Here is a 71,080-nt window from a genome sequence, read left to right as displayed (position 1 = left end):
GGGGGGGATAACCAGAGCAGACCCCCACTGGAGTGGGAGGCTGGCATACCTGTGTTCTGAGAGGTGGGAGTTGGGGATGAGGGTGGGGACAGCTTCTTTAATGACATTTGGGAAGGTCTGCTAGAGGAGGTGACCTTCAGAGACAGGCCTTAATGATCTTAATGAGGATGTTTTGTCTCTCTTGGAGGCTGCGTTCACCCTTGTTACCCCCTCATTCCCACCTGACCTGGAGCCTCCTTTACCCCCAGGAGTAAAGCATGCTTCTTGCCCTTCTGCACCTCACCCAGGGTGATGGGTGACAGGTCTGCGAGAGGTGAGGCCCTGCACCTACTGCAGAGGACTGAGGTTTCCCAATTGTGAGTGGCAATGAAGGTACTGTGGCAAGAGTCTCCCACTCATCCTCCTGCTCACACTGGGAGGAGCTGAAGGCACCCCCGACCCCACCCCGTCCTTCAATCTCAGCTCCTCAGGGCTGCTGAGTCTTCCCTTGGGAGTGTCAGGGTCCTTTCACCCAAGGACAGGCCTGGACAGGACAGGGTGGAGATGGGTTGGGAAGGGGACTACTTCAAGCTCTTGGATGTGATGTCAGCAGGGTGAATCTCCATGGCTTCCTCCAGCCATCTTGGCCTTTGGCCACGGACATTCTCCACGGTGTCTGCGTGTCTGTGTAACATCTGGCTGAAAGGGTCTGACCTTCTGCAGCCCTGTACCAGTGCAGGAAGGGGCTTGGGGGAAGTTAGCTGAGTGCTGCTGCTGCTTAGTTGCTTCAGTCGTGTCCAACTCTGTGCGACCCCATAGACGGCAGCCCACCAGGCTCCCCCGTCCCTGGGATTCTCCAGGCAAGAACACTGGAGTGGGTTGCCATTTCCTTCTCCAATGCATGAAAGTGAAAAGTGAAAGTGAAGTCGCTCAGTCATGTCTGACTCTTTGCAACCGCATGGACTGTAGCCTACCAGGCTCCTCCGTCCATGGGATTTTCCAGGCAAGAGTACTGGAGTGGGGTGCCATTGCCTTCTCCGCAGCTGAGTGCAATGGGCCTTAAACCATATCCAATCTCCTGGCCTGGTTCACATGGAAACCAAGGGTCAGTCACCCAAGGAACTCGAGTGCTCCAAAATTCCAGGTTCGCCTTTCCCCTCTCACATTTAAAAATCATACTGGAGCAACATGAGCCCCTACCCTGAGGGTCCCAGCTTCTGCTGAATTCTCCACTTCTCTGCCTTTCACCTGTGGGCTGTTGGCTCTGCACTTTGTCAGCCCAGGTATGGAATGCAGCACCCTCCCCCTTTCTTAATTCCTCCTTGAATTCTAGTCGCTCAGGGCAGTGAGGGTGGGGAATAATTCCTTCAGGGTGAGGGTGCTGGAGCAGGAGGTGAGTGATGAATATCAGATACTACTGGTCTTTGAGCCCCCCATCCGTCCCCTCCTCTCACGGCCAGCTGCCGGTTTTCATCTCATCCTGGTCGCCCACCGTCTTGTTACCTGGGTTCTGAGCCTCTCTCTGTCTCCTCCCTCCTCGCCCACATCTCTGCTCAAGAACTCTCCCCTGAAACCCAGAGAGCTAAAAGCTATTAGCTGGGGCCTCACCACTCTTTCTTTCAGGCCCAAGGAGAGTCCAGCAAGTTATTTCCCAGGCAGAGTCTCCTCTCAGGGGAATTCTGCTGCCAGCTTTGGTTTTGTTTTCTTCTCACTCCATATAAATGGGGAAACTGAGCCCAGAATAGAAAGCAAATTGTCCAGAACCTTCCAGGTCAGAGAACAAAGCAGGAGTAAAAACATGGAACTTCTAACTGGCCGACTCAGAGCTGTGTGATCCTGAGCAAGTTCACAGGTCTCTCTGAGCCATTTAATTTTGTTGTAACGTAAACGTTTTATTGAAATGTAACACACAGATAGAAAAGGGCTTTTTTTTTTTTTTTTGGTGAAACAGATTTTCACAAAATGAACACAATATGTAACCAGAATGAAGATTTAAAAATAGATTAATTCCAGTATCCCCCAAAACTCCTCTTGCCTCCTGCTAATTTCTACTTCCCCAAAGATAATCACCACCTTGATTTCTACTGCCCCAGAGTAGTTTTACCTGGTTTTGGACTTTCTATCAACAGCATCCAAGGAACCAGAGATCAAATTGCCAACATCTGCTGAATCATGGAAAAAGCAAGAGAGTTCCAGAAAAACATCTATTTCTGCTTTATTGACTATGCCAAAGCCTTTGACTGTGTGGGTCACAATAAACTGGAAAATTCTGAAAGAGATGGGAATACCAGACCACCTGACCTGCCTCTTGAGAAACCTATATGCAGGTCAGGAATCATCGGTTAGAACTGGACATGGGACAACAGACTGGTTCCAAATAGGAAAAGGAGTACATCAAGGCTGTATATTGTCACCCTGCTTATTTAACTTATATGCAGAGTACATCATGAGAAATGCTGGGCTGGATGAAGCACAAGCTGGAATCAAGATTGCTGGGAGAAATATCAATAACCTCAGATATGCAGATAACACCACCCTTATGGCAGAAAGTGAAGAACTAAAGAGCCTCTTGATGAAAGTGAAAGTGGAGAGTGAAAAAGTTGGCTTGAAGCTCAACATTCAGAAAACGAAGATCATGGCATCCGGTCCCATCACTTCATGGGAAATAGATGTGGAAACAGTGGCTGAGTTTATTATGGGGGGGCTCCAAAATCACTGCAGATGGTGATTGCAGCCATGAAATTAAAAGACACTTACTCCTTGGAAAAAAAGTTATGACCAACCTAGACAGCATATTAAAAAGCAAAGACATTGCTTTGTCAACAAAAGTCCATCTAGTCAAGGCTATGGTTTTTCCAGTGGTCATGTATGGATGTGAGAGTTGGACTATAAAGAAAGCTGAGCTCCAAAGAATTGATGCTTTTGAACTGTGGTGTTGGAGAAGACTCTTGAGAGTCCCTTGGACTGCAAGGAGATCCAACCAGTCCATCCTAAAGATCAGTCCTGGGTGTTCATTGGAAGGACTGGTGTTGAAGCTGAAAGTCCAATATTTTGGCCACCTGATGCAAAGAGCTGACTCATTGGAAGAGACCCCGATGCTGGGAGGGATTGAGGGCAGGAGGAGAAGGGGACGACAGAGGATGAGATGGCTGGATGGCATCACCGACTCGATGGACATGAGTTTGAGTGAACTCCAGAAGTTGGTGACGGACAGGGAGGCCTGGTGTGCTGCAGTTCATGGGGTCGCAAAGAGTTGGACACGACTGAGCAACTGAACTGAACTGATCAACAGCAACAAACAGCGTGTTCTTCTGTGTCTGGCTTTTTTTGTTGTTCAACATCAGGCTAGTGAGATCCCCCACATTGTTTTCTTATAGCTGTAGTTTGTTCCTTTGCTTTGCTGTAAGATAAATACACCCTCATATGAACACATCACCTTTTATTTGTCTATTCTTCTGCTGATGGACATCCAACTTTTAAAATCTGTGGCTACTGACAATAGTGCTGCAGTGAATATTCTTGCACTTATCTTTTGGGGCGTCATGTATGCTTTTCTGTTGGATACACACTCAGATGGGAAATTTTTAGGCCATAGGGGTTGGGCTTCCCTCGTGGCTCAGTCAGTAAAGAATCCACCTGCAATGCAGGAGATACAAGAGACCTGGGTTCAATCCCTGGGTCAAGAAGATTTCCTGGAGAAGGAAATGGCAACCCACTCCAGTATTCTTGCCTGGAAAATTCCATGGACAGAGGAGTCTGGTGGGCCCCAGTCCATGGGGTCACAAGAGTCAGAACAGACTGAGTGACTAAACCACCTAAACCACCACGAGGGGCTGGATAAGTTCATCTTTAGTTGATGCTGCTATAGATTTTCCTAAGTGGTTGCACCAACTTACTCCCACCAGCTGGGTACCAGAGTGCCATATGCGTCACATCCCACCAATACTTAATAGCGTCAGTCTTTTCCATTTCAGCTCTGTATGCTATCCACGTTTCCCTGGTGAGGGATAATATTGAGTATCTTCCCATATGTCGACAGGCCATCTCCAAAGCCTTGTTTGTGAAGTTCCTGTTCAAGCCTCTTGCCCATTTTCTACTGAGTTGTCCATCTTCTTCCTATTAATCTGTAAGAGTTCTGTTTTCTGGATACAAGCCCTTTGCATTACAAATACCTTCTCCAACTCTGTGGCTTGTGTTTTCACTTTCTTAATGGTGACTTGTGATAAATAGAAGTTATTAATTTTAATGGAGGATAATTTATAAAATTTTATCCTTTATGGTTAGCACTTTGTGCCCTGTTTAAGATATCTTTCCCCACCCCAAAGACATGAAGATATTCTATGCTTTCTTCTAGTTGCCTTACCTTTTATATCTAGATCTAAAATTATCCTGAATCTATTTCTGATGTGGTGTGAAATAAGGGTCAAAATATATTTTTTTCCAGATAATAACTAGACTTATTGTGATGATCATTTTGCAATGTATACAAAAGTAGAATCATTATGTTGTGCACCTGAGACTAATATAATGTTGTATATCAATTCTACTTTAATTTTAAAAAGATACTTTTTTCCCAAATGGATATCCAATTGACCCACCACCAGTCTGAAAAGACCTTTCTTTTCCCAGTATAGCATAGCAGTATCATCTGTGTCAAAAATCAAGTGGCCATATTTGTATGGATCTGTTTTGGGGCTCTGTATTTTGTTCTATCTGGGCTGTTCTTGCACTAATACCAAGCTGTCTCAATATATGTGGTATTGGAATTCTTTTGCTTTACTCTTCTACTAGTGTGTCTTGGCATTTCTTGGTCTTTTGCATTTCTACACAAATTTTAGAATCATCTTGTCAATTTAAACACACACAAACTCACACACATACACATTCACACTAGGATTTTGATTGAGATTTCATTGAATTTGTTTGCATTGAGTTTGCATTGAGTTTGATTTGTGGAGGATGAACACCTTTACAATATCCAATTTCCCAATTCATGAGCATAGTATAGTATAGTTCATTCAGGTATTTTAGAGTATTTCTCAGTTACATTTTGTGATTTTCTGTGTACTGATTATTCTTGCACTGTTCTGGTTAGATTTATTTCTTGGGCTTCCCCAGTGGCTCAGTTGGTAAAGAATCTGCCTGCAGTGCAGGAGACCTGGATTTGATCCCTGGGTTGGGAAGATCCCCTGGAGAAGGGAGGATCCCCTGGAGAAGGGAACAGCTACCCACTACGGTATTCTGACCTGGAGAATTCCATGGACTGTATAGTCTATGGGGTAGCAAAGAGTCGAACACAACCGAGCGGCTTTTACTTTCACTTTCACTTCTAGGTAGGTATTTGATGTGTTGACCCACTGGCCTAATGGATAAGGCATCAGCCTCCAGAGCTGGGGACTGTGGGTCCGAGTCCTATCTGGGTTGCACAGATTAGTTTGTGGCTTCCCAGGTGGTGCTAAGTGGTTAAGAACCCGCCTGCCAATGCAAGGGGCATAAGAGATCCAGGTTAGATCCCTGGGTCCAAAAGATCCCCTGGAGGAGGAAATGGCAACTCATTTCATTATTCTTGCCTGGAGAATCCCATGGACAGAGGAGCCTGGAAGGCTACAGTCCATGGGGTCACAAAGAGTTGAATATGACTGAAGTGACTTAGCACACAGGTATTTGATAATTTTATGGTGTATAAATGGTGTTTTCAAAGAAATTCCTTTCCTTAATTGTACACTGGTAATATATTGGAAAACACTTAAAGAAATTATACTGATTTTGTATCCAATGACATTGCTAAATCCACTTATTTATTCTAATAGTTTTTATATTTTTTGGATTTTCTCTGTGTACCATAAGTATCTAAATATTGGTGAATGTGTGCTAAGTCACTTCAGTCATGCCCAACTCTTTGTGATCTTAGGGACTGTAGCCCACCAGTCTCTTCAGTCTGTGGTATTCTCCAAGCAAGAATACTGGAGTGGCTTGCTATTTCCTCCTCCAGGGGATCTTCCCGATCCAGAGATCAAAACTGTGTTTCTTATGTGTCCTGCATTGGCAAGCAGGTTCTTTACCACTAGCACCACCAGTTTTTCCAACATTTGTAGAAGCATTATTTCCAATTGCCAAGGTATGAAAGCAACCTAAATGTTCATCGATGGATGAATGGATAAAGATGTGGTACACACACACACACACACACACACACACACACACACACACACACACAATGGAATACTATTCTATCATAAAAAAGAATGAAATTTTGCTATTTGTACCAAAGGTTGGACTTGGAGGGCATTATGCTAATGTGTGGATCACAATAAACTGTGGAAAATTCTGAAAGAGATGGGAATACCAGACCACCTGACCTGCCTCTTGAGAAATCTGTATGCAGGTTAGAAAGCAACAGTTAGAACTGGACATGGAACAACAGACTGGTTCCAAATAGGAAAAGGAGTACGTCAAGGCTGTATATTGTCACCCTGCTTATTTAACTTCTATGCAGAGCACATCATGAGAAACGCTGGACTGGAAGAAGCGCAAGCTGGAATCAAGACTGCCGGGAGAAATATCAATAACCTCAGAGATGCAGATGACACCACCCTTATGGCAGAAAGTGAAGAGGAACTCAAAAGCCTCTTGATGAAAGTGAAAGTGGAGAGTGAAAAAGTTGGCTTAAAGCTCAACATTCAGAAAACGAAGATCATGGCATCCGGTCCCATCACTTCATGGGAAATAGATGGGGAAACAGTGGAAACAGTGACAGACTTTATTTTTCTGGGCTCCAAAATCACTGCAGATGGTGACTGCAGCCATGAAATTAAAAGACACTTACTCCTTGGAAGGAAAGTTATGACCAACCTAGATAGCATATTCAAAAGCAGAGACATTACTTTGCCAACAAAGGTCTGTCTAGTCAAGGCTATGGTTTTTCCTGTGGTCATGTATGGATGTGAGAGTTGGACTGTGAAGAAGGCTGAGCCCTGAAGAATTGATGCTTTTGAACTGTGGTGTTGGAGAAGACTCTTGAGAGTCCCTTGGACTGCAAGGAGATCCAACCAGTCCATTCTGAAGGAGATCAGCCCTGGGATTTCTTTGGAAGGAATGAAGCTAAAGCTGAAACTCCAGACTTTGGCCACCTCATGCGAAGAGTTGACTCATTGGAAAAGACTCTGATGCTGGGAGGGATCGGGGGCAGGAGGAGAAGGGGACGACAGAGGATGAGATGGCTGGATGGCATCACTGACTCAATGGACGTGAGTCTGGGTGAACTCTGGGAGTTGGTGATGGAGAGGGAGGCCTGGCGTGCTGCGATTCATGGGGTCGCAAAGAGTCGGACACGACTGAGCGACTGAATTGAACTGAAGTGATGCTAAATGAAATAAGTCAGACAAAGACAAATACTGCAATCCCGACCCAGGGATCGAACCCAGGTCTCCCACATTCCAGGAGGATGCTTTAACCTCTAAGCCACCAAGGAAGCCCATTACTTATATGTGAAGTCTAAAAAAGATCACAAACTAATGAATAAAACAAAATCGGAAGCAAACTTGCAGAAATAGAGAACAAACTAGTGATTACCAATGGGGAGGGGGAAGAAGTGGGAAGAGGCAATATAGGGGTGGGGGAAAATTACTATGGGGTTATATGAAATCATGTGTGCGAAACTTTTGAAAATTGTAAAGCACTATAGAATTTAAAGAATCTTTCACACAGTGAAAAAAAAAAGATCTATGATTCACTCTTCCCCCAAAAATGTTGACAGTTCTATTTTTTCCTTTTCAGTTCTTATAGCTTTTATGTTTTGCTTCGTTGCCCTGTCTGGGACTTCCAAGTGTAGTGCTGGTCAGAAGGGTGATAGTGAGTGAGAGCCTTGTCTGGTTCCTGTCCTCAGTAGAAAAGTTTTCAGTAATTCACCATGAAGCTTGATGTTGGCTCTGTGTGTGTGTGTATGTGTGTGTGAGCATGTGCTTGGTGATACTCTTCATGGTACTTCTTCATTGGAAACATTTTTCTGATGAGGGAAGAGGACCTGGGGCGGGGAACCCTTGGGGGAGGGGCACCCCTAGGAATGGCCTGCTCCTCACCAGAAAACTAAAATGGAGTTGTCTCCAAAGAGGGAGCACCTCCCTGATGACTCCCTTCCATGTCCTCCACCAAAACTTTAGTCTAAGGGATCGCCAAGTGTTCCCCTTAGACTCAACAACCTGAGACCACCAGTCCATCCCTGTCATTCCTCAGGGAAACTGAGGCTCAGAGCAGGTTGGTGGCAAGCCTCATGTCAGTAAGTTAGTGGCAGGAGCCAGAATTAGAACTTGAGGTTCCTGGCTCTCAGCTCCCCCTTCAGTCACTGCTCTCTGGTTAGGAGTTAGGAGGTAGCCAGAGGGCAGAGGGGTGTGTGTTGAAGTGTTTAGGAAAAGGACAACTTTTTCCGAATAGCCACAGACGCTGTGTAAAAAATGTGGGCAGGCAGCCCCTCCTCCAGCAAGACCGGAAGGGGGCCCAAGGCTGGTGCATGTGGGAGACGGGTGGAGGAGCAGGCCTTCACCTCTGGTCCAGGATGTGGAAGGGGGCTTTGGGGGAACTCTCAGAAGAGACTAGAAAAGGATGAGGAACCAGACATGGGGTCCAAGGAGGCCTTGTGAGGCACATGGAGGGGCCTTGGGGCTTGGGCTAGGGTTGGGGTGGGGGAGAAACTGGGACAGACAGAGACACAGGCTGGGACTCTCCTCTCCTGGCCTCCCTCCTCCCCTGCCCACGGGGAATGTTCGGAATGTGATGAGCTGATAAGATCGGGACTCCCACTCCACCTGGCGCTGAGTGCTGGGGCGGGGGTTCTTTGCCCCATCCCCACTTATCAGAGAGGGTTTCTTGGGAGTGGGGAAGTTTTCAATGGACATAATTCTAATGGAGGAAGCACATGGAGGATGTGAGGAGGGGTGTTCCTCACGTAGGGCAATGCGCCAGCTGCCAGGGCCATGGATGGGCATGGCCAGATGCTTTCTAGCTGAGCTGCACCATGAGTCAGAGGCACAGGGCTGGGTTGAGCAAGGGGGTTCCCAGTTGCCAGGGAAGCTGGGGCAGGAAGAGAGGGAGAAGGAAGCAAGGCAGAACAGCAGCTGGCACTCTTCCAGACGACAGGGTTCTGTGGCTGCTGGCCGAGGAAGCCATCTGGGGGCCCTGTTGAAAGAGTGACCCCAGGGGATGCTACCCCAACTCTGCTGGGTCTGGAGTTCAGGTGCATAAGGAGCAGACTGGGGCTCCGGTGGTCCTCACTGAGGTTGGTCCAGGGGGTCCTCTAATTCAATTCAAGGCAGCTACTTGGGAAGTCTCAGGTGTGTTCTTAACATCCAAGCTTACCCTTGTCTACCTTGCCTTCCTGTGGATCCATGGGGAGACCTCGAAGGCCTCGAAGCTTTTGCACAGCTGCATTCCCTCACCTCCATTGAGTGATTCCATATTGTTGTCAGACACTATGCAAGGTCCCCGGGGCATCTATGGGGAGCAGGTCGAGATCCCTGGCCTTCTGAGACTGTATCTCAGGTGGGGATGGAGTGAGGAGTCAAGACACGATGCTTCCAGCACATGGGAGACCAGTGCTCTGGAGGTGAACACTGGCTCTGGGTGGCCGGAGCACGGGTGGGGTAGGAGCCAGGCTTGAGGAAGGCAGAAGTGACCCAGGGCATCCAGGACCTGGGTCTGCTCCAGTGGCCCACTCTCTGCTCTCTGGATGGACATTTCTAAGGAAAGCTGCCAGAATAGAGCAGTTGAAGGGAGGAAGGGCGGGGGGATATGCTTGTGGTTTGAGGTTGGTCCTGGCTGGAGGAGAAACAGAGATGGAGAAAACCTCAGCCCCGGGGACCACTGTGCGGCTACTCCTGAGACCTGCTGTGGGCGATCTGACACCGGGATGGGAGGCCATCCAGACCTCACTCAGGGCCCACGGCCCTTTGGCTGTCTGCAGAACGTAGGCAAGGGGCACCATCCCACGTGGCTGCAGCAAGAACCAACCTAGGCAGCAGACATGACCCACAGACACCTGGCCGCCCCATGGACCCTCCTCTGCCTGTGGGACTGGCTGCTAAGCAGGGAGGAGCTGTGCGAGGTGCCTAGAACACAGCGCTTGTCTCGGCCACTTTTGTTTCCTCCTTACACCTAGCACAATGCCCGCTGGCATATATGAGGAGTCCAGAGTGCTTGGGGAATAAAAACCATGAATGAATAAATGACGGATGAGTAAACAAATACGGCTCAAAACCAATTTCAGTTCCCAGCAGCCAGAGTCCGCATCTGTTAGAAATAGGCAGGCCTGCCACCTGGTGGCGATTTCGCTTACTGCAGCCGGCGGTCAGGGCCCGGCATCACCCTTCTCCAAATCTCCGAGGCCTGGATTCCGACCATTAAGACTCATCCAAGGGTGACCTTGACCCTCCTCCCGCCCCCAGGTCACAACCCTCCTCTTTTCCAGCACGCTTAGGCAGTGGTATTTTTTAAAATCTCCAAGGAAAGAGATTTCTCCCTCACCTTTGTTCCTATGGTCTGACCTCTTATTTTCAAGACAGAGAAAAATTAAGAGTATGCGAGGGCTCTTGTCCCCTCCCCCAGGGAGGACAGTCAGCCTGAGGGGCTGCCGGGCCAAGGACTGGCAGGAATTCTGTCTGTCTGTTTCTCCTTCTACTTCTAAACATATTGAGCTGGCTGCTTTGTGCCAGGATGGGTTGTTGGCTCCTCCCTCCCCATTCATATGAGAAAACTTGGCCTCTTTCTCCTTAGAAGAAGGAAGGCAGATTCCAGGTTGCTCTGCATGGGGGGGTCTGTATATCCCTGGTGGACACCCAGGCCCAGAGACACACTGCCTGTCCACCTCAGCAAGCAGGACACTGTGGAAATCCACCAGGTCTGTGATGAACTTGACAGGTCTAACCTGGAGAAATGGGAGATATTGCTGTGTGACTGTGGGCAGGTCATGGCCTCTCTCTGGGCCTTTGCTTCCTCATCTTTATAATTGGGGTGCCTCTGCCTCTCCGCACCTGGCTGATGTCCCCATCTTCCCTCCTTCCATTGGTCCAGTTTCCATAGCTGCCTTCACCCTCTCCATCCCCTGTCCTGCTCTTCATCCTCAGGGCCAGTTGTAGAACAAACATGACTTCTCAGATGTCCCCTTCTTTTCTGTCCTTGTAAGGAAGCATACCAGTGTGGTGAGATCATTGGTTGCCCACCCCTGACATCCACTCTTTTCTTCCTCCTTGGTCAGAGACCCCACTGTTATTGGGGGCACCAGGAATCTCTGGAGCCCCCAAAGGGAAAGCCCAGGAATAAATGCAAACCTGTCCCCAAGCAGTGGTTCCCGCTGCACCCATGCTGGCCTCCTCCGCCACTCCAGTCCCCCAGCTGAACTATTTTGCCCACAAAACCACTCCAAAGGGACTTGACGGTACTCTGGGGAAAATACCAGGGTGCTTTCTTCCAGTGTTCCCCAAACTTACAGCCCTTGGGTGCCAGGGTGCTGCTCAGCTCAGACAAGTGGGCCCCACAGCAGCTGTGCTGGGTCTTAGAGGCTCCAAGTCTCTCACATAAACCCTCCTGCCACCTGCCTAACCAGGAGTGCAGCTGAGGCCAAGGGGCTGGGCAAGTGTGGATGCCTTGACTGTCATCTTCTCCTTGCCTCCCATACTATCAGAAAACAAAATCTCTCATGCTTTTTCTATACCTGCCCCTCCTTAGTTTTCCGGGAAGGAAAATAACCCTCTCCATATGCCCATCTTCCTGGGGCCCAACGCTGCTGATTGACACACAGCACATCTGCCAGGGCAGGGGCCAGGAGGGCTGAACCTTTAGGGGAAAGTCCTCAGGGAACCCAGCTAAAGGTAAGAGAGCCAGAGGCTGACAAGAGTGGAAAACCACAGGTAAACTGCTTTGCAGAGGAAAATGCTTCTGATCAGCCAAGGAAATGCCGTTCATGGTAAATATCTGCTTGTCATTCCTTTGTCCAAAGGGCAGTCATTGTGTCAAGGCGGGAACGATGGGGAGTCCATGTGGCTGGGCAGGAGGAGCCCCAGGGGAAGAAAGCTGAGCTCTGAGTCACAGGTAGCTAGGAACCTGCAGGGGGTAATGAGTAGCAGAGAGTGGAATGGGGTGGGACAGTGAGAGAAGGGGATGGGGGAAGGGCCTTTTAGGGAGGCTGGTCAGAATAGCAAGCAGGCACAGGTCTCACTGGGCATGAAAGCTGGGGGGAAGTTGTCCCCAAGCGCTGGGGAAGTTCATCCATATAGTTCAGGAGCTGGCAAACTGCAGTCCATAGACTAAATCCAACCTGATTTTGCAGATACAGTGTTACTTACTGTTGACTGTGGCTGCTCTCTTGTAACAGAGACCACAGGACCTGCAAAGGCTGAAATATTTCCTATCTGGCCCTTTACAAAGTTTGCCAAACCCTGCCATTGCTGGTCCACGATCACCCATGTCACGACTGATGAGCACTTACTATGTGGTAAATTCTGACTGAGGTCCAAGGTTAAGGGTGTCATCCTGCCCACTTAGCACTCACAGTCTAGAGGGAGAGACTGGTAGAAGAGAGACCACCTGTCTAACCATAGAGGTTCTACTGCAGGAAGCCAAATTGCTGTCTAGTACAATAGACACACAAGATACAGAAGAGAAAAAGCACAGAGGTCCCAGGAGCCCAGGCGTGGGGCTTTGAGCTAAGGGACTGGGCTGTGGATCATGGCAGGCTTCATGGAGGTAAGGACAAGAAGGGGTTAGCACCTAAAGAAGGAGGACGGACTCGGAGAGGGGCACATGCTCCCAGCTGGCCCCTAGAGAATGCAGGGCTCTTGGCAGGGCTGGAGTCTGCAGGGCTGAAGGTGAAGATGATGCGCCCAAGGGCTTTGAGCTGCAGTTCCTGTTACAGAGGAGGGCCAGCTTGAGAGAGGCCTGGGGTAGGACGTCAGGGGAGGGAGTCCTGGGTTGGGTGGGGGAGGCAGGGCTGTGGGGTGAACATGGCGGGGAAAAATGACAGGTATTTTGGAGATTGGATCAGTAACCCTTGGGGAGCGACTGTGGCAGGTGGGAGCGTAGTACAGTGAGTGGCATGGTGCTGTTGCTGAGAAGGGGAGCAGTGAAGGAGAAGGTTTAGGATGATATTGGAAGATTCAGTTTCCAACAGGTGGTGTCTGAGCTGCTTTTGGGATGCCCCAGTTAGAGTGTCTAGAAGAGAGTAAATGCCCAGTTCTGGACTTGCGGGGAGGGCCTATGCCGGAGCTGCAGATTGAGAGGCCAGAGAAGTGGAAGAGATTGTGCAAGGCCTGTGAAGTGGCAGCTGAGAACAGATGCAAGAGCAGGATCCCAGGGACATTACTGAGCACCTGCGGCCTGAGCACCTGGCTGAGTGTGAGGCGTTGAGGGCAGAGCAGAAATCAGACATGGTTCCTGACCTTGGGAAACTCACTGTCCAATCGGTAAGAGAGACACATCGATAGATCATCTCAATAAATATGGTAAGTGATAAAATAGATTTGTGTTTGTTTGGCTCCAGGGATCTGGACAAAAACGATTTAGCAGAAAGCACTCTGGCTCCTGGCCGGCCGGGTAATGGACAGCTGAGGATGCTTTTGCCTGCACAGCATCTATTCCCCTTTCTGGTAAGAGCCCCTCAGTTTCCCTTTAGGGAAGCACTTCTCCACTCTTGTAACCTGTGTGTGTGGGAGCTGGCAACTCCGTTTAGAGGACATGTAAGGGGTTCCGGGCACCTGCTGAAACCCAATCCCAGGACTGCATCTGGGGAAGCGCTTTCCTGGCTTGGACTGTTGTGGGTAATGTAAGAGCAGGCTGGGAGGGGGGGTCACGAAAAGCAAACAGAGAGACAGAGTGGACCTGGTGACATCATTTGAGCTCTGTGAACCGAGTTCTGCCCGGGCCCTGCCTTTCAAAGGCAGAGAATCACTTCATACATGCGTGACCAATTTTTTAAAGTCAACTCGGGACACAGTCATACCAGAAAAACATATAAGAGCATAATAATATCATATATGGAAAATCCATGCTCTATGAGTTTCGCATTAATATATGAAAATAGTTATCTATATGAAATTATATGTTATTCTCTATTATTTACTTTTCTGGTCCATAAATTCTGTTATGTAAACAAAACAATAAGACTAGTTAAAAGAGGAGATTAGCACTCATTGATAGTAAGATCAAACAAATATAACAATATTTTTATAACATCTTTTTTTTTGTCCTCATATAATTTTATAAATTTATTTTAATTCTTGGAAACTCTTTATTGAAATGAAAATTTTGTGGGCTATATTACTGTGTATTCTTAAGATACATAAATGTGAGTCTTTTATTTTTTTAATATAAATGTATTTATTTTAATTGGAGGCTAATTTAAAAGGAGAACAGAAATATAATAGGACAAATGAAATAGATATTGTCCATATTTAATTTCAAAAAGAGCAATGACATCTTTCTTCCTGTCCTGTGGCATGGTAGGGCAATTTGACTCTTTCTGTTTTCTTTTCCGGTGACTGAACTGCCTGAGGTCTTTATTTAGGATGGCCTTCTTGCCTTTTATGTAACAGTGTAACTCCAGACAGGCAAATGTAAGATTCACTTGGACCTACAGTTCTGCTCATATCAAGTCCACATTATACTGATTCCTTGTGTCAGTCCAACATGATGACATCGAACTGAAAATCCTCTCAACAAAAACATTTCAGCGTTTTCAGATTGTGGAAATCAGTTCACAGCTCCTGAGAAATGTCCATCCACTTTCATCTACAGACCTGTTTTGGTTGACCAGCTGTTTATCAATCCAGTCTGTTGCATCTATGAATTCATCATATAGACTCTCCGTATCTAAATGTCCATAATTTTTAAATACTCAGATGTCATCAGAAGTTTAACTTCTTTCTTCGGGAAAATGGTTTAGAGCACAGAGGTAATTTGAATTTGTGAAATCAAAGTTGATTTCTGCAAAGGTTCCTTCTATGTGTCAGCTGGATTAGGTCACTGGGATGCCCAGATATTTGGCTAAACATTTTTCTGGATGTGTCTGTGAGGGTGTTTCTGAATGAGATTAGCCTTGGAATCAGTAGACTGAACACACTGAGTCTGTAGGTTGCTCTCTCCTGCATGGGGGACCTCATCCACTCCTTGGAAAGCCTATGGGTCAAATTGAGGCTAGAACTTACACCGTTGGCTCTCCTGGTCTCAGGTCTTAGGACACAGACGGGAACCACACTGTCAGCTGCCTTGGTCTTCAGCTTGTTGACAATAGATACAGAAGTCTTCTCAACCACCAAAACCACAGGAGCCAATTCTTAACATGAATAAGTGTGCATCTATACACATACAGATATAGACAGGCAGACCTGGTCGCCTATATCTATCTATATCTTTCTATGCGGTACATTCGTGGTCAGTCATGTTTGACTTTCTGCGATCTCATGGACTATAGCCTGCCAGGCTCCTTTGTCCATGGAACTTTCCAGGCAAGAATACTGGAGTGGGTTGCCATTTCCTACTCCAGGGGATCTTCCCGACCCAGGGATTAAACCCGTGTCTCCTGCGTCTCCTGCATCTGCTGGTGGATTCTTTACCATTCGTGCCACCTGGGAAGCCCAATATCTATCTAATGCCCTGTTGGTTCTGTTTCTCTGCAGAACCCGGACTAACAGATTTCAAGTCAGTTCAAGTTTTAGTAGAGAAATTAAGAAAGTCTTGAAGCAGCCTTATTTCCAAAGTATGAGATTTTTTTTCTGTATGAGTTTTTGTCACGAGCTACAAATAACATTGAACAACTCAGATGTGGTTGGTTCATCCTTTTCTAGGCTCCTCATGGCCTCTGTAAAGGTCATCAAACAGTTTTGGAGAAATAGCCTAAACATTTGTTTTACTCTAATCCCTTTCTCCATTCTCATCTTTAATGTACTTCCAAATTCACTCTTTAAAAATATGATTTTACAACAGGTCAACACTCTAACACCTCTACCATGGACAGCAATCTTGATAGCTGTCCTGTGAGCACATGTCCAAGGGAGCGATCTCCTTCCATTTATACAAGGTCAATACACTTATTAAGAGCTTCTGCACATTTTGAGGAAACTAAAAAGTGACTGAAAGAATTCATTGGCAGAACCTTAATATCACAGGTAAGTAAATCACACCCTTTTAGCAGCACTGTGCACAGGACGTGCAGGGCATTTGGCAGATTCAGTTCAATTCTGTTGCTCAGTCGTGTCCGACTCTTTGTCGCCCCATGGACTGCAGCACTCCAGGCCTCCCTGTCCCTCACCAACTCCCAGGGTTTACCCAAACTCATGTCCATCGAGTCGGTGATGCCATCCAACCACCTCATCCTCTGTTGTCTCCTTCTCCTCCTGCCTTCAATCTTTCCCAGCATCAGGGTCTTTTCCAGTGAGTCAGTTCTTTGCATCAGATGGCCAAAATATTGGTTTCGGCTTCAACATCAGTCCTTCCAATGAACATTCAGGACTGATTTCCTTTAGGATGGACTGGTTGGATCTCCTTGCAGTCCAAGGGTCTCTCAAGAGTCTTCTCCAAAACCACAGTTCAAAAGCATCAATTCTTCTGCGCTCAGCTTTCTTTATAGTCCAACTCTCACATTCATACATGACCACTGGAAAAACCATAGCCTTGACTAGATGGACCTCTGTTGGCAAAGTAATGTCTCTGCTTTTTAACATGCTGTCTAAGTTGGTCATAACTTTTCTTCCAAGGAGTAAACATCTTTTAATTTCATGGCTGCAGTCACCATCTGCAGTGATTTTGGAGCCCAAAAAAATAAAGTCTGTCACTGTTTCCCCATCTACTTGCCATAAAGTGATGAGACCAGATGCCATGATCTTAGTTGTCTGAATGTTGAGCTTCAAGCCAACTTTTTCACTCTTTTCTTTCACTTTTATCAAGAGGCTCTTTAGTTCTTCTTTACTTTCTGCCATAAGGGTGGTGTCACCTGCATATCTGAGGTTATTGATATTTCTCCTGGCAATCTTGATTCCAGCTTGTGCTTCCTCCAGCCCAGCGTTTCTCATGATATACTCTCCATATAAGTTAAATAAGCAGGATAACAATATACAGCCTTGACGTACTCCTTTTCCTATTTGGAAACCAGTCTGTTGTTCCATGTCCAGTTCTAACTGTTGCTTCCTGACCTGCATACAGATTTCTCAAGAGGCAGATCAGGTGGTCTGGTATTCCCCATCTCTTTCAGAATTTTCCCCAGTTTGTTGTGATCCACACAGTCAAAGGCTTTGGCATAGTCAATAAAGCAGAAATAGATGTTTTTCTGGAACTCTCTTGCTTTTTCCATGATCCAGCGGATGTTGACAATTTGACCTCTGGTTCCTCTGCCTTTTCTAAAACCAGCTTGAACATCTGGAAGTTCATGGTTCACGTATTGTTGAAGCCTGGCTTGGAGAATTTTGAGCTTTACTTTGCTAGCGTGTGAGATGAGTGCAATTGTGCGGTAGTTTGAGCATTCTTTGACATCACCAGATGGTCAACACCAAAATCAGATTGATCATATTCTTTGCAGCCAAAGATGGAGAAGCTCTATACAGTCAGCAAAAACAAGACTGGGAGCTGACTGTGGCTCAGATCATGAACTCCTTATTGCCAAATTCAGTCTTAAATTGAAGAAAGTAGAGAAAAACCACTACACTATTCAGGTATGACCTAAATCAAATCCCTAATGATTATACAATGGAAGTGAGAAATAGATTTAAGGGACTAGATCTAATAGACAGAGTGCCTGATGAACTATGGACGGAGGTTCTTGACATTTGGCAGATTAGATCTTTTCTATTTTTCAGTAAGAAGTTTACAGACTGAATGGAATTTGCTAAAGTTTACATTTGCCTGTCTGCTGAATGTCCAAGATAGAGGAGTAAGATTAGTTTGCATCTGGATAGGATATCAACAACCTTTAGTTTTGTGTTTTCTGTGAATGTGTTAAAATCTTCATAGAAATCAAGATGACCATTTGAAACTGTTTTTCAAAGTAAAGTACCTAAGAGCTGGGGAGAAACATCTTTTTGTTGCCATGATTCAGACTTGATATACACAGCATGACTGTTAGCGAGATTTGAAAAAATCAGTTCTCCACTTTCAGAGGCCAAATTATTGAAACATCTCCTTTTGTTCCTCCATGAGACATTTAGCTGCACCCTCTGAATCAGGATATGTAACTTCACTCAGTTTCACAGAGCCATCAAGGAAACAGTGTAACGATGCTTGATCATTCGTGTGGGATGCCTGAGCCACTATTTGTGACTGAGGATTAGTGTCTTTTAGGAGATAAAAAACTTTTGATTGATTTATAATTACTTGCCTGACTCATCCCAAATTTGCGAGATTCCATGTATGCAAGTCCCTGTGTATGCGTCATGGCCCTTCTTCAAGCCCAGATTCTTTTCTGCATGTTGTGCAGTCCTCTGTTTTAATCATTTACCTCCCGGATCCAGTTGTATGTGTCTATCTGTCATCAAAATATCACAGTCATTCATAGAAAGGCAAATGTTATATGGTATCACTTCTAGGTGGAATCTAAAAAATTGTACAAATGAATAAAGCAAAAACAGACTCACAGACAAACTTATGGAATTAATATTGTTAAAATGGCCATACTGCCTAAAGCAATCTACAGCTTTAATGCTACCTCTGTCAAATTACCCATGGCCTCTTTCAGAGAACTAGAACAAATAATCCTGAAAGCCATGTGGAGCATAGAAGACCCATAATTAGCAAAGCAATCCTGAAGAAAAAGAACAAAGCAGGAGGCATAACCATTTCTGACTTTAGACAGTACTACAAAGCTACAGTAATCAAAACAGCATGGTATTGGAACACAACAGACATAAGGATCAATGGAGCATAATAGAAAGCCCAAAAATAAACTCACATGCCTATGATCAATTAATTTTCAACAAAGGAGACAAGAATATACCATGGAAAAAGTCTCTTCAGCAAGTGGTGTTGGGAAAGTTGGACAGCACAGTAAAATTAGAACATACCCTCTCATCATACACAAAAATAAATTCAAAATGGCTTATAGCCTTAAACACAACATGCAACATCATAAAACTCATAGAAGAGAACATAGGCAAAAATTGTACCAATGTTTTCTTAGGTCAGATCTCCCAAGGCAATAGAAATAAAAACAAAAATAAATCAGTGGGACCTAATCATACTTAAAACTTTTGCCCAGCAAAGAAAACCATAAACAAAACAAAAAGAGGGACTTCCCTGGTGGTCCAGTGGTTGAGATTCTGTGCTCCCAACGCAGGGGCCTAGGTTCAATCCGTGGTCAGAGAACGAGATCCCACATGCTGCAACTAAGACCTGGGGAAGCCAAATAAATCTAAAAAACAAACAAACAAAAAAAAACCCATAGAAAAAGACCCTATTTTTAAAAAAGACAATCTACAGAGCGGGAGAAAATATTTGCAAACAATGCAACCAATAAGGGGTTAATTTCCAAAATATACAAACAGATCACACAACTCAACAATAAAAACAACCCAATTGAAAAATGGGCATACGACCTAAAGAGACATTTCTCCAAAGAAGAAATACAGATGGTCAATAGGCACGTGAAAAGATGCTCAACATCACCAATTATTAGAAAAATGCAAATCAAAACTACAACAAGGTACCATCTCATGCTGGTCAGAATGGCCATCATTTAAGTCTACAAATGAATGCTGGAGAGGGTGTGGAGAAAGGGGAACACTCCTCTGCTGCTGGTAGGAATGTAAGTTGGTGCGGTTGCTGTGGAAAACAGTATGGAGATTCCTCAGAAAACTAAAACTAGAACTACCACTGTTGCTGCTGTTCAGTTGCTCAGTCGTGTCCAACTCTTTGCGACCCTATAGACTGAAGCATACCAGGCTCTTCACCATCTCCCAGAGCTTGCTCAAATTCATGTCAATTGAGTCGGTGATGCCATCCAACCAGCTCGTCCTCTGTCATCCCCTTTTCCTCCTGCCTTCAATCTTTCCCAGCATCAGGGTCTTTTCTAATGAGTCAGCTCTTTGCATCAGATGGCCAAAATATTGGCACTTGGCTTCAGCATCAGTCCTTCCAATGAACATTCAGGACTGATTTCCTTTAGGATGGACTGGTTTGATCTCCTTGCAGCCCAAGGGTCTCTCAAGAGTCTTCTCCAACACTACAGTTCAAAAGCATCAATTCTTTGGCACTCAGCTTTCCTGACAGTCCAACTCTCATATCCATACATGACTACTGGAAAAACCATAGCTTTGACTATGTGGACTTTTGTTGGCAAAGTAATGTCTCTGCTTTTTGATATGCTGTCTAGGTTGGTCATAGCTTTCTTCCAAGGAGCAAGCATCTTCTAATTTCATGGCTGCAGTTACCATCTACAGTGACTTTGGAGCCCAAGAAAATAAAGTCTGTTACTGTTTCCATTTTCCCTTCATCTATTTGCCATGAAGTGATGGGACCAGATGCCATGATCTTAGTTTTCTGAATGTTGAGTTATAAGCCAACTTTTTCACTCTCCTCTTCTAACTTCATCAAGAGGCTCTTTAGTTCCTCTTCACTTTCTGCCATAAGGGTGGTGTCATCTGCATATCTGAGGTTATTGATATCTCTCCCAGTAATCTTGATTCCAGCTTGTGCTCCAGCCTGGCATTTCACGTGATGTACTCTGCATATAAGTTAAATAAGCAGGGTGACAATATACAGCCTTGATGTACTCTTCCCAATTTGGAACCAGTCTGTTGTTCCATGTCCAGCACTAACTGTTGCTTCTTGACAGGCATACAGGTTCCTCAGGAGACAGGTGAGGTGGCCTGGTATTCCCATCTCTTTAAGAATTTTCCAGTTTGTTGTGATCCACACAGTCAAAGGCTTTAGTGTAGTCAATGAAGCAGAAGTAGATGTTTTTCTGGAATTCTCTTGCTTTTTCCATGATCCAACGGATGTTGGCAATTTGATCTCTGGTTCCTCTGCCTTTTCTAAATCCAGATTGAATATCTGGAGTTACCATATGATCCAGCAATCCCACTCCTGGGCACAGATCCAGACAAAACTGTAATTCAAAAAGATACATGAACCCCTATGTTCATAGCAGCACTATTCACAATAGCCAAGCCATGGAATCAACCTAAATGTCCATTGACAGATGAATGGACAAAGAAGATGTGTATAAAGAAAAATAAACTCAAAATGTATTAAAGATCTAAAGTAAGACCAGAAAGTATAAAACTCCTAGAGGAAAATATAAACAGAAAACTCTCTGATATAAATCACAGCAAGATCCTCTATGACCCACCTCCCAAAGTAATGGAAATAAAAGCAAAAATAAACAAATGGGACCTAATTAAACTTAAAAGTTTTGGCACAACAAGGGAAACCATAAACAAGGTGAAAAGACAGCCTTCAGAATGGGAGAAAATAATAGCAAATGAAGCAACTGACAAAGAATTAATCTCCAAAATATACAAACAACTCATGCAGCTCAATAACAGAAAAATAAATGACCCAATCAAAAAATGGGCCAAAGAGCTAAACAGACATTTTTCCAAAGAAGACATACAGATGGCTAACAAACACATAAAAAGATGCTCAACATCACTCATTATCAGAGAAACGCAAATCAAAACCACAATGAGGTACCATCTCACACTGGTCAGAATGGCTGCTGTCAAAAAGTCTACAAACAATAAATGCTGGGGAAGGTGTGGAGAAAAGGGAACCCTCTCACACTGTTGGTGGGAATGCAAACTAGCGCAGCCACTACGGAGAACAGTGTGGAGATTCCTTAAAAAACTGGAAATAGAGCTGCCATACGACCCAGCAATCCCACTGCTGGGCATACACACCGAGGAAACCAGAATTGAAGAGACACTTATACCCCGATGTTCATTGCAGCACTGTTTACCATAGCCAGGACATGGAAGCAACCTAGATGTCCATCAGCAGACGAATGGATAAGAAAGCTGTGGTACATATACACAATGGAATATTACTCAGCGTTTGAGTCTGTTCTAATGAAGTAGATGACACTGGAGCCTATTATACAGAGAGAAGTCAGTCAGAAAGAAAAACACTAATACAGTATATTAATGTATATATATATGGAATTTAGAAAGATGGTAACGACGACCCTATATGCAAGACAGCAAAAGAGACACAGATATAAAGAACAGACTTTTGGACTCTGTGGGAGAAGGCGAGGGTGGGATGATTTGAGAGAAGAGCATTGAAATATGTATATTAACATATATGAAATAGATGACCAGTCTAAGTTTGATGCATGAAACAGGGCACTCAAAGCTGGTGCACTGGGGCAACCCAGAGGGATGGGATGGGGAGGGAGGTGGGAGAGGGGTTCAGGACCGGGGGACACATGTACACCCGTGGCTGATTCATGTCAATGTATGGCAAAACCCACCATAATATTGTAAAGTAATTAGCCTCCAGTTATAATAAATGAATTAATTAAAAAAAAAGAAGATGTGCATAAGGATATCTAATGAACTTGTATAAAGGTATACAATGGAATACTACTCAACTGAAAAAGAGAACAAAATAGTGCCATTTGCAGCAACCTGGATGGGCCTAGAGATTATCATACTAAGTGAAGTAAGTCAGAAAAGAAGACAAATACCATATGATATCACTGATATGCAGCATCTAAAATATGATACAAATGAATGTGTCTATGAAACGGAAACAGAATCAGGGACAGAGAATAGACCGGTGGTTGCCACGCGGGAAGGAGATGGAGAAGGCTGGGCTGGGAGTTTGCATTAGTGGATGCAAACCAGTGTATATAGATTGGATAAACAAGGTCCTCCTGTATAGCACATGGAACTGCATTCAGTATCCTGTGAAAGCCTCAATGGGAAAGACTATGAAAAAGAATGTGTATATATGTATAATTGAATCACTTTGCTGTACAATAGTAATTAACACAACATTGTAATTCAATTATTATTCAGTAAAAATAAATTTTGAAAAAGAAAACAAATTTATGGCTACCCAAGGGGAAGGAGTTGGGAGGGATAAATTAGGATTAACAGACACAAAGTACTGTACATAGAATACATAAGCAAAAAGAGTTATTGTATAGCACTACTGTATATAGTCATATATTCAATATCTTGTGATAATCTATAAAGAAAAAGAATTTTTAAAATAATATAGATATATACACATATATGGGCTTTCCTGGTGGCTCAGCAGTAAAGAATCCGCCTGCAATGCAGAAGCTGAAGGAGACTCGGGTTCAATCCTTGGGTCAGGAAGATCCCCTGGAGAAGGACATGGCTATGCACTTCAGTATTCTTGCCTAGAGAATCCCATGGATGGAGGAGCCTAGCGGCATACAGTCCACAGACTCACAAAGACTCAGACGTGACTGAAGCGATTTAGCACACACGCGTGCACAGATATATATGTATAACCAAATCTGCTGTACACCGGAAACTAACATAATGTTGTTATGTTGACTATACTTCAATTGAAAAAATAATTAGAATAAAACACGGTCCTTTAGCCTTTTCTCCCTGGTGATATCATTGGTATTGTATTGTAATTATTTTCATTATCTGAACTCTTAAAATACATGGTCACAATATTCACAATGTTAAAAATTAGACTATCATTATCTCATCTCAATCCACAGGTCAAGTCAAAGGCGAACTGTTAAAGTCACTTAAGTTACATACTTCCGTGCCATCATTCACAGTGATGTAATGACGATGATGCTTTAGCCTGAACCACAAATCACAGGGCACAACGCAACATTAGCTAAAAATGTATCTAATTTTTTCTGGGTTAGATTTACACCTATCGCATTTCTTTTTTTAGCAATTGTAAATGGTATTGTATTTTTACTTTCAGTTTTTATATTTTCATTCCTATTCTATAGAAGTACAATTGATGTGTATATATTCATCTTATATCCTCTGACCTTGCTGAACTCACTCACTAGTTCTAGGAATTTTTTTAGTAGATTGCTTGGGATTTTCTTTGTAACACAGTATATTACCTGCAAAAATGACCAGCTCTATTTCTTACTTTCTGATCTATATGTATATATGTATCTATTTAATTGAAGTATAATTGATTTATAATAAATAGTGAGTTTAAAGTGCACATCAAAGTGGTTCAGATATATATTATGTATATGCATATCTATATACATATATATTTCAGATTATTTTCTACTATAAATTATTACAAGATATTGAATATACTTCCCTGTGTTATATAGTAAATCTTTGTTGTTTATCTATTTTTTATATAGTGATGTGTATCCCATCCCTCCCAGCCCTGTATTCCCCTTTGGTAACCACAAGTTTATTTTCTATGTCTGTGAGTCTGTTTTGTAAATATCAATAGATTCATTTGCACTATTTTTTAGATTTCACATATAAAAGATACTATATAATATTTGTCTTTGTCTTATTTACTTAATACGATAATCTCTAGGCCCATCCATGTTGCTTCAAATGGCAATATTTCATTCTTTTTTTATGGCTTAGTGACATGCCATTATATATATATCTTCTTTATCCATTCATCTGTTGATAGACTCTTGATTGCTTCCAAGTCTTAGCTATTGTAAATAGGGCTGCTATGAGCATTGGACAACATGTATCTTTTGGAATTAGAGTTTCTGTCTCCTTTGGGTATACATCCAGGTGTGGGGTTGCTGGATCATATGGTAGCTCCATTTTTATTTTTTTAAGGCACCTCCATACTATTTTCCGTAGTAGGTGCATAAAGCTACATTCCCACCAACAATGTAGGAGAGTTCCCTTTTCTCCATGCCCTCTCCAGCATTTATAATTTGTAGACTTTTTGATGATAGCTCTTCTTACTGAATATGAGGTAAGATACCTCATTGTGGTTTCGTTTCGCATTTCTCTAATAATCAGTGATATGGAGTATCTTTTTATGTGTCTTTGGCCACCTGTGTGCTCTCTTTGGAGAAATGTCTACATAGGTTTTGTGCCAATTTTTTATTTTTATATTGAGCTCTCTGAGCTCTTTGTATATTTTGGAAATTAACCCCTTGTTGGTTATATTGTTTGCAAATATTTTCTCTCAATCTTTGGTTGTCTTTTCATATTGTTGACTGTTTTCTTTGCTGTGCTAAAATTTTTGGTTTGATTAGATTATTTTTGTTTATCTTTGCCTTTATTTCTTTTATCTTAGGGAGGGGAGACTTATCTAAGAAATATTGCTATGATTTATGTCAGAGAATACATCAGAGATTTATGTTAGATAGCATGACCAGCTCAATGGACAAGAATTCGAGCCAACTCTGGGAGACAATGAAGGACAGAGGAGCCTGGCGTGTTGCAGTCCATGGAGTCACCAAGAGTCAGACATGACTTAGCGACTGAACAATAACAACGTCAGAATATTTTGCCTATGTTCTCTTCTAAAAGTTTTATGGTGTCATGTCTTATATTTAGGTCTTTAAACCATTTTGAGCTTGTTATGGTGTCAGGGTGTTCTATTCCATTGATTTATATAAGGCTGTCCAGTTTTCCAAACACCACTTGCTGAAGAGAGTATCTTTTCTCCATTGTATATTCTTGCCTTCTTTGTTGAAGAATAATTGACCATAGGTGTATGGGTTTATTTCTGTATTTTGTTCCATTGGTCTATATGTCTGTTTTTGTGCCAGTATCATGCCGTTTTGATTACTGTAGCTTTGTATTGTTGTCTGAAGTCTGGAAGGGTTATACCTCCAGTTTTTTTTTTTTTTTTCCTTCCTCAGAATTGCTTTGGCAACTCTGGGTCTTTTGTGGTTCCATATAAACTTTTATTATTCTAGCTCTGTGCAAAATGTCATGGGTAGTTTGATAGGGATTGCATTAAATTTGAAGCTTGCTTTGAATAGTATGACCATTTTTAAAAAATAATTTTTTAATCCTTTCTTTCTACACAAAGGCATTTTCTTTCATTTACTTATTTTGGGCTCACAGGCCCTTCTCCAGCTGCGGTGAGTGGGGGCTGCTCCTTATTGTGGTGTGCTGGTTTCTCTTGTTGTGGAGCATAGCCTCTAGGGCATGCAGGCATGTGGGATCTTCCTAGATCAGGGAACAAAACCATGTCTCCTGCATTGGCAGGCAGATTCTTTACCACTGAGCCACCAGAGAAGCCCTGATTTGTATTTATTTTTAATTCCTTTTCTTGCTTTACTGAGGTGGCTAGAAGTTCCACCATTATGTTAAGTAGCATTGATGGAGTGCACATCCTTACTTGGTTCCTTATCTTAGGGATAAGACATTCAGCCTTTCATCATTACATATGATGTTAACTACAGATTTTTTTTTGTAGATATTCTTTAGTAGGTTTAGGAGATTCCTTTACTCCTAGTTTACTTAGAATTTTCATCATGAATGGGTGTTTAATTTTTTTAATGCTTTTTTCTGCTTTAATTGATATGATCATCATGTGATTTTTCTTCTTTAACCTGTAAATATACTAGATTATATTGATTAATTTTTAAATATTAAATTATCTTTCCATTCTTGGAATAAGGTCATGGCATCCGGTCCCATCACTTCATGGGAAATAGATGGGGAAACAGTGGAAACAGTGTCAGACTATTATTTTGGGCTCCAAAATCACTGCAGATGGTGACTGCAGCCATGAAATTAAAAAACGCTTACTCCTTGGAAGGAAAGTTATGACCAACCTAGATAGCATATTCAAAAGCAGAGACATTACTTTGCCAACAAAGGTCTGTCTAGTCAAGGCTATGGTTTTTCCTGTGGTCATGTATGGATGTGAGAGTTGGACTGTGAAGAAGGCTGAGCGCTGAAGAATTGATGCTTTTGAACTGTGGTGTTGAAGAAGACTCTTGAGAGTCCCTTGGACTGCAAGGAGATCCAACCAGTCCATTCTGAAGGAGATCAGCCCTGGGATTTCTTTGGAAGGAATGATGCTAAAGCTGAAACTCCAGTACTTTGGCCACCTCATTCGAAGAGTTGACTCATTGGAAAAGACTCTGATGCTGGGAGGGATTGGGGGCAGGAGGAGAAGGGGACAACAGAGGATGAGATGACTGGATAGCACCACCGACTCGATGGACGTGAGTCTGAGTGAACTCCGGGAGTTGATGACGGACAGGGAAGCCTGGCGTGCTGCGATTCATGGGGTCGAAAAGAGTCGGACACGACTGAGTGACTGATCTGATCTGATCTGAAATAGGGTGTATAATTCTTTTTATATAATACTGAATATTTTTAAAATAATACTTCTTATTTTACCTTTTTAAAATATTTTTATTTATTTATTTATGTTTGTGTAGGGTTTTTGTTACTACACAGGCCTCTCTCTACTTTCAGCAAGCGAGGGCTATTCTTTGCTGTAGTGCGTGGGCTTCTCATTGTGGTGGCTTCTCTTGCTGCTGAGCACAGACTCTAGGGCGTGCAGGCTTCAATAGTTGCAGTGCAAGGGCTCAGTAATTGCAATTCCTGGGCTCTAGATCACGGGATCAATAGTTGTGACACATGGGCTTAGTTGCTTCACGGCATGAGGATCTTCCTGGACCAGTGGTTGAACCCATGTCTCCTGCACTGGCAAGCGGGTTCTCTACCACTGTCATCAGAGACGCCCAATGCTGGATTCTATTTGCTAATATTTTGATAAAGATTTTTGTATCTATATTCATTAAAAATTCATTTTAAAATTATACTTTTTAAATATTATGACCTGTCTTTCCACTGTTTATAAGCAAATATACCCCCTATTTTTAGGTAACTGGTAGCATACTATACTGGAGAAGGAAATGGCAACCCACTCCAGTGTTCTTGCCTGGAGAATCCTGTGGACAGAGGAGCCTGGTGGGCTGCTGTCCGTGGGGTCGCACAGAGTCGAACATGACTGAAGCGCCTTAGCATGCAAGCATGCATTGGAGAAGGCAATGGCAACCCACTCCAGTATTCTTGCCTGGAGAATCCCAGGGACAGAAGAGCCTGGTGGGCTGCCGTCTATGGTGTCACACAGAGTTGGACATGACTGAAGCTACTTAGCAGCAGCAGCATACTATACATATTTCTCTCCATCTTTATTTTTTTACCTAACAATGTATTTTGGAGAGAGTAAGAGTCAAATTCCAGGTAGGGGATTATATCATGGCAAATAGTAGAGTTGGGAGCTCCAAAAATCAGCTCTTCCACTGAAGCAACCAGTGGCAATTGACAGAATCAACTTTTTTGGAACCTGAAATCTAGTGAAAAACTTACAGATACCAGAGGACTGCATAAAAAAGAAAGGAGCTGCTGATGTTTGTATTTAAGATCAAGTCACTGACTGATCACTGAGATATTAGAACAGAAACTTCAGTGACCACACTTGATGAGTAATATCATCTTTGAAAAAATAGTTTGGAAAAGTCACTAAGCAAATGAATGACTATATTCCTCAACAAGCAACAACAGCAAAGTCTGGGGAGGAGAAAAAATCTGATTTCTAAAGTTACCACATTATAAAATTAAAAATATTTACTTTTCAACAACACAGCATACAAAGAAACAGAAAATATGACCCATTCACAGGAAAGGAAACTGATAGAAACTGAAGGGAAAGGCTACCCACTCCAGTATTCTGGCCTAGAGAATTCCATGGACTGTATAGTCCATGGGGTTGCAAAGAGTCAGACACAACTGAGCGACTTTCACTTAAACTTACTTATCCTTAAGGAAGTAGATGTTAGACTTACTAGACAAACACTTTAAATCAACTGCTTTAAAATACACCCAGAGAGCTAAAGAAAAGCATGAATAAAGAACTAAAGAAAACCAAGAGAATGGAGTATGAACAAACAGAGTATATCAATAAAGAGACAGAAATTATAAAATGGAACCAAATAGAAAATCCAGAGCTGAAAAATACAATACCTGAAATGAAAAACTGACTAGAGGGGCTCACGAGTATTTCTGAGCAAGCAGAAGAGTCAAGGAATAAAAGTCAATTGAAATTATACAGGCTGAAAGACAGAAGAAAAAATGAAGAAAAATGAACAGAGCTTGAGACATTGAGACACCATCGAGTATACCAACACTGTGGAAGTTCTAGGAATAGAATGGGTGCAGAAAGCATGTTTGAAGAAACAACATCCAAAAATATCCCAAATTTTATGAAAGAAATGAATCTACACATCCAAGAAACTCAAAGAATTCCAAGTACGATAAACTTGAAAAGATCCAAACTGAGACACATTGTAACAAAAAAAAAGTCGAACTATTTCACCCATCTGCTCAAAATTCTGCAATGGCCCATCATCTCACTTAGAGTAAAATTCAATATCCTGTGATGTCTTTCATAATCCCACCACCTTTGCTACATCACCTCTCTGACTTCATCTGCTAGCATTTTCCCTCATCCTTTCTCCTGTCACACTGGCCTCCCTGTTGTTCTTCAAAAGAAAAGTGAAAGTGTTAGTCACTCGGTTGCATCTGACTCTTTGTGACCCCATGGACTGTAACCCGCCAGGCTTCTCTGTCCATAGAATTCTCCAGGCACGAATGCTGGAGTGGGTAGCCACTGCCTTCTCCAGGGGATCTTCCCAAACCAGGATTGAGCCAAGGTCTCTTGCATTGCAGGCAGATTCTTTACCATCTAAGCCACCAGGGCCTGCTGTTCTTCAAACCCATTAGTAATTCAATCTCAGCTACTAATATAGGTGTGTTGAAGTCTTCAACCATCAATATAATAGTGAATTTGTCTATTTCTCCTTACAGCCTCAAATATTTTGACACCTGTTTGGTGCATACACATCAAAGATCGTTATGTCTTCTTAGAAAATTAACTCCTTTATCACTATATAATACTCCTCTTTATCCCTGATAACTTTTCTTGCTTTAAAGTCTGCTTTGTCTGAAATTAATATGGCTACTGTAGCTTTCTTTTGATTAATATTGGCATGGTTACCTTTCTCCATTCTATTTTTTATTTTTTAACTGAATGATAAATGCTTTACAGAATTATGTTGGTTTCTGCCAAACGTCACATGAATCAGCCATTCAGTTCAGTTCAGTTTAGTCACTCAGTCGTGTCCAACTCTTTGCGACCCCGTGAATCGCAGCACGCCAGGCCTCCCTGTCCGTCACCAACTCCCGGAGTTCACTCAGACTCACGTCCATCGAGTCGGTGATGCCATCCAGCCATCTCATCCTCTGTTGTCCCCTTCTCCTCTTGCCCCCAATCCCTCCCAGCATCAGAGTCTTTTCCAATGAGTCAACTCTTCGCATGAGGTGGCCAAAGTCTGGAGTTTCAGCTTTAGCATCATTCCTTCCAAAGAAATCCCAGGGCTGATCTCCTTCAGAATGGACTGGTTGGATCTCCTTGCAGTCCAAGGGACTCTCAAGAGTCTTCTCCAACACCACAGTTCAAAAGCATCAATTCTTCAGCGCTCAGCCTTCTTCACAGTCTAACTCTCACATCCATACATGACCACAGGAAAAACCATAGCCTTGACTAGACGGACATTTGTTGGCAAAGTAATGTCTCTGCTTTTGAATATGCTATCTAGGTTGGTCATAACTTTCCTTCCAAGGAGTAAGCGTTTTTTAATTTCATGGCTGCAGTCACCATCTGCAGTGATTTTGGAGCCCAAAATAATAAAGTCTGACACTGTTTCCACTGTTTCCCCATCTATCAGCCATAGGTATACATATGTTCCCCCCCCTCTTGAGCCTCTCTCCCACATCCCTCCCCATTCCACTCCTCTGTGTTGCTACAGAACCTGGTTTGGGTTCCCTGAGTCATACAGCAAATTCTCATTTGCTATCTGCTTCTTGGAAGAAAAGCTATGATCAACCTAGATAGCATATGAAAAAGCCCAGACATTATTTTGCCAACAAGGGTCTGTCTAGTCAGAGCTATGGTTTCTCCAGTAGTTGTGTATGGATATAAGAATTGAACTATAAACAAAGCTGAGTGCAAAAGAATTGATGCTTTTGAACTGTGGTGTTGGAGAAGACTCTTGAGAGTTCCTTGGATTGCAAGGAGATCCAACCAGCAAATCCTAATGGAAATCAGTCCTGAATATTCATTGAAAGGACAGAGCTAAAGCTCCAATACTTTGGCCACCGGATGCAAAGAGCCGGGTCATTACAAAAGACCCTGATGCTGGGAAAGATTGAAAGCAGGAGGAGAAGGGAACGACAGAAGATGAGATGGTTGGATAGCATCACCGACTCTATGGACATGGGTTTGAGCAAGCTCTAAGAGTTGGTGATGGACAGGGAAGCCTGGTGTGCTGCAGTTCATGGGGTCGCAAAGAGTTGGACACAATTAAGCGACTGAACTGAACTGAATCTCTATTTTACATATGCTAGGGTAAGTTTCCATGTTACTCTAACTGTGCGTCCCACTCTCTCCTTCCTCCCCTGCATTCCTTTATTTTTAATTTACTGTATTGTTATATTTAAAGTCTTTGTATGGAAATACAAAAAACCTCGAATAGCCAAAGCAATCTTGAGAAAGAAGAATGGAACTGGAGGAATCAATCTGCCTGACTTCAGGCTCTACTACAAAGCCACAGTCATCAAGACAGTAAGGTACTGGCACAAAGACAGAAATATAGATCAATGGAACAAAATAGAAAGCCCAGAAATAAACCCACACACCTATGGACACCTTATCTTTGACAAAGGAGGCAAGAATATACAATGGAGAAAAGACAATCTCTTTAACAAGTGGTGCTGGGAAAACTGGTCAACCACTTGTAAAAGAATGAAACTAGAACACTTTCTAACACCATACACAAAAATAAACTCAAAATGGATTAAAGATCTAAACATAAGACCAGAAACTATAAAACTCTTAGAGGAGAACATAGGCAAAACACTCTCCGACATACATCACAGCAGGATCCTCTATGACCCACCTCCCAGAATATTGGAAATAAAAGCAAAAATAAACAAATGGGATCTAATTAAAATTAAAAGCTTCTGCACAACAAAGGAAACTATAAGCAAGGTGAAAAGACAGCCTTCAGAATGGGAGAAAATAATAGCAAATGAAGCAACTGACAAACAACTAATCTCAAAAATATACAAGCAACTCCTGCAGCTCAATTTCAGAAAAATAAATGACCCAATCAAAAAATGGGCCAAAGAACTAAATAGACATTTCTCCAGAGAAAACATACAGATGGCTAACAAACACATGAAAAGATGCTCAACATCACTCATTATCAGAGAAATGCAAATCAAAACCACAGTGAGGTACCATTTCACGCCAGTCAGAATGGCTGTGATCCAAAAGTCTACAAGCAATAAATGCTGGAGAGGATGTGGAGAAAAGGGAACCCTCTTACACTGTTGGTGGGAATGCAAACTAGTAAAGCCACTATGGAGAACAGTGTGGAGATTCCTTAAAAAACTGGAAACAGAACTGCCATACGACCCAGCAATCCCACTGCTGGGCATATGCACCAAGGAAACCAGAATTGAAAGAGACGCGTGTACCCCAATGTTCATCGAAGCACTGTTTAAAATAGACAGGAAGAGTTGGGAGAATGGCATTGAAACATGTAAAATATCATGTATGAAACGCGTTGCCAGTCCAGGTTCGATGCACGATACTGGATGCTTGGGGCTGGTGCACTGGGACGACCCAGAGGGATGGAATGGGGAGGGAGGAGGGAGGAGGGTTCAGGATGGGGAACACATGTATACCTGTGGTGGATTCATTTTGATATTTGGCAAAACTAATACAATTATGTAAAGTTTAAAAATAAAATAAAATTAAAATTAAATAAAATAGACAGGACATGGAAGCAACCTAGATGTCCATCAGCAGATGAATGGATAAGAAAGCTGTGGTACATATACACAATGAAGTATTACTCAGCTGTTAAAAAGAACACATTTGAATCAATTCTAATGAGGTGGATGAAACTGGAGCCTATTATACAGAGTGAAGTAAGCCAGAAAGAAAAACACCAATACAGTATACTAACGCATATATATGGAATTTAGAAAGATGGTAACGACAACCCTGTATGCGAGACAGCAGAAGAGACACAGTTGTATAGAACAGTCTTTTGGACTCTGTGGGCGGGGGGGATGATTTGGGAGAATGGCATTAAAACATATATAATATCATATAAGAAACAAATCGCCAGTCCAGGTTCGATGCAGGATACAGGAAGCTTGGGGCTGGTGCACTGGGATGACCCAGAGGGATGGTATGGGGAGGGAGGTGGGAGGGGGGTTCAGGATAAGGAACACGTGTACACCCGTGGCGGATACAAGTTGATGTATGGCAGAGCCGATATAATATTGTAAAGTAAAAAAAATAATAATAATAAATTTAAAAAAATAAAGTCTTTTTTTAAATAAACAACATATAGTTGGGTGTTTTTTTTTAATTCATTCATCAGTTACTCTTTATTGGTGTATTTATACCATCTCATATTTAAATGATTATTGATATAGTTGGACTGCTGCTGCTGCTGCTGCTAAGTCGCTTCAGTCATGTCCGACTCTGTGCGACCCCATAGACGGCAGCCCACCAGGCTCCCCCGTCCCTGGGATTTTCCAGGCAAGAGTACTGGAGTGGGGTGCCATCGCCTTCTCTGATAGTTGGGCTAATACCTGCTATATCTGTGACTGTTTGATATTTATTGCACTTGTTCTGTTTCTTTCTTTTTTTAATCTGTCCCCCTTTTCTCTACTTCCTCTGGCTTTAATGGAACATTTTATAGGATACCATTTTCTCTTCTCTCTTAGCATACCAATTATATTTCTTTTAAGTATGTTTTCAGTGGTTGCCCTAGGGTTTGTGATGTATATTTTAAGTGATCTGAGTCCATTTCCAAATAACACTATCTTTCTTCACAGCTAGTACAGGTACCTCATCACAGAATGTGCCCTATTCCTCCCTCTTGTCTCTTATAACTTTATTGTGATTCATTTCATTTATCCATAATCTATAATTAGCCAGTGAAGTGAAGTGAAAGTCGCTCAGTCGTGTCCAACTCTTTGCAACCCCGTGGACTATACAATCCATGGAATTCTCCAGGCCAAAATACTGGAGTGGGTAGCCTTTCCCTTCTGCAGGGGGTCTTCCCAACCCAGGGCGCGCACCCAGGTCTCCCGCATTGCGGGCGGATTCTTTACCAGCTGGGCCGCAGTTGCTATTATGTAAACAGTTTTCTATTCAGTCAATTAAAAATAATAAAAATAAAATATTTATCTTACCTTCATTTATTCTTTCTCTTGGAGAAGGCAATGGCACCCCACTCCAGTACTCTTGCTTAGAAAATCCCAAGGATGGAGGAGCCTGTTAGGCTGCAATCCATGGGGTCGCTAAGAGTCGGACACGACTGAGCGACTTCACTTTCACTTTTCACTTTCATGCATTGGAGAAGGAAATGGCAGCCCACTCCAGTGTTCTTGCCTGGAGAATCCCAGGGACGGGGGAGCCTGGTGGGCTGCCGTCTATGGGGTCGCACAGAGTCGGACACGACTTAAGTGACTTAGCATAGCATAGCATTCTTTCTCTGGGCTTCCCTGGTGGCTCAGATGGTAAAGAATCCGCCTTTAATGCAGGAGACTTGGGTTCAAACCCAGGGTTGAGAAAATCCCCTGGAGAAGGGAGGGGCTACCCACTGCAGTATTCTTACTTGGAATAGACAGAGGAGCCTGGCGGGCTACAGTCCATGGGGTCGCACAGAGTTGGACACGACTGAGTGATTTTCACTTTCACTTATTCTTTCTCTAATGGTCCTCCTTTCTATATATAGAACTGAGTTTTTTATATCTATCATTTTCCTTCTCTCTGAAGAACTTGTAACATTTTTTCCCAGAGACAAGTCTATTGGCAACAAATTCCATTAACTTTTGTTTGTCTGAGAAAGTCCTTTTCAGAATATTATTTATTTACTTATTTTTGGTTGTGCTGGATCTTTGTTGTATGTGGCATAGAAAACAGACTGATGATTACCAAAGGGGAAAAGGAGGGGGAAAGAGATAAGTTAGGAGTGTGAAATTAACAGATACAAACGCCTATCCATAAAATAAATAAGCAACAAGGGTTTGCTGTACAGCACAGGGAACTAATAATCTATAGCGGAAAATAATCTGGAAAAATGTATATCTGAATCACTTTGCTGTGCAACTAACAATATTTTAAGTCAATTCCACTTAATTAAAGAAAAAATTCTATGTGTTGTTACTTTTTCTTTCCTTACTCTAAAAAAGATTTCACTCCACTCTGATCTTGCTTGCATGGTTTCTGAGAAGTGTAATATAATTCTTCTATTTGCCCTCCTGCCTGCCCCAGCCCCTGGCTTCATTCAGGGTTTTCTCCCCACCCCACTCCCCCACCAGTATGAATAAACTCCAACCACAAAAGTGTCCCCTCCGTGATCTCCTTCCTTCCTCTAACCTCCTGGGGACCCCAGCCTGGACTCTCCTCCACTTTCTGCCAGTCACTCTACTCTGCACATCATTTTTTGCCCTGGAAACTACTTGGGTAACCCTTGCTAATGTCTGCTCCTCCTTTGTCTGTCAAGCAAAGTCCACCCTGGTCAACTCTACCATCTGCCCGCAGCTGGCACTGAACCCAGCTGGAGAGCAGCCCACCACTTGGGACTCCCACCATGCCTCCCAGAATCACGAAACCCCATGACCTCCACAAGTAGGAGAGCTCTGGACCCCTGGATATTCTTCCATGTCTCCTGGTCAGTCCTACTCCTGGTCCCCATGGCAGCTGCTGTTTGGGACTTTCTTATCTTTCTCCACTATCCTTAAGCCTCTGGGACCACCCACCATCTCCCTTCTCAGCCAACTTCACACCTGCTTCGCATATACACTCATACATGCATGCTTGCATGCTCAGTCACTCAGTCATGTCCAACTCCTTTCGACCCCATGGACTGTAGCCCTTGGGCTTCTCTGTCCATAGGATTTTCCCAGCAAGCATACTGGAGCAGGTTTCCATTTCTTCCTCTAGGGGCTCTTCCAAACCCAGGGATCGAACCCACATGTCCTGCGTCTCCTGCATTGGCAGGCAGAATCTTTACCACTGAGCCACCTGGGAAGCCCCACCCCCAAATGTCTTGAATCATTCTATTTACTCTGAAGTGTTTCAAGCATCCAGAAAAGTACAGAGAATGGCATAGCAAGCACCCATGTGTCCAGTACCCAATGCTATCAAATTACTTTCTGACCCCAAACTTGAGAGTAGGCCTGCCTGACCCACAGACCACAGACTGCCTGGTCTCAAATTGTACTTAACTTCTGTGTTTCGGTTTCCCCATTTTTCAAAAGGTAGAAATGAGAGGGCTCAGCTCATAGGACGGTGGGCAGAGTGAAAGAACCTGTTTACGTAGAACATTTTGAACAGTGCCTGGCACTGAGTCTCAGTGAAAGTCAGCTCTTGTAGGGTCATCTTTCCCTTGACTCAATGGAGAAGAGAACCTGCTCTAACATAACCCCTTGGGCAGGCTTCCAGATTCTTCCCTTCCCATCGATTGATGGATGACACTCTTGATTAAATTCTCCCTGCTGACGGCTGAAATTGACATCTCAACAGTCTTCCTCTCACTTAAAACACACAGACGCCCCTCCCCATGTCCCAAGTGCCCTCCAGCAACCACCTTCTCCTCTCCTCCTCCTTTCAGAGTCAAACTTCACTTGGTCTCTGCACATCCTCCTTCCCACTAACCCTTCAGCTGGCCATACATTTCCCTTCCCTTGAACCCACTCTTCCTGATATCATCAAATGCCTCTTTGAGATATCATCCTGTGGGTACATTTCAGCCCTCATCCTGGCTGTTCACAGTAGGGTTTGACCTTGCTGACCACTCCAGCCTCCTTGAAACACTCTTCTGGCCCCCCTCAAACTCAGGGCCACCTCCCTCTGCATTGCCTCACACTCTCTGTGTACTCTCTCACAGGTGCTGCCCTGAGACCCTTGGCCCTCTGTTCTCTCCCCACCGCCCTGTCCTAGACCATTGGACCCACGCCATCAGACTTCACTTACCACAAGATGCCCCAAACCCCTAATCTGTGTCTCCAATCCCAGCTTTTTTACTAATGGTTCAGATCCATGTAGCCAACTGCCTGTTAGACAGCTCCTCCTAGATGTCTCAAAAACACTCAGACTCAACATGATCAGAATGGAGTTGATGGCAAAACCACTCTGGAGAACTACTTGCAGAATTTTCTAAAGCAGAACACATGCACACACCGTGGCTTGCAATCCCACTCCTCGTGTCCAACAGCAGTGTGTACATATCTGCACCAAAGCCCATGAACAACAATGCTCATGGCAGCAAACTGGAAACTACCCAAATGCCCATCAACAGTAGAACAGATAAATAAATGTTGGCACATTCATTGCTAGAAGATCTACCTACAGTACTGAAAATGAATGATCTACAAATATGTCCAACAATCTGAATAAATTTCACAAACATTACGTTGAGCCAAAGAAGCCAGACATGATGTACAAAACTGACCGGTGGTGTTAGGCGTTCAGACCATGCTCACCTTGGGAAGCTGTAGCTGAAGGTACTGGCAGTGTGTGTTTGTTTGTTTTGGCCATGTTGTGTTTTAGTTGTGGCGTGTGAACTCTTAGTTGCGGCATATGGGATCTAGTTCCCTGACCAGGAATGGAACCTGGCCCCCTGCCTTGGGAGCCTGGAATCTTAGCCAGTGGACCACCAGGGAAGTCCCAGTGCTGGTGATGCTGTTTCTCAACCTGGTACTCACACCGGGAATAAACTCAGGTACCAGCCATGTTTGGTTTGTGCAAATCATTGATTATGGTTTGTGCACTTTTCTGCATAAATTTGATACTCTGATGAAAAGGTCAAAAAAAAAAAAAAAAAGGACAGGTCCTCTTCCTCATCAAGCACCCCCTCTCCCTGATGTTGTCTTTCCCTCAGATAATGGTCTCAACTTTCCACTCAGTTGCCCAAGTCAGAAGTTGGGTGTTATTCCATGCTATTCCCCTCTCATTGTCACTCACAACCAAGCACTATCCGTCTACCTTCTAACCATCTCTCAAATCCACCCACTTCTCTCCCCCTCTGCTGCTTTTTCCTTAACCCAGACACAGCTCCCTCTTGGTTTCTGCTTCTGCAGCAGCCTCCCAGACTCCAAGCATATCCTTCTGATTCATCCCCACACAGCCACCAGAGGAAACCTTCTGGAATGAAAATTCAATCTATTCTGGTTAAAATTTTTCAGCGAGTCTCCATAGCCTTCAGATAAATCCCACTCTCCTACTCCAGAGTCCCAGGAGCTCTGTGTTCTGGGGCTCTTACTCCACTGCAGCTTTACCTCCAGCCTCCAGCCTGTGCTTCCCCATCCCAGTACATCCCTCACTCACTGTAGTGAAACTGGTGGCATGGCTATCCACTTCCCCCACTAAACCTGGACCTCCATGGAGGAGGCCATTGTGTCTTCCTTGTCCACTACTCCATTCTCAGAATTTAATATGGCAGAAGCTCAGGAAATATCTGTTGGATAGACAAAGGATTCCAGAAAGAAGAAAAACATCCAGGGGTGCATCTGCAAGGGAGTTGGAGAGGAGATAGAGGGAATTTCCCCTTTAAGAGACAAGAGTCCTATAATCAAAATCTTAGAACATCAGAGATTGAAGGGACCTCAGAGGCCATCTAATAATCCACTTTTTGATATACAAAGGAGAAACCTAAGGGAAGGAGTCATTGGCTGGACAAGGATGGGTGGGAGGAGGGAGAGGTGGTAATTGCAGAGTAAGGCAAAGTCATGGTGAAAAGTGAATATTTAGTGTTGATAGGGCTTCTAAAATAAGTAAAGATAACATTCCTTCTGGGTGTGATGGGGGGACACTGCAGGTGGCCTGCTTCCCAGGTCTACCGGAGTGCAGCTGGACACGCCTCCTCGCAGTGACCACTAGGTGGCGCCAGCTCACCAGACAATGAAGAGAACAGGAGCTGGCTGGCTCACCCTCTGGCTGGGTCCTTCCTGGGTTCCTCCCCTCAGACCTGGCACTCTGTAAATCCAGCTGCTCTGGCAGTGCCCAGGTGGCATAATATCTGGGCTCTAAGGAATCGCTTGCTTCAACAGAGAACATGTTCTCGTACCAGAGAGAGGGTGTTCGATGGACTCCGAGGCATTGGCCAGCACTGCCCCTTCTCCCTCCTGCCAGCCTCCCAGAGGCATCAGACTGTCTGCCCTCCATCACCCCTCCACCAGGGGCAGGACTATGCCCGGGCTGACACCTGCTCATCTTGTTGGCTCAGGTGAGGCGCAATGGGTGGCACTGGTCCCACTGAATCCTCTGGCAACCTCACCACCCTGAGCTGGCAGGTGCCTGCCCAGGGGCTGGTGGCTCCAGTCTTGCTGGCTTGACGGGCCCCTTTGGGGCCACATGGCCTCATCTGGGAAGCTGCTCCTATCCTGGAGTGGGACAGCTTGATGCCAGAGCCTGCCCCAGGCTGCCCCTTTCCCTAACCCTGCAAGCGTACCCAACAGAGATGATTCAGCCCCTCTCCGGTATTAGGGAGTCCTAGTTATTCATTCATCAAACATCTATTGAGTACTGATGTTGTGTGTGTGCCAGGACCTGCCCTTGGTATCTAGAACATAGTAGTGAACTAAACAGATACGGTCCCTGATGTCCTGGAGCAGAGGGCGATGGGCGATCAGATGCTAACTTCACACTACCAAACAATTATTTAATTGCTCTCTTCAGTCCCTAATGCTGCAGTTTAAATCTGCTTTTAGAACTCTTATGTTTTCATAGCAGAATGCAGCATAGAAATTATCCTAACATAACCCACCATCACCACCACGCTTTCATGATTCCAGGATTCCGAGCTCCCAACCCATTGCTCCTTCACTTTACTTAGGAGTGCCAGGAGGGAAGGGAGTGAGGCTTCACTGAGTACCGCGTGAGTGAGGTAGACTTCCTTCTGTCTCTGCATTACTTGGCGTTTCTCTGTCTCAGTTGACGGGTGAATGAATGAATGAATGAACCCCCAAGAAGGGGCTTATCCAACTCTGGAGGGCTGGGGGCTCCAAAGCAGGCCCTGCCTGCCTCCCCCGCTTCCATTCTGGGAGGGAGGGCCAGCCCCGCCCAGTGCCCTTCCTGCCCCTAGCGCCGCGGGCTCTCCAGGCGCCCTCTTGGCACCAGAACAGAGGGCATCCAGAGCGGGTGGTAACTCGCCCCGCCACGGGCTCGGAGCGGCCGGCGATAGGCGCTGGGGGGACGCGGAGATAGACAGACAGATAGCGCTCCCCAGGCCCAGCCCCCGCCCCCACCTTTCCCACGCCGCGGCCTCTCCACTTGGGCCTGGCGGGCACTCCTGCCCCTTGCACCCCGGACTGTGGCTTTCTGTCTTCGCCAACGGCAGCTCTCAAGGTCCTGAGAACCCTGACAGCCTACCCTGGCGGTCTGGCTTTGGAAAAGGGCACAGAGCCCCTTCCAAAGCTTTCTTCTAAAGCAAGCTTCTCCACCGGACAGAGTCTACGAAAGAGACCCCTCCTCCGGGATGGGCAAGACCTGGGGATGCTGGAGAGCCAAAGACTGACCAGAAGGTGGCGCGCTGGCACTATGCGTCCTGGGACAAGTTAGCCGAGTCAGGCGGGGGAAGAGGACGGGAGAATTGACCGCATGTGAAGGTTGTATGCAACTAGGAACTGATATTTGGAAGAGACTCCTTCTCCCCCCAACCGAGAAAGGCGGAGAACAGAATCGAAAGTGGAATGGATAAATGAGCTAAAGCTTTGGGAGCAGTTTGGATGACTTAGAAAGCTGGCCTTGTAGGCCAGCAGAACTAGGAGGTGGGAGAACCCAGGGAAAGCCTCTTTCTTGCGGGGGACAGGGTTCAGTGGGCCATCATGGTTCTCAACTACTTGAGGTTGGGAAGGTGCTGAGAGTTTTATGTGCATCTGTATACAACTACAAATTCACACGCAGACACCCTATCCCATGGCCCTCCTCTCACACTGCTTTCAGACTCCCATATACACTGGCTCACTCTCTCACATGCACACTCCTGCACTCATGTGCATTCTTTGTATGAACATGGACTCTGTATGTGCTGCAGAACACATGAAATCCCTACATCACACACCCCTGGTCTCTAAAAATGCTCACTCTGTCTGGGTATGAGAGTCCCAGAGGCACAGAATCTGCCCCTAAACTTACTGAAGCACAGCCAGCCAGCCTGTGTCCCACTCATCTTCATGGGGACCATGTTCTTTCCCACAAGCCTAGGTCATCTCTGAAACTTTTAGAGACAAATTTAACATCACTACACACAGGCTGTGCACCTCCTGGAGCTTCCCTGGACCCAGTGATGACTTTTTTAGGCCTGATGCACTTTTGTCTGATGGACCCCTTCATTCATTAAAAACACTTTTTAAAGTCACATTTTGTGATTGCATTGCTGTAAAAATGATATAGTAATATATATTCAAACTTTTTCTTTAACCTATTTTTTTTTCTTTCTTCTAATTAAAAAAAGAAAAAACTAGAACATTTTCATGAGCCTGGGTCCTGCCACTTTGGGCATGTTTGCCCGTCACTTGCCCCGCCACCCCACACACCTTGACACACCTACCTCACAGACACCCAGCGGGCAAATTCCCCTCCTCTATGGCACCTGAGCCCACCTTCCACTCACAGGCAGAGAGACAGACAGACGGACAGAGCTGGGGTCTCTTGCAGAGATACCTTTATCCCACTCTTTCCTCCAGGAGCACTGAGGGGTTATCTGGGCTGGGGAAGGGATCCACAGGAGGAGGAACAGAGGGGTCTGTGTGAGTGTGTGTGTGAGAGAGAGTGTGTGTGTGACCGTGTGTGTGAGTGTGTGTGTGTTTGTGTGTTGAGTAACAACAAAGAATGAGAGAGAGAGAAACGAAAGAGCGCAAGAGCATGTTTTGCCTGGAAGGCAAGACTTGCAGCCAATCAGAGCGCTGGGGCCTCCCTCTGCGACTCCACTATTGAGTCTATAACCGGCTGGCCGGGCGGAGCTGGCAGCATTTGACTGTGGCTTGGGACGCGACGAGAGGCGCGCCGCGACCGCCGGAAGACCCGCGATGGTCTAAGCGCCCCTCGACCGACCCTCCCCAGAGACGCTGCCGGGAACCCTCCCCCTCGTCCTCCGGACACACAACCCCGCCTGGTCTCCTCCGCCTCCCCCGAGCTCCTGCCCGCTTCGGCGTTCCAGCTGAGGCCAGCCCGGGGGTGGTACGGCGCCCGCCAGGATGAGTGGCTCCTTCGATCGCAAGCTCAGCAGCATCCTCACCGACATCTCCAGCTCGCTCAGCTGCCATGCGGGTTCCAAGGACTCGCCCACCTTGCCCGAGTCTTCCGTCACTGACCTGGGCTACTACAGCGCTCCCCAGCACGACTACTACTCGGGCCAGCCCTATGGCCAGACCGTAAACCCCTACACCTACCACCACCAGTTCAATCTCAACGGGCTTGGAGGCACAGGCGCTTATTCGCCCAAGTCGGAATATACCTACGGAACCTCCTACCGGCAATATGGAGCCTACCGGGAGCAGCCGCTGCCCGCTCAGGACCCAGGTGAGGACCGCGGGGTCGCTGAGAATGGGAGGCACTGGGAGGTTCCCGAGAGAGAGGAATTGGAGCCAAAATCTAGGGGAGCGTCCCGGCTAAGAAATGTACTGTCTGAAGTTAGAGACGGTGAGCTAGATGACCCCAGAGTGGACGAACGACCTTCCAGTCCAGAAACTGGGCGCCTTTGGGGCGTGGTGCACGCGGGACGCCGCGGTAGGTCCCGGGTGAGGATCCGGGTGAGCGAGGCGGAGAAAGAGAGGGCCCTGGACGGTCAGAGAGCCCAGGTCAGAGAGATCCAGGTGCTTTCCCGGCACTTCAGCAAGCGGCTCTCCATCGGGCTCGAGGCAGGCGGCGGGCGCTGGGAGTTCTGCGACCGCAGTTTGGATCTGGGCTGGGGAGGGGGAGAAAGATGAGGGGGACACGGAGAAAGACCCCTCAGAATTACGGAAAGAGGGAGGGAAGCAGCAATTGAGAGTGAAGAAACGGGGGCAAAAAGAAAAATGGAGGCATAAAAATGTTTTTATAAAATATAAAATATTTTTATTTATAAACATAAAGTGGAGGCATAAAAATGGAGAGACAAAGTGAAAGAAAAGACAGAAGAAAGGATCTGAGGAAAGGGCGAAAGAAAGGGAAGTCTGATGTGTCCGCAACTTTTTCTGAAATCTAAAATTATTCTAAAAAGAAAAGGTCTAAAAAACGAAAAAAAAAAGAGCGAGAGAAGTGACCGACGGCGAGGTCCTGTGAGAGGGCGGCGAGCAGGCGGGTGGCAGGGACTGAGGGGAGCGAGGCGGCGGCCGTGCGCGTCCAGGGGTGGCTGGCGCCGGGACCCGGGGAGCTAGGAGCCCGGGAGCGCAGCGTCGTGGGCGGCCGCCGGCCAGGCTCTGCGGCCGCAGCTCCCTCCCGGGGCGTCGGCGGCGGAGAGCGCCGCCAGGAAGTCCCGGGACGAGTCGGTGGGCCGGAGGGTGGGGGCTCCCGCGGGGCTCCTGAGGGCGCCGGTGTCTCTGGCCGAGGCTGAGTCGCCCACCTCCCGGTGCGTTGCCTGCAGTGTCCGTGAAGGAGGAGCCGGAAGCTGAGGTGCGCATGGTGAACGGGAAGCCCAAGAAAGTCCGAAAGCCGCGCACGATCTACTCCAGCTACCAGTTGGCCGCCCTGCAGCGCCGCTTCCAGAAGGCCCAGTACCTGGCTCTGCCCGAGCGCGCGGAGCTGGCAGCGCAGCTGGGCCTCACTCAGACGCAGGTCAGTGGCGGGCGGTCGAAGGCCATGAGGACTCGGTGGGGTCCTGCGGGACCCCGGGATACCCCAGGCACCGCTGAGCCTAGATGGCTTCATAAGTTGCCTGCAGGCCCTTGAAACCCTTGTCTGTGGGTAGAAGGACCCCCAGATCTCAAACTCGGTTGAAGTTTGTGCATTAGCACGTGTACAGGTGTGCATATTTGTGAATCATGCGACTGAGTGTGGACTGAGTGCGTCTATCAGAAGGAGAGGTACCCTCCCTCTACCCCAGAATCCCCAGCTTCCACAGGCTCCCAGCAGCGTTGGTCACTGCTAGGAGTCCGCATCATGCTCCCCACCACCCCACCCCACCACCCCAGGCTAGGTGTGTGTGTGAGGGGTGTACATACATGTGTATTCATGTCTGTTTGCACACAGGCTAATGTGTGCACAGTACATGTGGGAAACACACCTAAGGAGGAAGGCCTTTCAAGGGCCACTGTGTTTATTGATGGACACATGTACTTGACTGGGCCTCGTGGTGAGTGTATGTACAAAAATGTGTGCTTGTATCAAAAGACTGCATTCCTGCTCAGTACCCAAATGCTCCACCCCTTGTGTGCTTGGAGGCAAGAACAGATTCCCCACAAAGGGGGGTAGGGACTCAGAGGTGGCAGTCCCCCAGCCCCAGCCTGTCCCTAAAGCCCCCAGCAGCCTGTCACTGCTCAGGGGAGGAGTGACAGACGCCTGGCTCCATACAGGTGTTGACAGGCGGGCCTGGGTTGCGGCTGCGTGGGGCCCAGTCCGCCGGGAATCTGGGTCACCCGGTGAGGAGCTGATTCATTGTTTGTACCAGTCATGGGGTGGAGAGCAGCAGGCGGAGGGGGAGATACCCCAAGGGAAATTTGGGGAATCATGGCTCACCTGCTCCTGAGTCCCAGATCACCCCCACTAACCAGCCCTTAAGGGCTCCTGAGTGTGCGAACATGGGAGCTCATGTTTGCAGGGCGTTTATCTGGGTGTATCTGTGTATGTGTGTGTCTTTATAGACTGATGCCTGTGTGTGAAGTGGTGAGTGGGTATGTTCATGCACATGGAGATGCTTATGTGGGTGTGTATTTGTCTCTGTATATCTGTGCACCTTTGCTTATGGGTTTCTAATGTGAACAAAATGCTGCGAACTGCCTCCTCCCCTCTGGGCTGCCCTTTCTTCAGTGCCTACTATGTCAGGTGTATGGCTGGCTGCTTCGAGTTCTTTGTCTGTCTTAACTTTTTTGAGCATTGTAGTGACCCTGTGAGGTGGGTAATTGTGCTGCCAGCATCCCCATTTTGCAGATGAGGACAGCAAAAACCAGAGAGGTCGGGTAACTTGCCCACAGTCAAACACTTAGTAAGTGGCAGAGCAGAATTTGGACCTAAGCCGCCAAAAGTTCCTAGCTGAATTTCTATCCCCAGTAGAAAAAGATGCTGGCCCGGAGGCAGGATGCCTGGATTTTGCCTGGGTCTTATGTGACAGTGGGTTCTGGCCCAGCCCTCTCCAGATTGGCTTCCCCGACGGGTTTTCACTAGGTGTTCTAAGAGGCTAACTAGCTCCCCCTTTCTTCTTGGGGCAGGTGAAAATCTGGTTCCAGAACCGCCGTTCCAAATTCAAGAAGCTCTATAAGAATGGGGAGGTTCCCCTGGAGCACAGCCCCAACAACAGTGATTCCATGGCCTGCAACTCACCACCGTCACCTGCCCTCTGGGACACCTCTTCCCACTCTACTCCAGCCCCTGCCCGCAGCCAGCTGCCCCCGCCACTCCCGTACAGTGCTTCCCCCAGCTACCTGGACGACCCCACCAACTCCTGGTACCATGCACAGAACCTGAGTGGACCCCACTTACAGCAGCAGCCGCCTCAACCAGCCACCCTGCACCATGCCTCCCCTGGGCCTCCGCCCAACCCTGGGGCTGTGTACTGAGCACCTACCCGTCCTGAATCTCTCACGAAGGAACCCCGGGACCAGGCAGAAGGCGCCTCCGTCCTAGCTGACACTCAGGAATCATCGAGGAGCACAGGGGAAAGGACATCCCTTCCCCCTTCCCTTGCCCCTTCTTCCAGGGACCCAAGAGCTTCCAGAGGAAATTTACATGGACCAAGGATGCCCCCTGAACCTCCCACTCCCTGCCTAGACACTGGGGTGCCCCTCCAGATGTTTGGGCACTCCACTCCAGCTGGGACAGCTGTTCCCCTTCTGCTCCAAGAGCCAGCCTGGATTGGCTTCAAATGGCTCATCACCTTCCAGATTCTAAATCTTAGTACTCGGTCCCCAGACTGGATTCCTTGGGTACTGGGGAGACTGTGGAGTGTGCGCAGGTCAGGCTTGGGCTCGGCTGGGGCACCAGGCACTGTGGATCCCAGGACCTGCCAGGCCCAAGATCCTCCCCCAAGCCACCTGTGGTTGTCTCCTTCCTGAGCATCCCCTCTGCCAAAAAGACATTGGACCGTGAGACTGGGACTCAGGGTGGGGACCTCAGCGAGCCCTGCCCTGAACTTCTAGCCCTCATTTAAGATTTGAGGGTTACACCAAAGAAAAGCCCCAAGTAAGGGAAGCTTTTAATATTTGTGGCTTTAGAGAGAAGAATTCAAGGAGCACCTCGCCTCCCCAACTCTGGTCGAAGAGGAGGGGTGGGTCCCAGGCAGCCTTCCCGACCACCCATTTCTTCTCCCATGTACAGGACTTTGCACAACTTTGGTTTCAAAAGCTGTTGAAAAATAGGAAGACAAAGGGCATTGTTAACAGTTAGGACCAATATCCCCTTCGTGGGCGCCTCTGCTCACCCCCGCACCCCCACCCCGCCTCTTCCCACCTCTTCCTCTACTCCAGTAAGCTGGCGCCAAACCCCAAATCTCCAAGGAGACACACCAGGAAAGACAAACCCCCAAACACCCCCTTTCCGGTGGCCTTGGAAACAGATTGTTCCCGCCAAGACAGAGAATGTCGGGTGAGGTGCACGGTGTTATAACTCGGTACCTTTAGGGGTGAGGGGGTGGCTGGCTGAAAGGCTGGTAGTACTGGCTCTTGCTGGCCCAGATGTTCCCCCAAAGCTAACTTTCCTCCACCCCTGATGTGGTTAAACATCGAAGAAGAGGAGGGGTAGAAGACTCTAGCTATATATATAGTATGTATTTTTTTTTAAAGCAACAGAGAGAAGCAGCCTCCTCCCTCCTGTGGTTTCCTATTTATGTGGCCCTTTCCTCCTGGATGTACCTGCCTGTGCGCAGTGAGCTGAGAGAAACAGAGATGTGGGCTCCGGCTGGATTTGGGTTTGGTGGGAGGCGCAGGCGTGAGGAGAGACATGGTGGATCTCAAAGAGTCCCACCCCAGGGGGACGGGAACGAAGCCAGCTCCCACCCTCTCCCAGCCTTCTCATTTCTGCTTTCTTATTGGACTCACCTTTATATATAACATTAATAAAAAAGAAGAAAATAACCACTGAGCTCTTTGAACTGGAGGCTAGAGGCAGGCAGCTCTCAGGGGAGGGCTGGGAGTCAGGGAAGTTGTTTGGTGGGGAAGGACCTCTGAGCAGGGCTCCTAAGGGATTTAGAGCCCTGGGGAACTACTGCTGGGGCTCTGAGCTCAAGAGCTGAGTTGGGCTTGGCCGGGGGAAACAGATGCTTCTGACCACACGGCTGGCCCACGGTCTTGGGAATGGAGGCTCCCAGCCCTTGGCCTCCCTGACTCCACTCTGCTTGGCGTCCCTTGTCGGTGTGATTTAGCAGCCCTCCACTGCTGCCGCTGCTGGGTCACCTCAGGGCTGCTCTTTGATCCTGGGCTCACACACAGACATGCTGCACACATGTGTAAACCCCCTGCCTCCATGCCCAGGCATTTTCTTACCACTCACCCTCCTGTCTGTCCCTTTCGGCTGGAGGTGAGGGCGACGCCTTAGGCAGGGAGAACACCACTGCTTCCACAGCTGGCAGGGACCCCAGGCCATTGAGATCCAGGCTGGGCCATGGAAACAGACAAGGGGGGTTCCACATTGACCTTCGCAGGGAGTGCTTGGGCCCTGACTCACTGACGGCCTAGGCCAGCAGCGTTGCCCCCTCCTCTTCCAGCTGCCCAACTCCAAGACTCTGGAGACAGAGAGCTGGAGGTGGCAGCGGGAACGGAAGTGTTCGTGAGCAAACATCTTGGCCCAGATGGGAGACACAGATGGGATTCATGCACACGCTGTGAAGCCACCTCTCACACATGTACCAAGACTCACATCTCTCTACCATCACACATACATGGACTCATGTTGTCCTCTGAGGCCAGGTACTGAATGCACACCCGAGACAAGTTAGCATCACACAAATATACGAACAGTAACACTCCAAGGGATACACAGGTGAACACACACACACAGCAGAGACAGTGCCCTGTACTGGAAAAAGTCTAGAATGGAGACTCAGCAACACCATCCAGCAGCCAGGGTGACCCAGCTCAGCCTGGAAACTCCCTGTTGGAATCTCAGCTTCTCACCTGTTGAATGGGAACAACAATCCCCACCCTTTCGGGCCTCTGGGGCGACTGTGAGCCACAAAGCAGAATAAGGATGAGGAAGCAGAACAGAAGGGCCCTGTGGAACAGCAGGACTCCAGAACCTGGGGACCTCCGGCCTCCACCTTACCCTTCTGCCTCTCAGAAAATAGGCCTCCCCTCCCCCTTGCCTGAGGCTGGCGGAAGGGAGGAGGGCCTCCAGCCTACGGACGCCAGCCGGGCTGGCAAGGGTTAAGTGGCAGCTGCCAGGCGGGGCTGAGCTGAGCAGTTTGGGTTGAGGGCTGCGTGCAGGCAGGAGCAGCGAGGCGGCAGCCGGGCAGACTTGCTGGAGACACTGCATTTTATTAGGGCTGGGCTGCCAGCAAAGGGAGGGAGAGGGAAAAAAAGGGCAGAAAGAGAGAGGAAGGAAGGAGGGAGGCTGGGCGGGCAGGCTGGCTGGCGGGCTGCTTCGGGATGAAAGGATGTTGTAAGCTCCTAATTCCTCCCTGCTCATCCCTGCTCTGTCAGGCTGGATTAACTGCCCGGGTGACCTCCCTCAGGGTCAGCCCCACCCCTGACCTCCCCTTCTTCCTCTCCTCACCTCCAGGCCAAACAGGTCACCCTCTTCACCAGCCTAGGGTGGGGCGTGGGGGGCACGGGGACAGATGCTTAGGTGGGGGACCTGGCAGAGTGCCCGGGTGGGGCGGCTGAGCCCATCTTCTGCCAGGTGCTTCTTGACTACACCCATTGCCTCGTGACAACCTTCAGAGAAGAAGAGGGGGGTGAGGGAACCCCAGTCTGCCCCGAGGGTCACTGTTCTCCAAACCTTAGTAAGGGCTGGATTTGTTAAACCCATATTCTGTGCCAAGCACGTTACATGTGATCCTCAAAACAGCCTGGGAGGTGGGTGGTATAGTGCCCATTTTTCAGATGGGGAAACAGGCTCATCTGAGAGATCCAATCTCCATCAAGGTTACATAATTATATGCATGTTCAGTTGCTCAGTCGTGTCCAACGCTTTGCAACCCCACGAACTGTAGCCCACCAGGCTCCTCTGTCCATGGGATCTTCCAGGCAAGAATACTGGAGTGGGTTGCCATTTCTACTCCAAGAGATCTTCCCAACCCAGAGATACATAACTAATACGTGGCAATGCTGGGATTTGAATGCTGGTCTGTCTGGAGAATGAGTGCTCTTTGTGGGCTTTTCTGCAGCACACTTTACTAAAATGCCCAGGGTAGGGTGTCAGAGAGCTGAGTAGCTCTGCCTACCCCAGCCCTCCAGCCTCCCTTCCTGGGTTCTTCCCTGGGAGAAGTGTGGGGGGAGGGGCTGGCCTTCTTCCTCAGGGCTGATCCTTGGAAAAGCTTGAGATGCTAGAGTCAGGAATGTGCACGCTGGAGTCAGCTGACCTGGGGTGAATCCTGCCTCCACTACTGACTGTCTGATCTTGAGCAAATCCTTTAGCCTTTCTAAGCCTCAGTACCTATAGCATAGGAATAATGCTACCTGCCTAGCAGGTAGTTGTTGAGAGGACTAAATGGATAGTGTGTATAAAATGTTTCACAAGGTACACAGCACATACGGAGTACTGCTCAGTATATCAAAGTTGCTGTTGACGATGGTGACAGAATGATGGGGCTTACTGCCCACCTTGACTCCTGCCCCATCCCACCCTCGATGCCACTGATTCAGACCCAGGCCCCTGGCTGCACTTGCCACATTGTTGATCTGCCCATCTCTAGGTGCACTCCAAAAAGGAGTGAGTCAACCCAGTGTTTTCTGAGCACCTGCTCTATTTCTCGCACTGTTCTAGGCACTGGTGCCACAGATGACTGAGGCCTGGGCAAGGAGGCACAGATCTGGGTGAGGAGCTCCAGGGTCAGAAGCAGGGACTACCCTGGAGAGGCCCCCGGCTGGGCAAACCTGACACAGCCAAGGGGGTTGGGTGAATTGTCAGAGGAAAGGGGCAGGGCAGCTGGTGGTGGGTGGGAAGGAAACGTGGAAAGGCTTCGTGGTGGGGGCAGCATTTGAATTGTGCCTTGAAAAAAGGATGGCAGCATGAGAGGCAGAGATGGGGGTCTGGGAACATACTCCCTGGAGATCCCACCTGCAGAATAACTCCCCTCCCAGGACTCATGGGGCACAAGGGAAGGAGGCTTGTGGGGGAGCCTTGAGGGCTTCTTGAAAGGCAATGGCAACCCACTCCAGTGCTCTTGCCTAGAGAATCCCAGGGACAGGGGAGCCTGGTGGGCTGCCATCTATGGGGTCGCACAGAGTCGGACACGACTGAAGCGACTTAGTATATATATATATATATATATATATATATATATATATATATATATGTGTGTGTGTGTGTGTGTGTGTATGTGTGTATATATATATATGCTAAAGGGAGGGATGGCATGGACCCAGAGAGTTCTTAAATACTTCCCTGGATGCCAAGCTCAGGGAAGGGTCAGGATCTGGCAGTTGCCAGCCCCTCAGACATGCTGAGAACCACCCTAACTCTGAGAGCCTGGAGAAAGAAAACCCCTGCCCCTCTACTGGGAGGAGAGGGCTCCTGCCCTTCTCACTTGCGGAAATGGATAAGAAGGATGATCTCAACCCCTGTCTCTGAGGCCCCTCCCTTTAAGGGGTCCTGGATACTAGGGGGTCTTAGAGACTTCACCCCAATTCAGCCTCCACACACCACCTGCCTCAGCAACACACCGTCACTACCACCTACTCCCCAGGCCAGCAGAGCCTTCCACCTCTGCGGGAAAGGGGATTCCAGGCACCGAGACATTTGATGTGCAGCCTCCCCACCTAGGTGAGGGCTCTGGTTGGCTAAGTCAGGCTGAATTGCATCAACCATGCCCGGAGGGGATGGCAGAGGAGGGCTGGGGGAGAATGAAGGGGGGAGGAGAAGGGAGAGCCTTCAGCCAGCACCCTGGCCTCTGTTTTTCCAGCTTTAATTGCAGCGTTAATCACCTTAATAAGCTGTTTACCAACCACCCAGCAGCCTGAGACTGGGAGGTTTAGAAGCCAAAAAGTGCTTGGAGATGAGTTTCCTGAGCCCCAGGGAAGAGGGGCAGGAGGACAGTGCTGAAGGGGGCCTTGGTGGGGCTTGGGGCAAAGGGAGCTGATGGGGGGCTGGAAGAGCAGGCTGGGGGAGTCAAGAAGGCCAGCCTCCAGCTCTTTGCAGGGGCCCAGACCCTCTGCCCCAGAAGCCCTTGAGTCAGTCCTCAAGGAAACTTTCCCAGAACTTCAGCCCAGGTCCCCAGCCCCCGTCTTTCTCCTTTGTCACTCAGCCGGCTAGTCACTGCTAACTGGATGACTCTTCTCTTTCCAGGCCCCCAGTCCTCGCTCTGTGGAGGCAGAGCCTGGGTCTCACCTTTACTGTCTTGTCCCCAGCTCAGAGCACTGGGCAAGGATAACATGGAGAATTTTTGTTCACCCTGGCGGGAGGGTTGCTGAGCTGCGAAGCAGGGGGCGGGGGATGTCTTTCATACCAAGGTCCCTGGGGGTAGAGCTTTGGACTGGGATATAAAGCATGAGGACAGGGGTTGTACATGTTCCCTCTGTGCTCGTCGTGCAGGCTGGAGAGCAGGATTTCAGTGGACATCAACTGTCCAGGTGAATACGTGAAGCATTCTCTTGGGATCCCTCATACACTCCCTCCCACTCCCATTAGAGGAGGGATTGTGGGGCTGAGGGGAGAATGATAACCACCTCCCGCTCTCAGCTGTTGAGGGCCAACCAGACAATGAGAGGAACACCCAGCACCCAATCACTAGCTGCTTGGCGAGCAATGCAGGAGCCAAGAGTAGCTGCAGCCTCAGGGGTCATCATTGCATCTACTCGTCCATCAGGAAGTGTCTCCTGAGAGGCTGTATGTCTTGCCCAAAGTCACATAGCAAAGGAGGGGCAGTGAATTTAGGAGACCTCCTGGCAAAGGACAGACTTTGGGATTGGTCTGTTGAGCCCCAAGGTGGGCTGTCTGAGAGAAGGAGTGACTAGGGATCCAGGGCGGCTAGGATAGACTCCCTGGCAGGAGGTGAAGCTGGGGAGGGGGCTGAGTGGTAAGGGGCCTCAAGGCCCAAATGCCTGGGCTGTCTCCTGGAGCAAGTGTGAGCAGGACTGGCAGTGTCTGCTGAGTGAACAGGGACCCGAAATTCACACCCTGGAGGACTGGCTGGGGCGGGGGAAGGGGTGCCCCCCAACCCAGGCAGTTCAGCTTATACCTGGCAAATTGGCAGCAGCAGCATCGTGCCCTTCCCTGCACACTGAGGACATCTGGCCACATCCTGCAACACTTACGGCATTGTCCCACACCTACCCCTGGGAGCAGTCAGGCCTGCCCTTAGTTCAGGAATCACCAGGGGTGCTGGGTAGGGGAGAGCGGTGACGTGACTTCAGCTAAGAGAGGGTAAGGGGAAGCTGAGGAGAGCAAGAAGCCACAAGAAGCAGGAGTTTGGCTGGTAAGGAAGGAAGTCTCTCAAATGCAGACTCGGATCCTCCCAAGATCAGGCAGTGAAGAGGCTAATGAAGCACCTACTGTGCACAAGGCTTGTGCCAGAAGCTTTCACGGGCACAGTCTCATTTAATCTTCTCAGCTGCCTGGCAAAGGCAGTGCCATTATTATCCCACTTCCCAGGTGAGAAAACAGACTCAAGTTTCCCCTAAAGGCCTCCAGTGAATGTTTCAGAGTTCAGCCTCCTGAATCCCTGGCCTGTGGCCCTTTCACCATCCCATGGCCTCTAAAATTGAAATGGGGAGAAGGTAGGGAGGATGCCAGGCTTAGCTTTCCCCCTTGTTCCCAGATCAGCTCTGTGTCCTTAGAGATACCAGTGTTTCATAGAGTAGGACACATGTGCAAACACCCAGGCACACATATGCACATTTCTGAGCGCTAACCCTGACTTTGACATTTACTATGTATCTTCAGCTAAGTCATTTGCCCTCTCTGAGGTTCATTTTCCTCATGTATAAAAATGGAGCTAAGCATATGTAACTTTCAGGGTTCCTGAGGAAATTAAATAACACTTAACACAAAGCTTGGCACACAGATGGAGCTCAACAAACGATACTGTCAGTTCTAGATGAGACCAGTGGTGTGCAGTTAGGACGCTCCTCAGTTGACCTTGGGAGTTCTAGGTGCCCTCAATGGGCCCAAAGTTTACCCTTTTTCCTAATGAGGGGAGTTCTCATATATACATTTCCTCCCTCTACTCGGAAAGTCCTTTCTTGATTCCAACCTAAGTCTGCCATACTTCAGATGGAATGGAAGGACAGCCACCCAGGACAGAGCCATGTGCTGGGCCTTAGTCCCAACAGAAGGGAAGAGGGTGGAGTTTAATACAGGCACATCTTGTTTTGTTGTACTTCACTTTATTACACTTCACAGATACTGCAATTTTTCTTTTTTTTTTTTTTACAAATTGAAGATTCATGGCAACCTCAGATTGAGCAAGTCTATTAGCACAATTTTTCCAACAGTATTATTTTTTAATTAAGGTATGTACATTTTTTTAGACATAATACTATTGTACACTTAATAGACTACAGTAGAGTGTGAACAACTCTAGTACAGTGTAAACATAACTTTTCTATGCACTGGGAAACCAAAAAATTTGTGTGACTCACTTTATTGCAATATCCATTTTTACTGTGGTGGACTAGAACCAAACTAAAATATCTCAGAGGTATGCCTGTATCTTTTACTTACTAATCAGCTAAAGAGCTGCTTCTTCACATCTATATACATCTATCTATATCCAATATAACAGGAATATATTTCCATATTTATTGCAAGACTAGAGAACAGCATCCTATATTTATCTTATATCCAGCCACTATACCAAAATTTCCCTACTTCTGGAATATTTTCCCCCTCGGAGAAGGCAATGGCACCCCACTCCAGTACTCTTTCTTGGAAAATCCCATGGACGGAGGAGCCTGCTAGGCTGCAATCCATGGGATCGCTAAGAGTCGGACACAGCTGAGCGACTTCACTTTCACTTTTCACTTTCATGCATTGGAGAAGGAAATGGCAACCCACTCCAGTGTTCTTGCCTGGAGAATCCCAGGGACGGGGGAGCCTGGTGGGCTGCCGTCTATGGGGTCACACAGAGTCGGACACAACTGAAGTGACTTAGCATAGCAAGGTCTCTTTGGTGATGGACAGGGAGGCCTGGCGTGCTGCGATTCATGGGGTCACAGAGAGTCAGACACGACTGAGTGACTGAACTAAACTGAACTGAAGGTTTCTTGTTTTCTAGCTATACAATCAGATATCAGTAAAGGAGGGTGGAGGGCTTCCCCAGTGGCTCAGTGGTAAAGAATCTGCCTGCAATGCAGGAGACACAGGAAACCCGGGTTCGATCCCTGGGTTCAGAAAATCTCCTGGAGAAGGGCATGGCAACCCACTCCAATATTCCTGCTTGGAGAATCCCATGGACAGAGGAGCCTGGCGGGCTACCAGGAGTCCATGGGGTTGCAAACAGTTGGACACGACTGAAGCGACTTGGCACACATACACATCAGTAAAAGAAATCTCTTTTTTTCCTCTGCTTTTTTGTCTAGCAGGAGGGATTCTGGGGTTACAGTAGAGGCAATCTTTCACAAATGAAGAAGTCAGGAACCTCAGCTGCCTCTGCATGAACTCTGGCCCAGGCAGGTTCTGGATGATCTCACTTTCGGATACCTTCCCATCTGGGGTACTCAGAAGGCTGTCCTGAAAACACAGTTGGAAGTCCTCACCCCTTCCAAACAGTAAATGCTGGAGAGGGTGTGGAGGAAAGGGAACCCTCTTGCACTGTTGGTGGGAATGTAAATTGATATAGCCACTATGGACAACAGTATGGAGAGCCCTTTAAAAACTAGGAATAAAACGAACTACCCTATGACCCAGCAATCCCACTACTAGGATTATGCTGAGAAAACCGTAATTCCAAAAGACACATGTACTCCAATGTTCAGCACTCTTTACAATAGCCAGGACATGGAAACAACCTAGATGTCCACTGACAGATGAATGGATAAAGAAGTTGTGACACATATATACAATGGACTATTACTTGGCCATAAAAAGGAATAAATGTGGGTCAGTTGAATTGAGGTGGATAAGCCTAGAGCCTGTTATAGAGAACAAAGCAAGTCAGAAAGAGAAAAATAACATATGTTAATGCATATATATGGAATCCAGAAAAATGGTACTGATGAAACTATTTGCAAGGAATAGAGACAGACATAGAGCACAAACTTGGGGATACAGTGGGGGAAGGAGAGGGTGGGACGAATTGAGAGAGTAGCATTGTCATATATACCCTACAATGTGTAAAAGAGTTAGTGAGAAGCTGCTGTATAACATAAGGAGCCCAGCCTGGCCCTCTGTGATGACCTAGAAAGGTGGGATGGCAGGGGTCGGGGGAGGCTCAAGAGGGAGGGGATATATATATACACACACACATATATGACTGATTTGTATTGTTGTATGGCAGAAACCAACACAACATTGTAAGGCAATTATCCTCCAAATAAAAAGGAAAGAAGTCCTTACCCCTTAGCCAGTGTCCTGCACAACTCCCTCCCCTCCACATAAAGCAGCTCTGTCAGCCCACCACTCTCGCCATGGGAGTGTCTGGGGAAGACAGTTGGTCTGAGGTTCTGCTCACAGGTGGAGACCAGCAGAGGAACAGGGATAAGTGGACAAGATCCCTCAGGGACAGAGACAGAAAAGGTTTTTCTTGCTTGGCAGTCAGAGATAATACAACTAATCCTTGCTGAATCCTGATTGTATTTAGAGGCTATTGTGTTTTAACTCACTTAGTTCTCATCACCCTAAGAAGCACAGGCTATTAACCATTCTCTTCATTTTCCAGATGAGAAAGGCGAGGTACAGAGAGGTTAGGAAACATGCCCAAATTACACAATGTTAATAACCAATGTTACCTCAATTAAAAAAAAGAAGAAGAAAGGAACTTGCCTATGGTCATAGAGTTGGATTTGAACTTGGGCATCTGGCTCTTTATTTTTGTGTGTTCCTGGGGATGACTATACTCTTCATTATGTGGTAAGTTGGTAGATCAGAGGAGAACTGAGGCAAAGGAATGGGTCACCGTACATGCTGGCATACCTGGTGTATTTCACAGCACATTTAGGGTGGGCTCTGTCTCCATGACCTTCTGAGATATCATTCCGATCATTATCCCCACTGCACGGGTGAGGAAATAAAGATCCAGGAGGTAAAGTGACTTGCCCAGAGCCTCTCAGCTGAGTGTCTGCATTCCAGGGACTCCATGAAGTCCCTCTGGACGAGGAAACACATTTTATTTTCCAAGGGGCCAGGGGAAATAGTTCATATTGTTTAGATGGGGCTGCCAAGGGGCTGGGAGTGGGAGGGAGTTGAAAGCAGGGATGAGTCCCAGGGCAGATTCAGGCTTTGGGAGAGAGGAGGGAGAGGGGAGAGGAGGACGTCACCAGGGGTGGGAGCAGCCTCCATCAGTGGGTCCAGCTGATCCCGTGGGCTTGGGGAATGTGACAGGAGCCCAGCAGAGGCATGTCAGCAGCCTCCCGCAGTCTGGTTTCCCCCAGGATCTGTTGGAGCAAAGAATTCCCAGTGGCTTCAGGGCTGGGAGGAGGAGTCTGCAGCAGGCCCCAGCTTGCAGGGGCAGAGAAAGCAGCTCCTGGGGCCAATCTGAAGGAGTGGTCTGGTGGCTCTGTGGCAGACATGGTGGTCAGTGGGAGGGGTAGGACCTGGACAAGGGTCTCATGGCCCTATCCATACTTAGACCTGGCCTGCCATCCCAAAGAGAGCGGGAGCACCAGGCCTGGGGAAAGGGGGCATCCAGCAGAGAAAGGAAGCCCTGAAGGGGAAGCCCCTCAGTCGGAGAGGGGAGCCAGTGCCCTGCTCTCTGGCAACCTCCAGTCTGAGGAAGGAGCACGGGCCCTGACATGTCAGGTGAAACAGGCCGGAGAACATGATCACAGGGACGGGCTGCCAGGCCTGAGGGGATTGCAGAGCAGGGTCCCCCCAAGGAGCCTCATGATCGGAGTGGGATTATCTAGATGTCATGCTCCTGGCCTCACGATTCGGCCTGTCTGTTATTCATCAGCTTGAAGTGGGGAGGGGAAGAGGATGGGGGGCTAAAGGCCAGAGTGGAAGTCCTCAGGCCCGCCGAAGATCTGACCCAAAACTCATCTGAACTCTTGAAAGGGTACGGTTCAGATGAACCTCAGAGGAATATATTCCACATATATTCCACAGAAAGTGGAAATGAAGTAATATCTCCATTTTGGGGCCAGAGAGGCTGAAGGCCTGGCTCTGTTAGAGTTTCTGTCCTCCAGAAACCTTGATGTTTGGAGGAGCTTGAAGCCAACTCCTTTCCCTTCCTGGGCTGGCAGACACATCCCTCGGGCTGCCAGTGGGGCTGAGGACCTTAGAGATGAGACATCAAGCTGTTGGGGTTGAAAAGGCATCCAGTCTCGTGGGAAAAGCGAGGCCCTGTATTCTGAGAGCTTCCATTCTGACAGAAGACACAGGCTGCGCTGCAGTGCCCCAGAATGGAGTGGAAAGTGCTGGTAGACACACATCAACCCCTTACACACACACAGACACACAGAGATTTAGGAAGGGAAATTATCTAAGCTTCAGAGGGGGTGTGTAACTTGCCCAAGGTTATACAGCAAGCAGAAACCGAGCAGTGCTTTCCTCACCACCCCGTGACCCCTGCAACCCCTCCTCCTTGAGTTGCCGTCAGGGCCAGGGCGCAGAAGGCTCAGTGGAGCCATCTGGGAGGACAGCCTTTGGGTTCCTGTGCCAGGGCTGGAATCTGTGGCTACCTCTCAGAGCCACCGGATGTGCCAGGAATGGCTGGGACGGGAGCTCTTGCTAGAGCTCGGGAAGGGAAGCAGGCAAGGCTTCAGGGAACAAAGCAGATAAATTCATAATCAAATTATCAGATTCTGTGGCCATTCAGCCATTCAGTCTCCCTCACCAACTGCTTACCAGGGAAATATTCCCAGAAAATAGATCAACAGCCAGGAAAAGGGGACGGGAATGAGAAATGAATGGGAGAAGCTCACACACAGGGAATCTAGTCTGTGTAATTCTGGGGATGTTGCAGTCTGTTTCCGCATATGTTTAAGTCCCTGGGCATTTCCTTCTTGGTTCATCCCTCTGTGTCATACTTTTCTCTATGAGTATGTAATCTGGAGTGTACTTCTCCAAATATGTCTGCGTACAACCATGGAAGGCTCACGTGTGTCTCGTGTGCGGTTCTGCCCACTCCATGTGCACCGATGTGTCCACCTATCTGTGCATGCATTTTGTTGTGTGGCAATGTGTGTACTTAAGATGACCCCATGCCTGGGTCCTTACATCTGTCTGTTTCTGTGCATTTGTCTGGGGCTTTTGTACTTTGAGGTTTAGGGTAGAAGAAACTTTAATTCCTTGCTTTAAGCAATCTGAGCTGGCCAGGAAAGGGGGAAGGGGAGGCATGAAGAGGCGGCCACTTTTCTCTCTGTAACTTTCTTCATCTTGGAAGGGGAGAGACAGCAGTCGCCCAGGGACTTGCTGCCAGAATTTCTCCCTGGCTGCCCCAAGTCCAACAGCAATGCTACTCGGAGAAGGGGTGGGGGAAAAGCACTGGAGAGGGGAGACTAGAACTGAAGGGCCCCTCCTCTTCACCCATCCTTGACCTGGGAGAAGCCAGGAGACAGATGGGAGAGAGGGAAAGATATGAAAAAGAAATACTTTGGGGTCAGTGAATTTTTCTTTACCATCCTAATTGTGAAAACATTACTCATCTCTTGGAACAGAGGTTCCCAGGCAAAGGGGGGGGGGTGTTAGAGGAGTTTTTGCAGAGGCCTGAAGCCCATCCCCACACACTGGTCTTGGTCACTGCCTTCCCCCACCTTCCTTGCCAGCCCCCTCTTGGCACCATCAGCTTCCCCCAGGCCAAATGAGCCCTGGCAAGGAAAGGGTTATCCCAGGTGAAAATTAGGGGTGGGAAACACCTGCAAGATGCTTTTCTGAAGGAATAAGCTTCAGTGGCCCCAAGGATAGAAAGCGGAGAGGAGACAATGGCAAGAGCTGAGGTTGGACGCCAGGCAGAGCTAGAAAGCTGATTATCAGATCAGGGGAGGAGAAAGAGGGGTGTATCGTTACCTGCTTGGAAGCAAGAAGTAAGTTTTGTCCTCTCTGTCCTTTCCCCTCTCTACCGACATCCCTTATACATTCTGGGGAAGTCCTTGATCTCTAAGGCCTCATCTACACAAGCCTCAGCTACCCGGATAACATTCCATTGACTCTGGATACAATCCCAAAGGCAAGTTCAGGCATCCAAACCCAAGTGAGGTTTGGAGCTGAGTAATCAGCTGCTAGGGATATGCAGACTTTTTGTCGGGGGAACAACTAGCTCCCCACCCCCATCTTGCTGGGCACATCTCAGGGTGGGGGAGGAGCAATCTGTCACTCTGTCTTCCCAGCCCCCTCCCACCAACACAAGCTCCCTCTTCCCACCTGCAAGTAATTTGGCCAATGGGAGGGCAGTTCAGATGGCAGTGTGGAATCCCTCTAGATCTGTGTGTGCTTGGTGGAGAGGGGGCTAACTCCTTTTCCCCCAGACCCCGTATGCCCTTTTTCTCTTCACAGCAGCAAATTACTTGTAATTATCTCACATTGCAAGCCTTCAGGAGCTGCTCCCAAAATTGCTTTAATTGAATTAATTGAATCTCATTTTGTTGGGGGAGAGATGGGGAACATGTCTTAAAATAGCCTTGGGGGAGAGGGAAGAACAGCCCCAAGTCAGATTTCTTGTGGCTGAGACCCATGCAACTGAGCGAGTGAGCTCTAGGCACCGCTGCTGGCGCTTCTGCATTTAAGACCTTGCCTGTGTCTGGCTCTCAGAGGTGCTGATCCAGGATGTGTAGAATTCTCTAGTCTTCAGCCCCCTTTCTCCTGCCTGCTCTGAATGGATGGCAGTGGCAGTATGAACTCAGCCTCTCTGTGACCCGTCCTCTTCAATACATACAGCAGCTATAAACACCATTTATTATTAATGAGTGCTTACTATGTTCCAGGCACCATGTCAAACATGTTACAAGCACTATCTCTTTTCAACATCACAACCACACTGGGAAGCAGATCCTATTAAAGTTCCCATCTTGGGGGAAGGAAAAGGAGGCTGAAAGAGAGGTTAAGCAACTTTCCAAAAGTCACACAGCAGAGCAGGACTCTTTGGAGGCCAAAACTCCAGTTCTTAACCATTCTATAGTATCCCACTCCCTTAATGACCCAATTTTCCCAGAGAGGTGTCTGCACAGAAAGGACCCCCAGGTTCCCTTCCTGCAGCTCCAATGGTTTGTGGGAAGAGAAGGGGGTGCCTCTCCCACTGGCGTCCACTCCCATCAGCTGTTAGGAGCCCAGGGAAACTGGACCAGCTCCCAAGTGGACAAGGATTCCTGTTTCGGCTGGAAAGGGAGGGGGGCACTGTCAGCTCAGCTGGCCTCTGGTTGGAAGAGTAATTATATTCTTGCTACTTGACTTTACAACTTAGGCTGTTGTTTTAACGATGCGACTCGTGTTGGGCTGTCCAATTAATCTCGCCTTTGGAGGCTTTCCGAGATGGGGCGGTAGATCTTATCTCAGGTCTGTGGAAAGAAGAGTGCAGCAACGTGGGAGGGAACAGCTGCCCTAAGGACCTGTGGCCTCAGAGAAGACCCAGAGGAGGAACCTGGGGCTGGGGCCACCGAAAGCCAGTGGAAATGGGGGTTGGTGGCCAGGGGCAGGAGAAGGTGTCAGTGGGGAGGGAGCAGGTGTCTCTTCTCCTGGCATCCTCATTCCTCCCTGCTCCTGGACCTTGGCTTTGGTCCACCATGTGCCATCTGCCACCCCCAGAAGATCACTCCATGTGTGTTTTGGAGAGTAGGGGGTGGCCCCTCAGGGCCTTGGAGGGATTGACTGCAGGCCTCCTGAGGTGGGGGGCTCCCACTGCCTCCCCTACATCATACTCCAACTTGGGCTTGTCTCTATCCAGTCTGGGTTGGCATGAAGTGCCTGGGTGGGCTTTCCAGCTTGCTAGGGAAAAGGTTTAGGTAGTAAGAGGGAAGTCTGACTTGGGAGCTTTTAGCCTGGCATTGGAGGTCCCTCCTCCAAGGCCTCGGGCCAGACTGGACTGGATTCCCTGAATTATTTGCCACCCCCTGTCCTCAATCCTAGAGAGAGAGGGAGACAGAGAGGGAGAGGGAGAGGGAGAGAGAGTTTGAACTATGCACTCACTGTCCCCTGTACGTCCCTAGCCTGGCACTTACCACACAAGTGCACAAGTGGCTGGTCATTCTCTAGCTCCCTGTTAGCCCACAGGGACTGCCTCAGTCACCTTGATATACCTAAGACCTAACACAGAACAGGGGCTCTTTACATGTATAGATGGAGAAGTCCAGTTCCTTCCAGGGTTTCCCTTCTCCTCTCCCTCCTGCTCCCCTTTCCACTAGGTGAGTTTGGGCCTTTCCACCCCCAAGAGACACTTCTCCCAGGGGAGGACTGGACTGCCTCAGTGGGTATGTCCTCTCCCAAGGTGAGCAGGGACTCTCCCTGGACTCAACGTGGACACAGAGATGTATCCGGTTCCCTCCAGAACTAGGCCAGGAGAGCATCTGCTATAATGATCACTCAGACTTTGATCATTCCCAGTATTAGCATCTTCTGGTTTCACACTGGTGTGTCTGAAAATGTGGACATTATTAGAACATTCCAGAGCTAGAACCAGATAGCCAGGTAGAGGTAGAGGACTCAGTGCCTCTAGTTCAGTGCTGCAAGAGCCAGCTGGGAGAGAAGAGAAAGCTGAGCAATCAGCTCCAGAAGTCAGAACAAGAACAGACCTCAGCCAAGGCCTGGGTTTCTGTACAAACTTTAATTTCTGGATGTTCATCACATGGGGGATGCTGAGAGCTTGCAGGGGGAGCGCTGCTACTCGGATTGGATATAAATATGAGCAGTTCCTTTGGACTGAGACGGCTATGAGGAACTGAATTGCTAGGTTCACCCCATCCGTTTGGGACATCTCTACTTAAACATCCAAGAATCTGTTTGTCCCTATTCTCCACAAAGTTTTACCCTACTGAGTTCCAGAGAGTGTATGCCTGTGGGTTTGTTTAGGTATTCGGGATGGGAATCAGACTCTTAATAAATACTTGTTGAACTTGATGGATAATTGGATCCATTATCTAATCAAAGTGAGAAGATATGGGGGAAAGAGGGGCTTTCTTAGGAAAGGAGCAAAAATTACCCATAGGTCCACAAAAGTCCACATTTTTGGTATCCCATCTTCTTCACAGTATGGTAAATAGATGTATCAGTTATGGAGGTAAAAAAAATCTAGAAAAATCAGTGGGTGTGTCTCAGTGGTGGTCAACTTGAAGACCTGTTCGCTTCTGTCCACATCAATGGGCTGGGTAAGGCCCAGGGCACACAAAGAGAAAAAACACTCAGTGTTTGTTGCTGGTTGAACCCCAGACTGTAGTGGGACTGCAGTCATTTCAAGAAGGGGTGACAAGACTAGGGGTCGTGGGAAGTCTGAACTCCAGCCAATAAGTTTTTTTCCAGAGCCTCTGACTGGAGGGAAAGTGTCCAGTCCTGGGTGGGGGTAGGGGTGGGGCAAAGGCTAAGGCTATTTGGGTTATGAGGCAAGGAGGAAAAGACTCATCACCCCATCCTTTTCCTCCTCTAGCTCCTCATCCTTCTGAGAACACCCATCTGGTTTCCTCCCAGCCCAGAGAGGGTGCAGGTGGGCTGGGTCCTGCCTGGGCTCTGTAGGAGGCTGGGGCCTGACCTGCTCCTCCTCAGACTCACATCATCTGAGGTGGAGCTAGGACATCTGGGGAGTGATGCTGATACCAGGCTCCAAAGCTGTTGCCATAGCCACCAGTGGGCAGGGCCCCTGCCTTGGGTAGATCCCAGAGGGCTGGAAGAGGTGGAGAACAGGGAGACAGGGAGGGGGACCTCCCAGGGAAGTCCCCTTCCTGTCCCCCAGAGTTCTGCTTCAGGAGCTTCTTATACTTGGAGCGTTTGTTCTGAAACCAGATCTTTACCTATGGGGAGAAAAGGGGAAACAATGGAAGATCAGGAGGAGTGACCAAGGGAAAGGGGTCCAGCAAGAGGGAGTCACTTGTCTTCGGAGAAGAGCAGATGTTGGGAACATTGGCTCCAGGCCTCCATAAGCCCCTGAAGGGCCTGAATTCCGGCCTCTGAGTTAGTATCCAGTTCTCCCAGTCTGGGTACCCTCTTATATGCCCTGAATCACCCCACCCACACCTTTTCCATCCCCCATCCCCTCCTACCCCCCACCCTTTTTAACACAGTCCCCTAGTCTACTCGGGGCCAGCTAACAGAACTGTGAAAATAAGGCTGGGGACTCTTCAGTCATTCACACCTGAGGGTGAGTTCCCAGGGAACACACTTGGGGAAGGCTGGTGGAGGATGGGACTGGCCCCACCTGCGTCTGGGTGAGGCCGAGCTGCGCGGCCAGCTGGGCCCTCTCGGGCAGCGCCAGGTACTGCGTGTGCTGGAAACGCTGGTTCAGGTGCTGCAGCTGCAGACTCGAGTAGATGGTCCTCGGCTTCCGGAGCTTCTTGGTCGAGGCCTGTGGGTGCCGCTCCGGGGGCTCCGGGGACAGCGGCGGCTTCTCCGAGTCTGGGGGGCGGCACGAAACTGTTTGTGCACGGATAGAGAGGCGGACGCGCCGTCTCACTGCTCATCTGCATCTCGTTCACATTCCGGCCACGAATTAGCAAAAGCTCAGGCACGGGGCTCGGCCCTGCTTTACCTTGCGCTCACCCTCCTTTCAAACCCCACGTCCACTGCGTGCCGGGTGGGACTAGCCGCAGCTCTTGCCCTCAGGCAGCTCCTACTCTCAACGGTCCTACGACCCTAAGAGAACTGCGCCAAGGGCCGGAGCGAGGGTAGGGGCGGCGCCCCGCGGCGGGAGGGCAGAGTTCAGCCGCGCGTGGTGGCGCCAGCTTGGGGCGGGGCGGGGCAGAGGGCTGGGGCGAGGCTGGAGAGGACGAGGGAAGGGCATTCCGGGCGGAGAGAACTCAGACGCACCGTTCAGAGGCCAGAGTCAGTGTCTGCGTGGCAGCCTCCCCGCTGCCGGAAGACGGGCGGTCGGAGGGGCCAGACAAGAGTGGGCCTTGAACACCAGGATGCGCAGTCCTCCCAGCATCAGAGTATGGAAAGTGCCCCAGGCTTTGCCATCACCTCCCGTATTGTGAGGGCCTCCTTCTCCTGAGGCACGCCCTCCAGGAAAACTGACATCTCTTCCCTCCCCCAAGGCCTGCTGGCTGAAAGAGTAGGCTTTCAGGGGCCCTAGAAGCCGGTTGGTGCAAGGCCGCCCCCTCCTCCGCCCGGCTGCACTCACAGAGGGGTTCCCGATTGGCACGCAAGGTGACCAGGGTTTGGAGAGCGCAGGCCCTCGGGGCGGCTCCTGGATAGCGCTGCGGTGCCGCCGCGGGAGATGCGGCCACCTTCTGCCTTCCCGTTCAGCCCCTCGAGGAACCTCGGTCGAGTCACAGCTCGGCCCCGGGATGGGGAGAGCAAGGGGTTCCCCTCTTCTGATTCGAGCGTCCCACCCTGCGCCACCCTATCGGGACATCGAGACTGTTCGTGCAAAGGGCAGGGCCGGGATGGATGGAGCGGCCGAAATGTCCACGGGCTTAGGGTTCGTTGCCCGCCGCCGAGCTCAGCGGACCGAGCCCTGGGCCCCGGGTGCCTAGACGCGGAGGGGGTCCGACCGCGTCTCCCACCGCCTCGCCCCCGACATTCTTCCTCCTTTAGGGCTCACCCCACTCACACTTCAGGTCCCCTGCCCTCGTCCCGCCGCGGTGACCCCGTGCCTTCACCTCCCCCGCAACCCTCAACCGTGGTCTCCGGCGATACGGGCTTCTCAGATCCACCCCCTGGACCCCCGCTTCAGCCAATTCCCAGAAAAACCGTTGGGTTTCCGCTCCCGTCCGCGCCTGTCGGGCCTCCCCTGCTTCAACCCCGCTGCTCACCGCCCCGGGCCGGCCACGGAGCGACCACCCGCGCCTCTTGGGCTGCAAAAACTGAACAGTTCGAACTCTGAGGCAGAGACAGCAGGAAGCCTGCTTCAGCTGCGAAACTCTCAACGCCCTCCTCACCCTAACTCTCCCAGCAGACCCCACTCCCAGTTTCTTTCCCCACCGCTGCTTTCTCCACACCAGTTGCAGCAAGTCAGGACGAATCTGCCCAGGTCGCAATTCTGGAGAGCGAGGGCCTCCCTCGAGGCAGCGCAGCACCCGCCTGCTCATCGGGGCGGTGGCAGACAGCTCACTTAGAGCCAAACCTCTCCCTGAGGCAGGGGTGAACAAACTGGGGGCAAAAGGAAGACCCTCGCAAGTCCTCTCTCACACCCCAATCATTTAATCTAGAGTGAGCCAAATCCCTCAGGTTCAGTGAGGTTTTCGTTGGATCCGGGGAAATTTTGTAAAGAAAAGGAACTCTCCACTCTTTAGTCCTTAAACCAAGAAAAGGGAAGGGAAGACAGGACTGAAAATACCAACTGCAATTCCAAGATTTCTCTTAAGGACAGGGTTATCTTATTCCTATCCCACTAAACAGACACACAGGCACACACACAAATGTACCATATTAGCATATACTGAAGAGAAGAGACCAGAGGATTCAGTTTTTTAGAAACCAGATCATTGGTAGAACACCCCCTCCCTGCACCCCCCCTCCCCCCACCCAGCTGCTCCTCCTCCAACCACAGACCCAGCAGCAGAAAAGCAGCAGCTCCAGTTTTGGAACAGAAGGCAGTTAACTTTGGAGGGGCTTTGAGGAAGTTCCCTAAAATCCTCTTTTCTGGCTTCATGCATGAAAGCCAATTTGCAAGGGCCAAGCCTGAAAAACAGGCTGTGTCCTTGATTCATTCACACTTTCTTTGGACCTCAGTTTGCTCATCTGTACATCAAGAAGGTTGAGCTCCTGAATCTCCAGGGTCATTCCTGGCTCTGATGTTTATGAGGTCATGTGTTTCAGCAGAGCAACAAGGAAAGGGAAGGAGACATCTTGGTCCTGGGCTGACTCCAGCTAAGTCACCAAGTGAGTGCGCCTCCTTGGAGGAAACTGTGCCAAAGACAGTTGTGGGGGCAATTTGGTGGGGGTAGGGAGTTCAGGGGAACTAAGCTCTAAACTCAAGCCAGTACAGAAGGATGGATGTGTTGTGTTGCACGGGTACAGCCCTGTGCAAGGCTAGGACCAGGAAGACAGGCCAGTTCCCTAGCTTGAGGCCACCCAGTGAGCACAAAGTTGCTCCAGGAAATGGAACTGGGGCTTGACCTACCCCAAAGGCAAGGGGTGTAGATAACAGGAATGGCCAGTTCTTTGGCTGGAAGGCTGAGATCTACTACCAGAGTCTGCCTGACCCGCCTGTGGCTACATTCTTAGAATGATGGGTAGTAGGGTCTTAGCCCCTGACTCTACCAGGTCAGTGTTTGGTCTCTTGTCTGACACATTCAGGCAACAGTCTGCGGAGAAGGGGAAGGGCCCCAGAATATAACCCCACTTCTACTGCCTTCCAGCCAGGACCTGATTTCTAGTTATCAGGCTTTGGCTTGAGCACTGCTTTCTGAAACAAGAACTGAGAGAGGGGCGACATTGAACAGAGGAGGAGTGCAGGATGGAGAGAATCCTAGGGGAGAGGCTAAGCACCTACACCCACATCTGGATTGTTTCAGTTTTCCGTTACACAAGTAGGTACACAACCCTGCTGCCCCAGGGGGTGGGGTAGGGAGCCCAGCCACCCGGCTTCACACACTGCAAATCGAAACCAGGTCGGTCTTGAAAAGAGACCTAGATCAGCTCGCCCCCGCCCCTCCTCCCTGTCTCCCGCCCCATCCCTTCGCCCTCCCCCCACCCCCAGATCCCTTGGAATCTGAGTGAGGTCTGAATCCCGCCAGCTGCGCCCAACCAGGCGAGGGCGAAGTTTGGGGGCTCACTGGAGCAGGACCCCAGAGGTGGGCAGAGCCGCCGCGGCGGGACTTACCTGTCTCCCGCTCTTGATGAGCCGGCTGAGACGGCGCCGTGGATAGCTGGCAGGGCAGGTAGGAGTCTCCGGGGATGGCCGGCCCGGTGTAGGGATAGGGCAGAAGGTGGCCATACGGCCCAGAATAGGGCAAATCGGGGGCGGCTGCGGTTGCGGGGGACAGGCCAAGCTGGTAGGCAGCCACTACCGATGGCACGGGGGCGATGTCCGGGAAGACCGCTTTGGAGGCGTCCGGGCCAGGGAGGGAACAGGGCAAAGAGGTCATTGCGGCCGGGGCCGGGGCCCGAGGGCCTAGGCCATGGCCAGGCAAGGAGTCCGCTCCCTCCGCCAACTCTTTTTTTTCCGATCCTCAGGCGTTGGGGCCGGATGAGCCCCTCAACCAGCCTTCCCCACACTTATCCCGGGGAAAGTGTCTCTCAGCCTCATCAGCGGAGAGCCGGCGCCTGGGAAAGGGGTTCGGGGGGAGGGTGTCCCCCATGACTTTTCCCCTCCCCCCTAAATCCATGGGGCCCCCACTCGGCTGGCTCTAGGGTTCGGTTCCCGGGACCCGACGGGGTCCCCGCCCACTTAAACGCAGCGGATTGGCTACCACACGCGGTGACCTCACGGAGGCCTGCAGCCGGGGCCTTCCCCCCACCTCCCCGCCCCGCTCCCACCCCCGCCCCCGGGGCAGCCCGGGGTAGGGAAATTCAGAACCAGGAGATGGGAGGCGAGCGGTGCGAATTCTCCATGCCCGGCTATCTCGGAATCCGCTGCAGAGAGGTGCTGGGGTTGCAGGACGATTGGGGCAGTCTGGTCATAACGGCACAAAGGCAAGGAAGTCGACAGGGCGGCAGTGCCCAAGGGCCGAGGGGAGCAGTGCCTTAGCGGAGGCGCTGTGGCTGCGGGGGCGAAAGGAACCTGCGGTCGAGCTCTCTGGCTCTGGGGGATCTGTGTGGCGGTTATGACCCTGCCGCTAGGACCAAGCCAGCCAGTCCCGCAGCTTATTCAGCGCGTCGGAATGCGTGGCTGCCGAGCGCCGGCAGTATGTTGGTAAACAGACGCCGGGTCGGAGGAGGTGCCGCCCAGCGCCCAGCCGGCCCAGCACGCGCGCAGCGCGCACGCCCCCGCGGGGCGCCCTGGGCCAGGCACGCCGCGACAGCCGCGATTGCGTCTCACCGCCACCGCACCCCCCGCACCCCGCCCCGTCCTCCCTTCCGCTTCCGGCAGGGGCCCGGGTTCGGTTGCGACAGCGCAGCTCCTGCAGGCCCCCGAGGCCCAATGAGGGCTCTGCCGTCTGGGCTTCAGCCAGTGCGGCGCCCCGCCTTTCCTGGCGCCGCGTGAGCCTTCAGCCTCGCACGAAGCTGGACAAAATCTGGGAGTGGGACGCGAGTCCAGTTTGATGGCTGCTCCTCGGAGGGAAATCCCTGCCGGGTGCTGGGAATACGGCAAGCCGGGTTCGTGGCCTCATCTTCCAGCCTGTGTGCAGGGCCTGCCCCTAAATAGTATCCAAGACCTTGCTGGGCTGGTGTCTCTGTGGCCACAAGTATACAACTTCACAGGGACTCTATTCAAATACAACCGATACACTAGCGTATACCAGCACACCGGTGTCTTACATGGATGCTCACATTAGCATCCCTCCACGAACAGAGGTTCATTTATGGATCTGCAAATACAGAGTATATGCTGTGATGTGTACACATCTACACACCCAAAGATGAATAGCAAAACCCTAAATAAAAGCACTGTGGTTGTCTCTCACACAGACCCACAACTATACAAATCTAATTGATGGTGCACACTCTAAAGAAAATCCAAGCATATAAATATTTATATACTTGTACCCATCCTATGAGACACACCAGTCCACACATCTAAGCTGCTTCGTGTTAGGGGTGAGACAGTTACACACACACACACACCAAGCCTGTCGGTCCTCAGATTCCCCAGCATACCCATATACAAAGCCTCTGTCATTTGAGTGTGCAAACAATTCATGTTTGTACACATAGGTGTGCTGTCTTTATCAGGGTACAGAGTGAAGGCAGTGGTCTTAGAATTGGGGGGTAGGAGAGGACAACAATTGGAAGAAGAGGGAGGCTTAGAAGAGGAAGAGAAGGCAGGCAAAACAGGGGTGGCCAGGATAGACAAAAAAATTGGAAAAAATATGCAGTCCTGAGGGAAGGAAGAGCAAGTCAGTTTCAAGTTGATGCGCCGTTGCAAAGTAGAGAGATGAATTTTGCCAAGAAAACACTCCTCTGACACCTGGCTCTGGATTTTCTCACCTGAAGTCTTGGAGTATCAGGAGAAGGAGCTCTGTGAGGGAGTCCCCTCCTTTGGAGATCTGGGACCCACTTCTCTCTCATCCAACAGGGTTTGGCTGGTTGAGAAATGCAATTTCCATATGGGACCTCCTTTCCCCCTTTCTTACCCAATTCTAGCTACTCCCTCACCACTTCCTTAGAACCGGGCTAAGAACTTACAGGGATATAGCCTTTGAAAACTTCTTGCCACCATCATCTTCCTCTGGAGAGAGGCAGCCACACAACAGTGCCATGGTGGGCTCCAGGGATGGCATCTCAGTGCGCACCAAAGGAGAAAAATGCTCTTTGAGGCTCCTGGTGCCTCAGGGGTAAAGAATCTGCCTGCCAATGCAGAAAACATGGGTTGATCCCTGGGTCGGGAAGATCCCCTGGAAAAGGAAATGGCAACCCACCCCAGTATTCTTGCCTGGGAAATGCCACAGGCAGAGGAGCCTGACGGGCTATACAGTCCATGGGGTTGTAGAGTCAGACATGACAGCAACTGAGCATGCATGCATGGCTGTCCGGGAAGCTTTCACAAAGGAGGTGCTTTTGAGGTGGAACTTAAAGTTTGGGTTGCAGGGCCATGTATTCAGAGTCCTTCCCTTGCTAGATCTAGCAAGAGAGGGCAAGGGTAGCTTCCCCAGAGGCCCCTGAAGCAGTGACTTTGGGCATTCCCTGAAGCCAGGGGATTCACTGGGACTCATAGTTAGAGCTTCTCCTAGGCTCTCAGGGGCCTTCGCTGAGCTCATGCAGCTCCATGCAGCAGCAGGCAACATCCTGCAGTCCTTTAGAATTTATGAAGTATTCACAACATCCAAGCCCTGTGCATCTTCACCAGAAATCTGTGAAGTGGCTACTGTTATTATCCCCAGTTTACGAACAAAGAAATCTCTACTTTCATCACCACCTCCCTCTTCAGGGCTCCCTCTTCCCACGTGCTGGAGGGTGTGGGGCTTAGAAACTTCGAAACATCTTTAGGAAGCTTCGTGGTCTCAGATGTGGAATCCCCATGGAGGGGTCCCCTCTGACCAGTGCCGCAACTTTGAAGCCTGGAGGGAGAGTGGGGAGATATGGAAGGGATAGGGGAAAGGTGGAAGGGATAGGCTACTGCTGCTGCTGCTAAGTTGCTTCAGTCGTGTCTGACTCTGTGCGACCCCACAGACAGCAGCCCACTAGGCTCCAGGCAAGAACACTGGAGTGGGTTGCCATTTCCTTCTCCAATGCATGAAAGTGAAAAGTGAAAGGGAAGTCGCTCAGTCGTGTCCGACTCTTAGCGACCTCAGGGACTGCAGCCTACCAGGCTCCTCCGTCCATGGATTTTCCAGGCAAGAGTACTGGAATGGGGTGCCATTGCCTTCTCCTAGGCAGGGGCTAGGAAGGGCTGTAAATCTGTGTATGATGAGAAGGAGGGAGGGCCAGCCTGAGAGGCCTGAGGCCTGGATTCGCATCCCAGCTCAGCTACTAACCGAGGGCCGGCTGTGATAGCCTG

General features: G+C 48.5%; 2 protein-coding genes across 3 annotated transcripts; one reads left to right on the top strand and one right to left on the bottom strand.

The window, feature by feature from the left end:
* Window positions 1-42,124: 42,124 nt before the first annotated feature.
* On the top strand, window positions 42,125-46,159 carry DLX3 (distal-less homeobox 3). The gene is made up of 3 exons (XM_055579998.1): window positions 42,125-42,540; window positions 43,583-43,773; window positions 45,363-46,159. The coding sequence occupies exons 1-3, from the start codon at window positions 42,216-42,218 to the stop codon at window positions 45,708-45,710; spliced, it is 864 nt and encodes a 287-aa protein (XP_055435973.1). The 5' UTR covers window positions 42,125-42,215; the 3' UTR covers window positions 45,711-46,159.
* Window positions 46,160-62,136: 15,977 nt separating this feature from the next.
* DLX4 (distal-less homeobox 4) lies at window positions 62,137-67,794 on the bottom strand. 2 transcript variants are annotated; one of them, XM_055576172.1, is made up of 3 exons: window positions 67,304-67,794; window positions 63,674-63,933; window positions 62,137-63,332 (listed from the first exon to the last, which is right to left on the bottom strand). In XM_055576172.1, the coding sequence occupies exons 1-3, from the start codon at window positions 67,566-67,568 to the stop codon at window positions 63,090-63,092; spliced, it is 768 nt and encodes a 255-aa protein (XP_055432147.1). In that variant the 5' UTR covers window positions 67,569-67,794; the 3' UTR covers window positions 62,137-63,089. The 2 variants fall into 2 exon arrangements, with proteins under 2 accessions (XP_055432147.1, XP_055432148.1); XM_055576173.1 differs by having other exon boundaries at window positions 63,737-63,933; window positions 67,304-67,783.
* Window positions 67,795-71,080: the final 3,286 nt, after the last annotated feature.

Source organism: Bubalus kerabau, chromosome 4, assembly GCF_029407905.1.
Source record: "Bubalus kerabau isolate K-KA32 ecotype Philippines breed swamp buffalo chromosome 4, PCC_UOA_SB_1v2, whole genome shotgun sequence".
Lineage (NCBI taxonomy): Eukaryota > Metazoa > Chordata > Mammalia > Artiodactyla > Bovidae > Bubalus > Bubalus kerabau.
The sequence above is the reverse complement of the archived record's forward strand: the minus strand, read 5'-3'. Positions and strand labels throughout refer to the sequence as shown.

Coding starts and splice junctions, on each gene's coding strand:
- DLX4 (XM_055576172.1), bottom strand. CDS start 67,568: ATGACCTCTTTGCCCTGTTCCCTCCCTGGCCCGGACGCCTCCAAAGCG. Junction 63,934..67,303: donor TCATCAAGAGCGGGAGACAG/GTAAGTCCCGCC, acceptor GCCGCCCCCCAG/ACTCGGAGAAGCCGCCGCTG. Junction 63,333..63,673: donor CCCTGGGAACTCACCCTCAG/GTGTGAATGACT, acceptor TTCTCCCCATAG/GTAAAGATCTGGTTTCAGAA.
- DLX3 (XM_055579998.1), top strand. CDS start 42,216: ATGAGTGGCTCCTTCGATCGCAAGCTCAGCAGCATCCTCACCGACATC. Junction 42,541..43,582: donor GCTGCCCGCTCAGGACCCAG/GTGAGGACCGCG, acceptor CGTTGCCTGCAG/TGTCCGTGAAGGAGGAGCCG. Junction 43,774..45,362: donor TGGGCCTCACTCAGACGCAG/GTCAGTGGCGGG, acceptor TTCTTGGGGCAG/GTGAAAATCTGGTTCCAGAA.